Source organism: Adiantum capillus-veneris, chromosome 21 (assembly GCF_014529385.1).
Source record: "Adiantum capillus-veneris isolate H3 chromosome 21, ASM1452938v2, whole genome shotgun sequence".
Taxonomy (NCBI): Eukaryota; Viridiplantae; Streptophyta; class Polypodiopsida; order Polypodiales; family Pteridaceae; genus Adiantum; species Adiantum capillus-veneris.
The window spans coordinates 76,149,499-76,221,587 of record NC_140951.1 but is presented as its reverse complement, the minus strand read 5'-3'; the positions used below and the strand labels follow the sequence as shown (position 1 = coordinate 76,221,587).

The window sequence follows — 72,089 nt, the reverse complement described above, 5'->3', positions numbered from 1 at the left end:
TATCCAAGATGATAGATACAAAGAGTATGCAAGAGTTGATGTCATCTCCAATACAATGCACCATTACTCTATCTGAACTGCTTAAGATTAGATCACATGTATGGGATGAAGTAGGCAACAATTTGGGGAAGATGGGATTAAAGATACCTCTTCAAGATCTACCCTCAAATGAGCAATCAAACAAAACTCAACAAGAAAGTGCAAACGCTAAACCTGTGCCAATAAACAAGGTGGGGGAATATTGCGAAGGAGAAGAAGGAAACACCACCTTACCTGTGGGATACAAAGGAGTTAAAACATTGGCTATACTTGATAGTGGGACTGGAGTAGCCATATCCGCAAAAGACATTTGGGAAAAATGGGGTAGACCAGCGCTTAGGAAAACTAGAATGAAGCTGCAACTTGCAGATGGATACACGGAAAAACCTCTGGGTATCCTAGAGCAAATTATTGTGACTTCTTGTGGAATTCAATATGAACATACATTTGCAATATTAGATTTTGGAAAAGGGAAAAAATTTGATATCATTTTAGGAAGACCTTTCATGCGTCAACTTAAGATGGTTCAAGATTGGGGCTATGACTATATCTACTTGAGACATGAAAAGATCACCACAAAAATAAGCATAAAAGACCATAGCTATAGAGATGTGAATAGAACTCCTTTAGAAGAAATTGACTCTACTATAGTCAATGGGAAAGAGATACCTGCGTGGCTACAAACCAAACAAGAACTTTGGATGTGTGGTGCTTCGAAGTGTGGAAGCTCAGTGAAGGAGGATTGTATCTTAGAAAGATCAATGGACGATGAAGCTTACATACCGGAACCCTTTCCAGAGCAATTATTTGAGCCATTTGGATGGACTCAAATATTGGCAACCTTGGATGTGTGTGTAAATAAGCTAACTCCAACCAAGTTTTGTAATGAAGAAGGCTACGACCTAGTTTCATGTTTTATGTTGAAAGTGCTAAGAAATCCTAATGAGATTTGTGAGAATGAAAATAGAGGGACAAATAGATATGTCATGGAGGATGCTGCACAAACACAAACTAGGAGAGCAATACAACCATGTGGAGATGTCATCATTGACATACTTGAAGAGCCAACAACATCTACTCCAAAGAAACTAACTTCAAATGATGCAGAGTTGAAAGTACAGGAAGAATCAGATGTGGAAATCTCCGCATCAACCTATGTTCTACAAACTCACGAACAAAGGAAGAATGAGGAAGAAGCCAAAGATGAAAAATATCCCACATTGATCAAATTCAATTTATGCGGACAAACAGGGCTCAAGGTTACATGTTCAGCCGCAATTGATCCTTATGCTACTAAGAATATAATTTCATATGGCACTTGGATAATGATGGAAAAACCAACAATTAAAGAAGTGGAGGAAAGAGTATACACCAGTACCAAAACACCAATCCCAAGTTTTGGCATAGTGGAGGCAATACTCAAGTTGAGTCATGGGGAGTTCAAAGACAACTTCAACATAGTTGACTCACATCACATCAAAGAAAGTCTAGTCCTAACAAAGAGTTGGAAGAATATCTTCTTCGTGCAACAACAAAAAACATCAAAAACAACAACAAAGACGGTCCAAGAGAGATCAACAAAAAAAACACAACCATTTGCAGCAGAAAAAGCTAAGGCCAAACTAAACATTGAAGAAGATCATCCTCGCAAGTCAGTTTTACCTTCGACAAGCCCACATCAAAGCTCAAGCAAAGCCTCTACGTCAAGAACGAAAGCTTCAACAATGCAATGGATCCCTAAACAAAAGGTTTTGGAACCTAAATCTCCATCGCAGCAAAGTCTCCCAAAGAAGCAAAGAAATGTCAAGCAGGTGTTGGTATCCAAGGAACGCATTAAAGTCAAAGATCCAATTTGGATACACTCTCAAGAACAATCTCAACAATAAAATGCGACACGGTGGGTGGACTCAAATGATGTTTGGGCCAAAAAGCCCAAGGTAACGGCATGGAACTTCTCACCCTTACAAAGAAACCCCACAAAGAACAAGCCGAGCATTCAACGCAAGACAACCAACTCAACTAGGAGAAAGCAGAAGCAAAAGAAAAGAGCTTCAAAGAAGCAAACAATACAACAAATATGGGTACCAAAGTCAGAGATTTTTCAAGCTACCCAACAAGGCCAAATGAAGACAAAGAATAGAATGGTTCCCGTCAAGCTACTTGAAGCACAAGGATTCTATGAAGGTAACACCCAAATATGGTTACCCAAAGTAGTTGCTCAACCTAGAGCCACTAAGACCAACCAAGTAGCAAAGGACCCCACACAAAAAAAATCAACAACAACAAAGAGCCAATGGAGACTAAGCACAACCAAGGGAGAAACAACCTCAAATGGATCCCTCGTCTTCTACTACAAAAGCAAGGCTTTTACAATGGTAATAGCCAAGTATGGATACAAAAGACTAGTTTCCATCAAGTCAAGGGATCAACTCATGAAACAAGAACAAAATGGGTCCCAAAACCACTGTTGAAAACTCAGGCTCCTCACAAAGAAGAAAAAGTAAAGGTACACCAATGCGGCCTCCTTACGGAACATCACATGCAACAAAAGAATCTAGAGGAGTCAAAGTATGCCAACTTACTTGAAAAGATGGTGGCATACAAAGCCCAAAGCAATGATAGAGGCCTTAATCTCAAGAACTTATGGCATTGGGTTCAGGCCATGAACAGGTAAGTCCAAGTCGCCATTAAAAATACATGGCATAAAAGTCAATAGTCGGGCAGCTGAGCCACTAAATGAGCAAGGCATTAGTCCCAAAGCTTCAAGTAATATTCTCTGTGGTCTAAGAGTCTTAGCTATTCTAGGTACTGCTCAAGGTGGAGGAGTTGAACATATTTATGTTGTGTCGCTCATGCTGGTATAGGTGAGCATAAGAGTCCAAGTCTATGTATTTTAAGTTTGGTAAAGTGAATAAGAGAGTCCAAAAGACACTCACGCACTATGCATAGTGAGTAATGAGTGGAGAAGCTTCAACATCAAAAACCCTTCTTGGAAATGTGGAAGCTATTGATATGTCCTTGGATATCACATGTGCTACATTTGTTCCTTGAAGCACCCAAAAACTCATTTTTCACACCGCATGATTTTCTTGAAAGAACTCTTGTGTGCATATAGAGTGTCCCATAATTTGCGCTTGCATTACGCACTCTTACTTTATTTCTCCCAAGCACTCACCTTGTATGAACAAGTACTCAACTTCCAACTGTTCAACCCCAATAAGAGCGTATACCAAAGGCATTTTTTCCCACTGGGTTTTTCCCTTTGGTCATTCAGGTTCTAGACCCTAATTTAGAAACACCCATCACTATTCTATTGTATATATTCCTTCCATCAAATGAAACCAATAAAGAATTTGTTACACGATCTTGAAAGAGATAAAGTGGGGCCACATTCTTCTCAACTACGCTTCGAAAGAGCAGCTCTTATCTTCAAAGATACCAACAAAGCTCTATTGACAAAGTGACAAAGAAAATCAAATTGGAGATGCGAGTGCACACATGTCAAAGTCTCAAACATTTTGAGATACGAGCTCCAATAAAAAGTCAACTGCACCAAGAGGCAAAGTATCCAAAGAAGCAGGTATCATCGACCAACTGCACAAATGGAAAGGTAAAGCAGGATGTGCAACAACATGCACAAATTCCTCGTCCACAACATCCAAATCACAAAGAACACATGTTCATCAATCAAAGGCAAATGGGCACCCCATTTGAACAAGCAAAACATGCCAGATATAACTCAATCAAGGAAGCGGGGAGTCTCATCAACAAGAAGACCAGACTACAAATGGTCGTGTCAAGGGACGACACGAGCTAGGAAGGGGGGAGTGTTTGGAGGTGATAACAACATACAAGTGCCCACCTAGCCAAGGCGCCCGTTGGGTCAGCCGGCCAAAGTTTTGATGTGGTCACATTATTTTTCCGATATTTAATACATCAAACCCTGTAAAAGCCTAATGACAATCGTCTATGTCAAGTCTAAGTCAAAGATGTGATTTTTCCAATGATGTACGTAAAGGTCCATGAGAAGTTGGCTGCCGGCCACTTTAGAAAGCCCTAGGTATATAATACACTGAGGTTAGTGGGAAAGGGAGATTATTTTTTGAAGATAAGTGACTATTGTTGTACGCACAGGGAGAGACCTCTTGGCTCCAACTTGTAATCATCGTTATTGTGGCTATGGTAATCCAAATTAAGTTTTGTTTCTTGCATTGTGTTCTTCTTACTCTGCTCTTTCATTCAAGTGTAAGCATTCAAGATTTGGTGTAGGTATCAAACGCAACCGTTGTGGCCTTCCATCGGTGTTTTGAGTGTTTATATGTGTATTTTATGCTGTTTTGACCCTAGGAGAGGCTTTAGGGACCCAAAAACGATCCTTTAGGATCATCCGTTTACTATTTTTACGTACTTTGGGATGAACGATTGCGATCCGTGTACCCATCCAGAATGTTGTGACACTGATAGGATATGCTCCTGATAGTCCTCTGTAGCTTCCCTTCAAGTTTCGTGCGAGTTTGATATGATTTGCATGGTAAACAGGCATGATGACTGTAGAGCTTTGTAGAAGGACATAGGCAGATTACTTGGCTTTAGTGCATTTGATTTTCTGTTAGAGTTAGGAGTTGCATCTCTTCGAGCTCACTTCATTAGGATTGACACCCTAGTGAGTTTCCATGTCTCATCCGAGTTGCTTCTCTGGTATTGATATTTATGTTGATGCCTGAAGGCTATGCTATGGATGTCCGTCGTGGCGACCCGCAAACATCTTGGATACAGACGTTGTTGATCTAACACAGGTTGAGGTCTTTTCATATCCATTGATGGTCTTTGAGCTTGGGCTATATTAGGCTGATATTTGTACATGGGTTGTCCGTGTGGCCTCATAGGCACGTACTAAACATTCCCATCATACTTTGGTTGAAAGTAGCAATCATGGATCTCATGGCTGGTCCATTTAACCTCGATTGCACACCATTTTTGTGGCCTAATTGGTTGTCCCTGTTGAGGTATCCCTTGTCTTGGTCCCCTCATAGGTGCTTTTTGCATGTTGTTCATCATGTCTTTCATGCTTTTGAGCATATCTTCTATGACTGAAAGCGGTGCTGCAGCAGCCGTTCCCACTTGTGCTGGTTTAGTGGATGTTGTTTTCTCACTTTGGTTATCCTTAGGGATATCTTCTTCGTTGAAAATATCACAATTGTCTCCTAAGTCAATCGCATCTGACATACATAGCATGAAGTTCTTTGTTTAGCACTCCCTCTAGAAACAAAGATACCAGTCATTCTTCTGCAGATATCTCTAGCTCTTGGCATCTCGCAATGTATTAATTTATTCAAGTTTCACAATCCCTAACAGACTCACCATGTTTCTATTTAAAGCTATAGATTTGAGCTACCGTATTATGTTTGATCCCCGTTTTGGAACAAGCAGCTACAAATCCTTGAGCTAATGTTTTCAAGTCCATGATTGACCTTGATGGAATGATTTGGAACCATGTCAATGATTTTCCTTCTAATGTCATTCCAAACCCCTCAAATTGAGTATGGAAATCAAATATCCGCTCGGCTCTTAGCACTTGCTTAAGCTGGCTAAGTGGTCATATGGATCCCTTGATCCACTGTATTTTCCGACCCATTTCTAAAAATTAGCTGGTCTCACTCGTCTGTTTGGTTCAACTCCAGGTCTCTTGCCAGTTGGTCCTGTTCCAAATCCTTCAAACCAGTCTATTGGAAATAGTGACTCATGTAGCCCTAGACTGGCCTTAGTGTCACTCGGTTTTCTTCGTGATGAGGTGGTTTCTAGTTTCTTAACATTACTCTCAAAAGATCTCTCACGGTGTTCGTCTCTTGGAATGGTTTCTGATCCTTGGCCCAATATTCAATCCTGTATGGAATACCCTTGGTATTTGGTTTGTTCTACCTCCTCAGGAATCATCATAACAAAGTTGTTGTTATAACAATCCCTAACAGGTAGGTAGGTAAGTGTGTTGATTCCTTATCCTTGATCTTGAAGATATAGATGATATTCATGGTTGTCAGTTGTCCTGATTTGGCATGTGAAGTCCACAAAAGATATTTTACATTTCTATCCTCCCAACAGTAGACTTCGATCCTAGGATTATCCGTACTAAGCCGTTTCAAAGGCTTCAAATCTAGTTCATCGTATCCCTTGAACTCTAAGGTTGGTGATCCTTCTTACATTGACATATCTGGGATTATGATGTTTACTTCTAACCCCCATTTTTCTATCACGTCAGAGTTTTCAACTTGTAAATATTGAGTTCCATTTTGATCTATTTACATTTTTCCTTGTTTTTTTGCCCTGATTTCTTCTTCGAACTCAATACCATGGTCATCAATGCGAATAGCGTACTCTTTGTTAGGATCCAGGTAAACCTGATCTCCATGACGATTAGTCTTATAAAATGAGAGTATATGCTTATAGCGCATTGTCGTTTCAATTTTTGAGTGAGTAGAATAAGAAGATATTTCATATATTGAATCTGAAAAAGTGTCTGAGACTTCTTCCGGAATAGTGTGCAAGGAACTGCCTTGATGTATGCTTTCTTCGCTGGATACTCTACAGAAGGTTTCTCCAAATATGCCTTGGTTTCCTAGTACATGACTAGATCTAAGGTTCATAAAGACTTGTGAAGAGTACTTACCTTTGGATTGACTTGTTGTCAATTTCCACTTGACTCGATTGCAACGTTCTGCAAGCTACCGATTCCTTTTCTGCAACTTGATTCCTGTACAAATTTGATCAAGTTAGCTATTCTTCTATAAAGACAGTAGAGGTTTTGCTAACTGTCGTGATTGGTCTATGTGTATCGCTTCAAATCTAGCTATGGGAGTCAGCAATTGACTTTCAAATTCGTCTTTGGCAAAAATCAAAGGATTAATCTGCAACTTGGAAACTGAATGAACATGTACCAATTTGGATCTGGTTGAACCCAAAATTGCCCGGTGGCTTTGTATTATGCTGGTATAACACTGTACAAGTTCTAAAGTCAAAATTGGTGTCCTTGGGTAGCAATAGTAAATAATCGTGATTATTTACTTTTGCTAGTTTTTTGCACTTTTTGGCTTGGTTTGGCAAGTATACAACCTGTTAAAGTCCCTGGACAAATTTCAACGAGTTTGGACAAAATCTGTTCAAGTTTATCAATTCTTTCGTATCCGCGGACTCTGATTTCAAGAATCTGGCTTAAGTCTTACGTTTGTGATCCAAATTTCACCATAATTGATTTGGGTGGTCTACTTGATATCCTTGACCTTATGGTATGCTAAAACATGCAAAATTTTCACTTTTCGAAGCAGATGTAAATAATCACGATTATTTACTCCAGCTATATTTTTACAAATTTTTATCCCAACTTTGACGCAGATCTGTTAAGCACCTTAGGTTAAGGTCTCTAGCCAAGTTTGGACACGTTTTGGTCAAATGGTCATCAATTTTTTTTCCGCAGACTAACTTTGCAAATTTGGTCACAATTGTCAATCCAATGATCCAAATCTTACCAAATTTGGTTTGTGGGCTTGTTACAACATGGTAAAGCTAGTGGTATGCCAAATTGGTCAAGAAAGTTGAAAAGTGGGGCAGAGGTAAATAATCGCGATTATTTACTACTAGCAACTTTTTGTATTTTTTTTTCAATTGAGCATGTACATGTGTTTATCACATCAATATAAGCCTATGAATCAAATTGTAATAAATTTGGACAAATGTTTTCCCAATTTACACTCAAAATTCAAAAAGTCAGTAGAAACTTTAGTTTTTACCCAGTTTTTTGTCAGTTTGGTGATCCAAATCTTTTGTGCCTTTACAAAAGTTGTTTGTACACATGCAATGAGTCAATGGTATGAGCCTTGGTCAAATCTGAGCCGAAAGTTAATAATCATGATTATTAACTCAAGCTTGGAATGAACCAATTTTTGCGTTTTTTCAAGGACAGTCTCTTTATGATCTATTTTAAGCCTATGAATCAAGTCAAAACTTACTTTGGCCTAAAATATCGAGAAAAAGTAGATAATCTGAGTTTTGACCAACTCTTGAAATTTTTACCTCAAAGTGTTCTTGAGCTTACCAACTGGTTCGGACAACTTTTAAGCTTACTCTCCAGTCGGATTGAGTGGTTTGGAGTCTTTTTGTGCTATTTCTAGACGTAGACGTGAAATTTTGTAACTTCCAAAAACAACTCACAATGATTCTTTCAGAGAGAGCAATGTTCTGAAATACACCTCGGATCCTACTTACCCTACTCCTAGATTCTCATGCAACGGGGTTGTGGAAAGTGTCCACAAACACTCATTTTCTTGTTTTTTATGGTTTCTTGAGCATTGATCCTAAGACTCGTCTCGTCTATCAATCATCCACAAAATCCTTATCTAATCCTACAATCCTAAAACTCAGCAACAAGTACGGTTACTTCGAAGCTACCTCTACACAACAAGAGACGACAATCTTAGGCTATGCGGTTTTCAAAAGAAAGTTTTGAAGTCTAGGCAATCCTAGAGGAAGTTAAAGGATAACTTCATAAGACGCTCGTGTTTTTTCCTAGTTTAGGTCTCTTCGATCCCAGGCAGCGGCGCCAAGTGTGGGACGCATGTCTAACCTCACCATCCTATCTTATTGCACTATTAGCGAGAATCACAATTAAATTGTCAATCCATGAGATGAAGCTGACTCGACTAGTATAGAGGCTACAAGAGGTTGTCAATCTCTTGAAAAACAACTAACAACTCACATCTAACTCAAGCTACACTCAAGTGACTAAAATCACCAAAAGCCAATCGCTCACATCGACAAACAAATCACATCCGTTACAGCATCAAATGACATCCAAACATAACGGAACTTCTAGGACATGTTTATAGAGCCTAAGCACACATGTTTATGATTTCAAACCCCACTTTAGGTCAAGTTTCAAAATCGCGATTATTAATAGCAGTGGAGTTTTGACCTAGTCATTTTCGACCCAGAATGCATCTAAATACTTAGCAATGATGCCCCAATTCCCTGTCTATGCTTAGTTTTTTATTTGAAAGTGTAAATTCTTATTTATGATGAAATTAGGCCGCGGGTCGGCGATGCCAAAATCTACAAAATACTGTGATGTGTTTATGTCAATGCATAAAGCTCTGACCTGCGGTTGCAATGTAACAAATCGGCTGCAATGTGACAACCGGAGAGGGAGTAGGAAGTGCAAGAAGGAGAGGAGTGAGCGCCGTTATCTCACGCTGTGTATTTCATTATCCAAAACTTAATAATAGCTTACAAATTTTGGCTTTTATACCTTAGCCAAGGTTTTTGGTGGACTAATAATCTGGGAGTTCTACCAAAGATGGGTAATAACAGGTTGATACAATCTGGAAGTTTGTAGCCCCGGCTCATCAATTACAAGGTTTATCCAAAAAAAATAGGAGTTACAATGTTTTCAATTTATCAAAATAGTAAGTGTTTTTTCAATAAGAACTCCGAAAAATGATATCCGTGGTGTGTGTGTTAGCTTGCTACTAACACCCAGTTGTAGTAGAACCTAGAAGTAGGGTAAGTAGAATCAAAGGTGGAATCTCAAGGCATTGCTCACTCCAAAAGAATCAATTGTGAGTTGTTTATGTGAAGTTGCAGAATTTAGGTCTACGGCTTGAAACAACACTAAAAGATTGGGAACCACTGAATTCAGCTGGAGACTGCTCTAAAAGTTGCATGAACTAGTGGGTAAGCTTAAGGATGCAATTGAGGTAAATTTTCAAGATTTTACAAAAACTTAGATTATTTACTTTTTCTTGAGATTTTAGGCCAAATTAAGTTTTGACTTGACTCAGAGGCTTAAAATAGGTCATACAAAGATTTTTGAGTAAAAAATTTGCAAAACGTATTCATTTTTAGGCCAAAAGTAAATAATTACGATTATTTACTTTTAGCTCAAAACTAACCAAGGTTGATACCAGAGACTCTATGCGGGATTACAAACATCTTTCGTGAAGTCTCATAGAGTTTGGATCACAAAACAGACCAAGAACTTGCCAAAAATCAAAATACGTACTGATTGTCGAGAAATTGAGTTTAACTTGATGAATCTTGTTCAAATCTTGTGAAACTTGACTCAGAGGCTAAAAACATGTCACAAAAAGACTGAGTATTGAAAAAAGTGCAAAAAATGTTCATTTTAGGTCAAAAGTAAATAATCATGTTTATTTATTTTTAGCTCAAAAATGATCAAGGTTGCTACCAGAGACTCTATGCATGATTACAAACATCTTTTGTGAAGGCTCATAGAGTTTGAATCACAAAACATATCAAAACCATGATGACAAATGAAATATGTACTGATTGTCAAGAAATTGAGTTTGACTTGATAAATCTTGTTCAAATTTGGTGAAACTTGACTCAGAGGAAAACATGTCACAAACAAACTGAGTCTTGAAAAAATTACAAAAATTGTTCATTTTAGGTCAGAAGTAAATAATCATGATTATTTACTTTTAGCTAAAAAATGATCAAGGTTGATACCAAAGACTCTATGCATGATTACAAAAATCTTTTGTAAAGGCTCATAGAATTTGGATCACAAAACATACCAAAACCTTGAGAAAAATTAAAATTTGTACTGATTGTTGAGAACTTGAGTGTGACTTGGTACATCTTGCTCAAATTTAGTGAAACTTGACTCAGAGGCTTATATTGAAGTGTTAAACATGTGTATATGCTTTGTTGACCAAAAAGATATAAAAATTTACCAGAAGTGATTATTTACTTTTATCGTATTTTTTAACTTTTTTGACCAACTAAGCGTACCACCAATTTTATCATGTTATATTGAGCACTCATATCAAATTTGGTAAGATTTGGATCTCTTAAGTGAAAATTGTGGCCAGATTTGTAAAGTCAATCTATGGACACAAAACTGTTGACAAATTGAGCAGTAATTATACAAACTTGGTGAAACTTGGCTAGGGAGCTTAAGTTGAGTTACCTAACCAGTTTGTATCAACATTTTGGCAAAAAGTTGCAAAAAAAATCAAGAAGTAAATAATTGCGATTGAACATTTTTGCATATTTGGGTATATCACAAGGTCAAGTATATCAAGTAGACTCCACAAATCAAATTTGGTGAAATTTGGATCACAAAATTGAGACATAAGCTTGGAATCAAAGTCTGCGGACAAATCTTGTTCAAACTCAATGAAACTTGTCGAGAGACTGCAGTAAGGTGTCTATATGGCAAAAAAAAACCTAAAAAGTGTAAAAATTTGAGAAAGGTAAATAATCGCAATTATTTACTTTTAAGCTTTTCGCATTGTTAGAGCAACATAATACAGGGTCTCTGGTCAAGTTTGGATTCCATCGGATCAAAATTAATACATGATAACTCAGTTTCCAAGTTGCATAGTAGTCCTTTAGCTCTTTGCAAGGATAGAATTTGGAAATCTCATTTGATGACTCACTTAGCTCAGATTGAAGAACCAAGTTGCAGGCAAAGAATTGGGATATTGATAGGAGTTGAATTCAAGTCGTGGAAAAACAGATAACAATCTAATCCTTCGGTTAGGTTATTCAAGGCCCAACTTTTTCTCATTTCAAAAGTTGCAATCAATTCGACATATTCAAGCTAGAGCTAGTCAACTCTTGGACTCTAAAGAGTGTGAACTACAAAAATTGCTTTGGCCCAAGTAGTTTTGACAAGCCGAAGCAAGAGAAAATTGACCGTGTGACATCAAAATCTGCCAAAGGACATCTTTACAAACTAAGCACATGGACTCAAGTCGAGCCAAAAGTTTTAATGCACGAGAATCAAAGCTAACCAGTATGTGGGGCGGGTGTCTAATCTCACTCCTATCTTATTACAGACATAACAAGAACCACGAATACAATGGTCAATCCATGGGACAAAGCTGACTCGACTAGTCCATAGAGGCTACAATAGGTTGTCAATCTTTTGGAATACAACAGAAAACTTGAATCTAAATCAAGCTACAGTCAAATGGGAGAAATCATCAAAAACTAGTCGCTAATCGGCAAACAAATCGTAACCGTTACAGCATCAAACGACATCCAAATGTTACAAGACTTATAGGACATGTTTATAAGACCTAAGCACACATTCTTATGGTCTCAAATCTCACTTTAGGTCAAGTGAAAAAATCAGGATTATTAAAAGCAGTGAGTTTTTTACCTAGTCGTTTTTGACCCAGAATGCATATAAATGCTTAGCAAATGATGCCCCAATAACCCGCCTAACACAAAGTTGAGCTACTACAGGTAAAAGAAAGACTATACAAGGGTATGCAAGCAGCAAGCTCAGAGGATATCCACCCCAAATGGAGAAAGAACTGGTTGAACAAGAATTCGAGATATCTAATTATATTCACAAGAGCACCTACAACCCTAGAAAAAGACCCTACATTCTTCCCTGTACCAAGAGTAAGGACATGGTAGGTGTACGATGCACTGAAAAAGAAGAGGCTGACATGGCTAAATTACCCACGTCTACCAGCTATAAAGCAAGGACCAACAATGAAAGAATACATGGTGAAAACCCTAACGGGCGTTATGACCTTTTCAAGAGCCTGTCTGACCTCTCATGTGCAATGATGTATAAGATTTGCAGAATGCTGCTCACATGCATTCAAACTTTTCACGCAGGAGTACCATGGATGTCTTTTCTTGAAGGCAATAAAGGTCTATGTTATGACTTAAGCTCAGGGGGTTCACTATAAGTAAACCATCTACATACAACGTGCGTTCAAAGGGTATTTAAAAAAACCCTCCTGTTGAACTCCCATGGTATACTTACATGCATAGAGGTGGACCCCCCGAGGACTTAAGTGGACAACCTTTAGAAGAATTTCTTTACGATTTCCATGCAAGATGCATTCTTCTTCCCTCTAGCAGTGTTGGCGTTTGAAGAAGCATTCTACACAGGTTTCTTCACTTGGCGAATGAAGATATTTGGGCCAATGATAAGTGACCTTACATCAAGATTTGTTGGGTATTCAACCATTGAACTTAAAAACAGAGTTACCATGCATTTCTTGCAAGTCCCAGAAAAAGAACGAAGAATTAGATATGAGAAAGCACTACATACCCTTAAAGACTGCCTCGCCAGCCATCAACCCGAAGATTACTTCAATCCATGAAGTTGTGTCAATGGACGACAGAGTCGAGGAGCGGGGAAATGTTAGCAGCAAGCTAACTTGGATAACATTTTTCGGAGCTTTTATTGTAAAAACACTTATTATTTTGATGAGTCGGGAATGTTGTAGCTCCTACTTTCCAGATAAATAGTGTAATTGATGAGTCAGGGCTACAAGCTTCTAGATTGTATCAACCTATCTTTAGTTAGAGCTCCCAAATTATTAGTTTTGACCAAACCTTGGCTAAAGTATAAAAGCCAATTTTTGTAAGTATTTTATAAGTTCTGGATAATAGAAACACAACGTGAGCTGACTATGCTCACTTCTCTCCTTCTCGTGCTTCTTACTCTCTTCCCAGTTGTCACATTGCAGTGTCGTCTGTTGTGTTGCAACCATAGGTAAGAGCTCTACTCAATGACGTAAGCATTGGTAATACATAGCTTTTGGCGTCACGAACCCGCTGTCTAATTTCATCATAAGTAGGAATTTAATCTTCAAAAACATAAAATAAGTATAGGTTTAATGGCCATGTGGCCGACCGCCCATCACTAACTGCTACTAACCCTAAGTGTACAACTATACACTTGTGTGAGCCACTAACACTAAGTACAATGTGTATTGTGCCTTAGTGCATAAGATAGAGAAGAAAGAAAGGGGGCACATAGTACGTGTTGGCTCTCCCCCTTCAATTTGTGTGTGTGTGGTTATGGTGGTGTGTGTGTGTGTGTGTGTGTGTATTTCTCTTCCGCTGTGTGCTCCTAGCTCCTCCGCTTCATCTGGTATAAGAGCAGTTTCATTCCCAAAATTGTTTCCGCGCACGCGTGCACTTTCAAGAGTGAAAATAGAATTTCGATTTTTCGATAGACAAATTCAGCTTCCCGAGAGTGTTTCCATCATGCACGCTGGGGTTTTACCCCCCTTCCGAAGCCATTCAAGACATCAGAAACCCCATTCAAGCTACAGTTCAGGAGCTGAAATTTTCAGCCCTCTTTTGGTAGTTTGAGTTGCAAAGATTCCATAGCTAGTGACATGTACCATTGTTGCAGTCTCTTCCATCTACAAGAGCTCACAGTTCACTTGAGAGTGTGTAGCCTCTTTTGGAGTGGCCTCATACACACACATAGAATGGGAGTTTGACGGCATTGTCTTCTTCGACTACAGGTACAGGTACATATAACGGCTTGGTTAGCTTTCTCTGTGTTTCTCGACCTCACTTGTAGCTTCGGCTTACGACATCGGCATTGACTCACAGGCTGAAAGGTTTTAGTGCTTGCGATATTATGGTTCCAGTGGGAGAAAGTTTTTTCTGTACATGCATATGTTGACACTCTTGACAGTGTTTGAGCTCTTTTGAGAGCAGTTTGACTCCCCACAGGGATGTTTATTTGCATGCACATACTTTTGACTCCTGTTTGAGCGTCTTGACACTTGTATGTCTTTGTGGGTACTACCATTGTACACTTTGGTGGAGACATCTTTCGGATAGTACGGTAGTGTCGACCATTTCTGAGACTTGGTCCAGAAGATAGCCATTTCTAAGACTTGGCTATACGTTTTGTTGCATAACTTATGTTGTTGAGGGTCGATAGCATGAGGTTTTCATTGATCTAGGGTATTCTCAAATGTGGAGATACCTTCAATGATACAGGTAGCTGGAGAATCCCTTATGAGGCCTCACCATAGGACATATAAAGAGTGGTATAGGTGCTTTTGATGTCGAATTGGCTGTCTATGGTCAGTTTGACAGTATATGTGTCTCAGTTGGTCTCTATACAGTGTGCTTTTGAGAGGCATTTCTCTCTTTTATGCTTTGCGAGTGACATACTTGGTAATTTTGTCTCGTGTTTTGGTTGACATAGTCCCAAATACAAAGGAGACTCTACTGAAATTTTCCCAGAATCTTTGGGTAGTTTTGTCACCATATCTACTTAGAAAGACCTATTTAGGAATTTTGGGAAAGATGCACAATTTTGGGACAATTTTTGTTAGTTTAGAAGTTAGAGATCTCATCACGTCTTGAAACTAGGAGTGGAGAGATTTTAAGCTAAAGAAATTTCATAGCTTGCTTGAAACTTAAAATTGAAAATGGATTTTGGAGATTTCATGGATAAACAAACAGTATGAAGTAACTAGGCCAAGTGTAGACTTCAACACATGTGACTTATACTAGTTTGAATATAGCTATAAGCTGCTCATCATTCCTAAACTCTTCCTAACAACTTGAAAGAGAGATCTATAGGTTCTCATTTCAATCCACTCAGTGCTTAGATCTCTATGTTGTCCCAATCATCCCAACAACCAACCCAATAACTATGATAAAGCGTAAAATATTCCCATATAGTATGACCAACTTCATGAGCTTATAGCAAGTACCTGGTACACATTCTGGAAAATAGTTCATTAGTGCAGATCCCAGGGGATACCCATTACAAATAAAGAAAAGTGAAAGGGTGTCAACGGGCCTAACAATGAAGCCAAGAAAATCAGATGGTGGGATGGAGGAGCAACGAGTAGCTAACAATTAAGCCAAGCAAACAACACTACGTGAAGTGGAGGAATTGGCAAGGGAGCCACATCGTGAGGAGGTGCGTAGGGAGAGTTTTTTAAAGTGGCAGATTCATACCCTGAATGGATTGGCTCTCAAATTGTGGTGGTGTGTGTGAAAGACCTATGCCTGAATCAAAAAGTGAAAAGCTCAATTACTACCTATTTTGTTGTTCACTCGACCTTTTTAGAGGTGAAAAGAGCGTAAAAAATGAGGTGGGATATTCATGACTAACAAAATAGTTGTGAAGATGAGCCAGTATGTGGAAATGATTCTATTCATTCCTTTACAAAAGCGAATCTTCAGGGATGCCTTGGGGAGTAAAAGATGAGAAGGAAACATAGATGGCAGGTGTTGGGAAAGGATGCTCTCTTACCAACTTTGATTCTTGAATCCCCATAATCTTCGATATCATGCCCGTCCTCTACATCTTCCTCTTCCTCATTATGCTCTTCTGAATCGTTAGGGATTCCTGAGTAAAAGATTGGAAGGCATTGTAGATGGTAGGTGTTGGACAAGGACATGGGCTTCTCAACTTCGAATCCCCTTAGAATCATCACTATCATGCTCGTCCTCTTCATCTTCCTCTTCCTCATTATGCTCTTCTAAATCGGGTGCAGTTTTCATAACGTTGTGCAGCCGCGCTGACTAAGATCCACCGCTCCTTTTGATGTCAAGCCGCTAAAAAAACCCTGACTACTTGCTAGCCTTCCCCTCTGCTCTTTTGAATTGGGTGCATTTTCCATAACCTTGTCCAACCCATGAAGTCGAGTAAGCTTCACCACTCCTTTTGATGCCAGGCTGCTAACAAACCATCAAAATTTTTCCAACCTTCCCCTCTACACTCTTCTCATCCCATGACCCCCAACTTGACTGGCATCAAATTCCTGTTGGCCCTCATTCTACGGTACTATTATCTCCCTAGTGTTGCAAGACCAAGGCAGGGACTTAAGAGCTAGATATGTGGCAAGATTAAGTGATAGAGGTTGGCCAGGTGATACCCCAACAAGCTTGACGTGAGTAGCACACACTCGAGTTTGACTCCCAGACTATTTGGGCAGTTTTTAGCTTCACATGTTGTTGCAAGCAAATTGGAGGAGGAAATCTCTAAAGATTTGAGCTAATAAAACTGAACATGAGCTAATATGCGAGGAGTAATGAATGAAGAACATCTTGCGAAAACAATGGTGAATAGAAAGAAAATCAAGATGTGTCAAACACCAAAGGATGTGGATCTGCTTAAAGGCTCGAACTTGAGTTTGAAAACTACTTTATGCAAAAATATCAAGATTTTCACAGTTCTCATTAGGCCTCTTGAACTTGACGGTGCAAACCATCAACGTTAAATTTGAATTCAAAATAAACGTCTATCGTCAAATACTCCAGGACGTCATCTGCTCCATCTTAAACCTTCACACCATGGCAACATGTTCTTGCTATGCTGCATCTTAGATAGAAATGCTTGCACAACAACAACACAACACTTACAGACATGAGAAGGAAAACATGCAGCGCTAAGGCCGGCACCCTTCGGCTCATACTCAATCTGTTACGGCAAGAGAGAGAGAGAGAGAGAGAGAGAGAGAGAGAGAGAGAGAGAGAGAGAGAGAGAGAGAGAGAGAGAGAGAGAATACCTGGTTTAAGCGTAGCAAGGCCGGCATGACAACCGAGTTGAAGTGGAACATGTCATTCGGCTCTTCTCGCTTCTCCTGATAGCCCTCGTTGAATTCAACTCTTCGTGCTTCTGCCCGATGGCCTTTGCTGGAGTCCAGAATTCGGGTAGATTTTAAAAAATATTTGAAGGTGATTCCCTCCATTCCCCCCTCCCACTCCCCGTAAACTCTTCTCGTCGTTACATCTTTTTAAAATCTCTCTAAGATTGGGGAGAAGAAGATCTAAGAGGATAATGGTGTAGTACTTCTTGCTACTTGAGATGCTCAATTTGCCCTTCTAGTAATGTGTAGGCGGATACCAAGGCTTTTTTTGCTCTCACGTTCAAACGAGGCAACGGGCAAGAAAAAAGAAAGGGATGTGAGTCTTTTGTGGAGAATTTTATTTGATATTGATGGCTCATTTTTGGACCCACTTTAAAATTGGTGCCATCCCCCCCCCCCCCCCCCCCGAAAGACCTTCGCTACTGCCTATTTTCTAGCATGAGATGCACTACATATATGTTGAATTGATTCCAATGTGTGCAAAGGCCTTGGACCCACCATTGCGCTCTAGCTCATAACAAAACAAACAAATACACAGCATATGCTGCTACCTCCTCTTGTGAATGAGGGGGGAGAAGGATGATGTAAAGGCCACTCTTTGCTGTTGGGCTCGTCTGAACCCGACCTTGGCTGTAAAAGATTTTTATATGAGGATTTCTAGCGATGAGTTTTGATGTCATGAGAGATGACAATTACATATAGAAAACTTGCGTGTTCCAAACGCATCAATATTAGTTCACACGAGTCTCAAAGTGAGGTTTGAGTCTTAATGATTAAGTATTGCCTCTCTTACCTATAAGTGCAAGCCCATTAGGAAAAATGTGGACTCTCCTTGGGCCATATAGGATTAAGGTTAATTAGGCTCCAGCCAATAAGAAGAGAACAATGTATATAAGTCTAGAACCTAATAAAGTAGAGAGAATAATAGGGTTGTCCACTCATTTATTGCTTTGTATCCTAGAGGGAGGTGGATGGGTAAAAGAGGGAGGGGGAAAAAGGGAGGGGGGGAGTGGTGGGTCCACAGATACGTTTTTGCAAAAACCCTAAAATTTCAAAAATAAAAATAAAAAAATAAATTCAAAATATTTCATCCAAAACTCCCCCCAAACCTACCCTATGATCAAAAAGTCATTTTCTCACTCTAGAACCTTTTTTCCAAGACTCCCTTCCTCCATAGCCCCTTTCCATAACACAAAGTTCTCACTCTCTCTCTAAACTCTTACACCTTCCTCCTTCTTCAAGCTCTCCATTGCAACTTTAAGCTCCCACTCTCTCTCTAAACTATCTCCCTCCTCCTTCCTCAAGCTCTCCATTGCAACTTTAAGCTCCCACTCTCTCTCTAAACTCTGTCTCCCTCCTCCTTCCTCACGCTCTCCATCGCAACTGTAAGCTCCCACTCTCTCTCTAAAATGTCTCCCTCCTCCTTCCCCAAGCTCTCCATTGCAATTTCAAGCTCCCACTAGCATCCATGGCAAACAATGGTCAAAATAGACGCCCCAAATCCATCATTCAAAGTATGGTTCTCCACAACTCGAAGAATGAGGAGCAACAATGGGAACCTCAAGTTTTTCAAGAAGGTGCGTGGGTCTACATGCAACCTTCCACAATCGGTCCCCATCGTGTTCATGAAAGAACAAACGTTGATCTCCATTGGAAGGGAAGACTAATAGGCTTCAATCAAGTAAGAGACAAGGGTACGGTGGCAATCGTTCAACATGTTTTCATGTTTGGACACATGCGTCTACGAGGGATCACCAACCCAAGGGATTTTCCTTGTAATCGTATGTCCCTTGCATTTCAATGGTTTTGGTGGTAATAAAAAAATGGACTCTTTACATCTCACGGACTGTTTTGTTTCTATGTAGATGTTTTCCCTTCTAGCCTTGTGGAGGAGCAACCACTCTCGTGCCTTTCACGCACATTTACGGCCATGCATGCAAGTCTTGGGGATATTCTCTTCTCCAACACAACTTCATCAAACCTTGCACGACAAAGGGTGTTCTTCTACGCCCACAAGTACATTGTACCTACAGATGAGGAAGGCTACGGAGAGCTACAACCTTGCGTAGCATGGAGTGGCCAAAGCCAGATGCATTCACTGTAATGTCTTTGAAAGCCAAGATTGTAGCTGATGTGAGAGCATCATTAAAATTTGGAAAAGCCTCGTGTTCCGTTGGGCTTGGATGGTGTTGTCCTGCTCATGTCTTCGCTAGCATCTTTGGATCTTTGCCTTTCCATCATACAAATACTATGTATGTTTGCAAAGATCTACAATACGATACATTGGAAGCCATCCTTAGCGAGAAGTGGGGGTATCTTGAAGGACTTCACAACGGAGATCGCTTTCGGTGTCAGGTTGGAAGTTTTGGCATTGCTATCCGTTTCATCAAGGTGTGCTCCACCCTTTACGTGCGGTACTTCTATGAAAGGTGGATGTGCAAGCTTGGTGAATGGATTCCATTGCAATCCACCAATGCTACAATTGAGGTATTTGATATTGCAATCAAATTGTCGAGTGGTGCGGTTGAAACCGTCCAAGTGAACAAGCACTGGACATTGGCCAATGTGCGGGAGCACTTAGTGATAATGGGTTTAGAGCATGGAGAAGATAAAAAATTTTGCATTGGCCGACGTAAGGTGAATGATTTTTCTCTCTTAATTATGTTATATTTATGTTCTTTTGATTATTCCCTGCTCTAAGTTGGGTATATTATTTTATTTTATTTTTGCTAGATTGGTAGCCGCATAGAGAGCACGATTCAAATTGAAAAGGTGTGGACGTCGGAAGAGAATTTAATTTTATCATTAGAGTAGTTATGTTTTGTACTTAAATTTCTTATAATATCACAATTGTAAGTTCAAGCAGATGGTTGTATCAAATTTTGGCAATGCACATTATCTTAAAGTTGTAGTGATGTGTTTTTAGAGCTAAATGATTGTAATTTAGTTTGTAAGTTTTTTATAACTTCTTGTTATTTGTGTTACTTTATGAAAATTGTTTAATATTTTAATTATTGTTATTATTATTATTTTTTTTGAGGGGGGGAGGGGGGGGGCGTGCTATATAAAGCCTCCTAAACCCTACCATTTTCACACTCTTTGCCTGTTCACACTCTCATTTGAGCTCCAGCACTCTTTGCATTCGTACTTTAAAAGCTAGCATTATGGCATCCTCCTCCACCCCTCCTAAAGCCACGGCGTTACAACGCTTCAATCGTTTTTACAAACAACCGAGTGGCAAGATCGTGACGATCTTCACAATATCTTCACCCAATTCCTTGATGTGAACGCAACTATTCACCTAAACAGCCAATCTTTTAGCCTATCTTGGAATTTTTTGAATTTTACATCGACAAGTATGATGTACCAATTGTCGGACAAGGGGAATTGTGGATTCCATGCGATTTGCTTCGCTGCATACACAAAGGCGATCGGCCTTTCACCCAGCGACTTCAGCGATTTTGTGTAATTGCGGGTGAGGTAGGTCAGTACATTGAAGATTCACATTTGAAAACAAAGAAGGTCGGCACCCAGTTTTTAAGTCGCTTGGCGACTTTTGTGTTTCTTCTTGCGGAGGAGCCTGAAAGATCTGAGGTGAGTTTGCCTCATTTGCGCCTTGGGGGTGTCGTCAAGGACACAAAGGAGCCCATTACAGCACCCTGGGATGCAAGCAAAGAGGGAAATATTCTTGCCCTAACCTACCCAGGAGGTGTCATGGATGCCGCCAAATCCATGGGTGATGAGGGTGCAGAAGCATCCTTTTAGCCCGCTGTAGATGCGCCGGAGGAGACATTAACTCCGGAGGTTTTTTTTGAACACCTCTCCCCAATTGTGATAGATGGGGAGGAATATTTGTTTTTACATGATCTTGAAAAGACTTTTGACATCCGCATGGATGAGTGTCTGTCCATCCTCTGTGCCACTGTAGGGTCTTCTGCCATTGATCCCTCTTCCGATCCTTTGGATCGAAGCCTCCTTCCCCTTGGAGAGAGTGTGGTAGATACAGTAGAGTTGGCAATGGTGGCGGTGACAGATGCACCGCACTCATCTGTGTCGGAGGATGAATTTGTAGCTACACGCGCATTTCTTGAAGCCCAACACACTCCTATGCCTGTTCATATAGATGAACTTGAGAGTGTCACTATGGCTCCCAATTCATTTATTTCTCTTGACAGCAAAGGCATAAACGATGAGGACGACGAAAAACAAGAGGTATTAATTAATTTTTATTTTGTGATTACGTTAATTTTCATTGTTGCATTCTGAAATCTTATTTACCTATTGATTCCTTTGTAGAATGTTGTGGAGCTGGATGAGCATGCAGGTCGGGGAGGAGATGGTAGGCGCCAAACTTTTGGATGGCAGTCGTCTCTTGCGCATTACCTTGGCAATCTCCCCCAGCACGGCTTTGCGATAATCCACAAGGAGTACACTCCTTGTGGTCAATTTTGGGTGTCAATGATGAAAGCAATGAGCCGCATCCTATGCCTGTCAACCATATCTCAAGCCTCCCAAGTTATATATCTTGTAAATAAATCTCTGGCCAGTGTTGCATTTGTGACACACATTTGTGGTCGTGTGCTTTGTAACGTGGCCTTAAGCCAAGCAGTAGGTCTAAGCAATGTGGAACAAATTGCTTGGGATGTGCTGCAGAAACAGCTTCCTTGCGCCCAAGAGCGCCGAGAAAACATTGCTCGCCATATCTTAGATGGCTCAAGCAGTCAATAGCTGCATAAATCTTGTAATTAACTCCTTCAAATATGTAATGAGATATATCACATCTTTGTACTTTGTTATTTCAAAATTCGAATGGAAATTGATTTTAACTGGTACTTTCCAACTTCTGTATTGAGATTATGGTACGATAGACGGTACGTGATTGGTTCTATCTTGCGATACGATCGTGCAATTTTTTGAATCAAAATATAGAGTTTTTTTCATATAAATAACATCAATAAAACCATAATATCATATAATTCTTATAATTTTAGCCTAAAAAAGGTTTAAATAGGCTGTCTAGAGGCCTGCCGCAGAGGCGCGCGAGAAAGCAAAAGTAACTTTTACTTTTTCCTTTTCGCGCGCCTCTGTGGCAAGCCTCTAGACAGCCTATTTAAACATTTTTTAGGCTAAAATTATAAGAATTTTATATCTTTTTTGGTTATTCAATCAACCACACTTGGTTGAAAGATCTTATATCCACATCTCTCTCTCTCTCTCTCTCTCTCTCTCTCTCTCTCTCTCTCTCTCTCTCTCTCTCTCTCTCTCTCTTCTTAGTTTTACTTATATCACTTAAAACACAAATGTACATGACTCGTTATGTCTGAAAAAGCCACGACTCGTTATATTTCAAAAAGATATCTTTACATTGGCAAAATTGCATAAAAGTCAAATTCAATCTCTTTCTCCTCTGATTCGATGCACAAGAGCTAAATCCTTGGGCATTATTGTCACCCGTTTTGCATGAATAGCACACAAGTTGGTGTCTTCAAAAATAGAAATTAGATGATATTATGCCGCTTCTTCTAGAGCTTCTACGGCGATACCTTGAACTCGAAACGCCATTCGGTAACTTTGCATGATCTCTTTCACCAAACGTGTGAATGGTGCCTTGCGTATGAGAAGGTCTGAAGTTTTTTGATAGTGACAAATCTCTTGCAACGCCTTTGGAATGCGTCGCTTCACAGCAGGAGCCCGTTGCTGAGGGATAGTAGGATCTGGGACATGGGCCTTGCGAGGGCGAACCTTGAAAAACTTTTTCTTTTTACGAGAGGGCTTGCGAGGAGGAGCTTGTGCATCTTCAAGGACGCCCTATGCTCCGACTGGCTCTTCAACTCCACCCTGCGCTCCAATTGGCTCTTTTGCTACATCCTCAAAATCCTCTTCATTTAGTAACCCATGATCCCCTCTAGGCTGATATGACGGCAGAGCGCCGAAGCCACGTGGCAATTTCTTCCCAGCCGGAACTCGATGATTGCTTGGGATCTCCTGTCCGCTCCATGGTGGGCTTTGTGCTTCGTTGTCCATTTTGGTTTCCATGTCTGATGTCACTACCCGTCTCTTCTTGCGTGAAAGTTGTCCACCTTGTTGCTCTTCACCTGACCATTCTCTCTCCATCTCTTCTAAGAGCTCTTGTTCGTGTATCCAAGGTGGTTTTTCAGCACCTTGGACGGTTGAGTGAGGGTGAGCGAAAACAGGTTGATCTTTTCTTGCTGTTTTCTTTGTGCGTGCCATGGTGAAAGAAGGGGCAAGATTGAAAATGAGACTCCCTCTTCTCTAAAAGCCCTCTATTTTTTTTTTTAAAGGTCTCTTCACACTTGACCACTTAAAAAGCCTCTTAATATCATCAAAATATAAAAAACAAAAAATGGATAAATGGAAACGTATTATATGCAACTCAAAAAAGACATCTACAAACATAAACATTACATTGTATAGAATCATTTGTTTTACATGTTGGGTAACCAACGTTTGCCCACTCTATGGCGATTTTCACGCCACCTAGCATGATTAAGGGGTCCGATGGAGTTTCTCCATTTCTCTTTAGCAGTAAGTCAAGATTGTCTCCTAACCTCCTTGTCAAGACTTGACTTTCACACTCGTTCTATGGCATGACATCTCCCCAAAGAACAACAAAAGAACCAATCAAACATCTCCTTCATGTAGTTGGATCTCGTAGTTCCACCACCGTGACGTGTATTTTTAAAGTAAACTCCTTTGGCTCGATAATGTGATTTTTCCATTCCTTGAGTGCTCCACATGTCTAATGAACCATATTTTGACATAAAGAATGCTCCATGCGCATACAAAATATGTTGCATCAAGAAAAAATGCTTAGATCAAATAAATATTTATGTATAGCATCAAAATTTGAACTGGACAAAGTAACTTACCATGTAGTGTGTGATATTTCTCTCTCCCCACACTTGCAAAAATGCTTTAGTGAAATTCAAAATGTGATCTTTGAACAAATTTTGTTGCTCGCTCGTGGTTTGGGGTTTCCACATGATTTGAAGCACTAACTCCAAGTGGTGCCACACTTGCCTACGCAGATTTACAAGCACGGGATTTGAATCTTGATCGGTCGTACACTTGCAAAGCACTTTCCATAGCTCCCATGGAGCATCCTCTTCACCCCTCTCCTTTCTCATCTCTGGTTTCTTGAAAAACCTAAGTGCTTTCACACCATTCATAGATACTTTTTGTGGCACTTCATGCATATTTTCCACCTCACCGATGATAGAAACATTGCCACCATGACATCCAATCGAATTTAGAATTGTTTCAACTATTCCAATGGCTTCCACGGATCTGGAAAGTGGTTTCATTGTGAAAGCGTACTCTATGTGAAGCTTTAACAAGCGATCAAAAATACGCATAAAGGCATGCAAAGTGCAAAAGTATACATTTGTAAGTGGAAAATTGATAATGGGATGCCATGTTTTACCTTTTGTCGACCGATTGGGGACCTCCATGATAGGACACTTCAACACCGAGCACACCCAATCCCTTGCATCATCATCCATTGACCCTGTTTCCTGACTTCCCTTGACATTTTCCTTTGAAGACGTGGAGCCACGAGTACTCTCCTTGTATCCTCATACACAGTATGGACAAGGAAGAAGTGATGAAGCACCTTGTTTACACCCAAGTATACATTTGATTGTTTTTAGATCACCTCCTAAGTTCCATTCAACATCAAATGTACCTACTCCATCTACTTCCAGATTTTCTCTCTCTAGTTGTGCCTTAATAACCTCTGTGATCCACGGGATCATAGAGAAGATCCATGCCAACACCTCATGAGTCTCTTTCGGAACTTCAAAAGCTCCTAACCACCATATTTCTTTTTCCGATTGTACACTAAATGATGGTTTCTGAGAATGGTCACCGATAGCATCAACTTTTGCAAAAAACATTGCCTCATTCATGAGTGTCACACTCATACGTTCCAATCTCCATCCTTTGACAATTTGACATTCATCTAGCTTAAGAATAAATATGAGCTTCTCTCCAAGTACTGAAACAACACAGGAATTGAATTGTTATACTAAATGATATTCAATACAAATAAAAAATGACATTACAATTTGTATTACCTTGTGGAGACAAAGCATAAAATTTAACCATAGCTCGTTGTAGTCGTTTCAAGTCAACAAAAATATTGTTGAATTGATGATAACTAAAAGACTTTGTCCCATTAGGAATAGTATTGCCTCCTTTTATATTACCACGTGACTTGGCACTCGTGGAAGAGTACACCATGGATCCTTCAATGTGTTTGTATTCGCCAAGGGATTCCCGAACGAGATCATTGTTTGCTTTTTTTGCAAGTCGGACCCTATGTGGAATAGGAAATAAATTCTCGGTGATGCCTTGCTCTCGTAATGCATCTTTCATCAATCCATGAAGTGCATGGTATGCATTTGTGCTGATCCCACCCTCATCACAAGCTCTCTGGACATCATCCTCAGACACAAGGTTAGAGATCTTTTTTAGGATCTCCTTTGTGATGGCATCTTTCATGTGTTTGGCCTTTTCATAACCTATGATGTAAAGTATATCTTCCTTTGAGATGCATCCTAGGAGAAGATTGCAACGGTCCTCTTGTCTAAAACTTCCACACACATCTTGTATATATGTCCTATTTCAAAAGGTGAACCGAATTACAAATTGATGAAAATTATTTGAGAGTTATGAACACTGTGAATTTAAAAAATACCTGGTTGCCGTGATCCGCTTCTTACGTGCCCCTCCATTAGAGGCTAAATTTTCAATGGAAGAGAACTCCCTCTTACGCTCACGCATGCCAAATGGAGTGGCTTTTAGGTGCATCATTGCAATCTGTAGCTTAGTTACCTCTGTTTCTGTAGCATTCATCTCCTCTTTAAGATCTTTGAGTTGTTTCTCTATGGAATGTAGTTGTTGCTGGAGATTTGTGGAATGAATGTGTAACACTTGACATTGTTGTCGAAAATGTTGAGCTTATATGTGAAGCTACTCAATATATGGCTTCTCTATATATGGCACCCAGGTCCCCTCTATATATACATCATCTCATGTGTGTATTCTACACACTTTGGGGTTCTACTTCTGTGCTCTCTCCTTCTCTCTCAACATGGTATCAGAGCAGTACGTTTTTGTTTTCGATTTTGCTCCTGATCAAAATCGATTTTGCAGAAACTACCCTAGTAGGAGACCGGAATCGATGTGGTCTACAACTTTGCAGAAGGAAGCTTTTTCAAATTCTGCACCGATTTTGAGTTATCGTTCGCGGACTGCGTACATACCTGAAAAACAGCTTCCGCATTTTGTTTTTGATTTTTCTGCTAGTTGGAAACGATTTTGCAGAAACTACCCGCTAGGGAGACTGGAATCAATGTGGTTTACAACTTTGCAAAAGGAAGTGTTTTCAAATTTTGCACCGATTTTGAGTTATCGTTCGCGGACTGCGTACATACCTGAAAAGCAATTTTCGCTTTTTGTTTTTGATTTTTATGCCTATTGAAAACGATTTTGCAGAAACTACTCTCTGGAGACACCGGAACGATGTGGTCTACAACTTTGCAGAAGAAAGTGTTTTCAAATTCTGCACCGATTTTGAGTTATCGTTCGCGGACTGCGTACAAACCTAAAAAGCAATTTCCGTTTTTTGTTTTTTATTTTTTTGCTTATTGAAAACAATTTTGCAGAAACTACCCGCGTGGGAGACCGGAATCGATGTGTTCTACAACTTTGCAGAAGAAACTACCCGCTAGGGGGATTGGAATCGATGTGGTCTATAACTTTGCAGAAGAAAGTTTCTCTAAATTCTGCACCGATTTTGGGTTATCGTCTGCTAATTTTACTTTTTGCTTTTGATTTTTCTCATAATTGAAAACTTCTCGATTATATTTTTCTTCATCAATCATATATTTGTTACTGACGTAACTTTGCTGCAGAAGCCAGTTACACATCGTTCCGATTCAGTCGAGCCGTTGATGATCGTCCAAATTCTATCGAGCTACTGTTGGTACATGATCTTTTGTTATATGATATACTCGTTCATTGATTCTCATATAATTATTCTTTTAGAGATATAGTTTACGTCGTTTTATTGATAATTTCTCATTGATACCATAGTGATTTTGATGATACCATGATGATGTTTTGTTAATACTTTGGTCATGGTGATTTTCGTTGATACCATGGTTATTCTCGGTGGTGTCATGATGATATTTCGTTGATACCATGGTTATTCTCGGTGATTCCATGATGATATTTTGTTGATACCATGGTTATTCTCGGTGATTCCATGATGATATTTCGTTGATTCCATGGTGATTTTTGTTGATACCATGATGATGTTTTGTTGATACCATGGTTATTCTCGGTGATACCATGATGTTGTTTCGTTGATACCATGGTTATTCTCGGTGATGCCATGATGATGTTTCGTTGATACCATGGTTATTCTCGGTGATGCCATGATGTTGTTTCGTTGATACAATGATTATTCTCGGTGATATCATGATGCTTTTCGTTGATACCATGATCATTTATTCATTTTTATTGATATAATGATGATATTTTGTTAATACTTTTATGGTATTCATTGATCACTACATTGATAAATGTTGTTTTATGTAGTATATACACATATCATTTGTATCACGTAATCACACATTTTGTACTTTTACGTTTATACTTTATGTACCATATGTTGTCGTGCGTATATATGTCGTCAAAAGAGTGGCGTCGCGAACCATCTCTTATGGCATTGTGAACGTAATTATTTCATTAACGATGTTAATAATTTTCATGACATGTTTTTTTTGGAGTCTATGATCTATGTAGGATTGATCAAAGAATTGATTTTATGAAGACAAACTTGGTGACAATAAAAGATTTATGAAGATATATTTGGTGATGCCATATTGATGACAACATGAAGACATGTTTGGTGATGCGATATTGATGACAAGCTACACAGCAGATTCACGGAGACACTTTTGATTACAAGCTAATCGATAGCTTTTACACCTCTTTATTGAACCTTTGTATTCATTATTGTATTTGATAGGATAGGAGTAATGTAACTCCTCATAAAACATTCATTGTAAAAGGAGTGATGTAGCTCCTCGTAAACATTTGTATATTTAATGATTTTTATAATATAACGGTGGGTGTATATAGAGCTGTGGGTTTTTCCCTTGATCCCCCAAGGGTTTTTTCATCCACAGTTAGGGACCCTTATTTGAGCGGGGGTGTTGAGCTTATATGTGAAGCTACTCAATATATGGCTTCTCTATATATGGCACCCAGGTCCCCTCTATATATACATCATCTCATGTGTGTATCATCTCATGTGTGTATTCTACTCAATATATGTGAAGCCATATATTGAGTAGCTTATATGTGAAGCTACTCAATATATGGTTTCTCTATATATGGCACCCAGGTCCCCTCTATATATACATCATCTCATGTGTGTATTCTACACACTTTGGGGTTCTACTTCTGTGCTCTCTCCTTCTCTCTCAACAGAAAATATGCCGACGCACCTGCGTGATTGGAGTCTAATCTCTTGCAATACCCAAGCTAGAAGACCACGTTCTCCTTCTCCCACATATTTTATTAAGCTTGGGAGTGTACGGAATATCGGATGACATCCCACGAGTGGATCTTTTGGATACAACCCTCCATCAAGCCACAAGTCAACATTGGTTTCTCCTCGAAACCGTCGTACGGATGCCGGTTGAGATGCTTTCTCGTCAATTTTTTTTTGTGGGAGCAAATTTGATCGGTAGACGCAGACTGAGATTAGTTGACCTAGTAGATGACGGTGCAGGTGATTCATTGGTTATGTCACGAAGAGACATGGTGAAAAGTTATTATGGGGAAAAAATTTGATAAGATATACTTTTTGGGATAAATAGACAATTTTTGGGATTAGAAAACTTAAAAATATATTTTTTCATATATACGTTCAATTTTTGAGCTCAAAGGAGGGAAATTTTAAAATTTTTAAAATTTCAATTTTTAGGCTTTATTAGATGGACGTTTTGATGATGTGGCATTATCTATTTATTCTTGGAGTTAATATAGAGAGGGACCCAAGGAATTTTAGATTTGGAGCTTGTAAAAGCTAGATTCTTCTAAAACAATACTGTTTTATATATATATATATATATATATAGGGACCTTTTGAAAGCTTAAAAGATCCATTTTGAAGATTTTATTAAAAAATCATTTTTTTGGGGTAAATTGATGCACGAACTGAAAAGTGGATTTTGTCATAACTACTTACTCTCTTTGTTTGGTGATAGGTAGAGAGAGAATGGTTCTTCTCTCTACTTTTACTCCTCTCTCTCTTTTTACTTCCCTCTCTCTCCTACTTTATCCCCCCTCTTCCTCCTACTTTACCACCCTCATTCCCTACTTTCCCCCCCTCTCCTATCTAGAGAGAAGTTAGAGAGAGAGCTACAAAAGTAGCCCTATTTATTGTCTTTGTTCCCTCCATCCCCTACAAAATTAGCTTTAATCCCTTAAAATTAGGATTCCTTACATGGCCCCAAGGGGGTCCAATTTTTTCCTAATGCTCTAATTGGGTGGAGGTTTGCACTAATGTTTGAATCTCCGTGATCGAGTGACCCTCTAAATTTGGTCGTGAGCACATGATTTTTTGGTCAAAATGGGTTGGAGGCTCGAGCTTAAGTTCGAGCCTCAAATACTTGTTGATTTACCCCCTAGGATCAGTGGAGCCACATAATTGTTTTCTCAAATAGGGTGGAGGTTCAAACTTAATGAAGCCACATAATTGTTTTCTTGAATAGGGTAAAGGCTCGAACTTAAGTTCGAGCCTCAAGTGCTTAACATATGCTCCTTGGAATAGGTGGAGCCATTTATTTTTTTGTTATAATTGAGGAAGAGGCTCACACTTAAGTTCGAGCCATTGCTTGGCACTCGACTTAAGATGGAACCTAACAATGTTTTTCTTCTAAATGGGATAGAGGACTCAACTTTAAGGTTGATCCTTTGTTGCTAAGATTCAAGTTGCACGTTTGTAAAATGGGACTTGAATGATTCCAAAAGTTCCTAAATTGGTGTTACTAGCAAAGACCGTGATATTTATGACATAAAGAAGTTTGATGGCACTAATTTTTAGCTTTGGAAGAACCAAATGCATGATGTGCTTGTTCAAAAGAAGAAAAATATGCCTATTACCTATATGGCTAGAGCTGAAGATATGCACATGACTTAGTTTCAGTGGGAGGAGCTTGATGAGCTATGCAAGTTTATGATTAGACTGCACCTTGGAGAGTCGGTGTATCTTTCAATGTTAGAATGCAAGATTGATCATGCTTTATGGCAGAAATTATGCGACACTTATGAAAGGGATACGGCTAGCAATAAGGTTTTCCTAATGCAAAAACTTTTCAACCTTCGTATGAAGGAGTCAGCTAGTGTTTCCAACCATATCAATGATTTTGATTCTCTTTTTGCCCAGATTTGTGCACAGCGCATGACCATTGATGATGAGATGAAAGCAATCTTTTTTCTTTGTTTTTTGCCACCCTCTTGGGATATCTTTTTCACATTTGTTAGTAACTCTACTCCTAATGGTACGCTTACGTACGATGATGGTACTCGTGCACTTTTGTCAGAGGAGATGTATCGAAAGACCATGACTAGCTCGCATCATGGCGAAGCTCATTATGTGCAAAGGGATGATAAGCAACGTAAGGGATATTTTTCACAACGTGAGTCCAAGAAAGAGGGCAATACACATACATCAAACGATAGATCAAAGTCTCATGGTCGCCGCAATGTTCAATGCCATTATTGTGATAATTTTGGTCACATAAAGAAGGATTGTTATGCTTGGAAGCGTGACAAAGAAAAGAAAAGGTAAATGCAAAGATCATGATGATAAAGAGGAGAAACCAAAGAGTTCGGTTAAGGTTGAAGAACTGAACATAGTTCAGGATGACAGTGATGTGTAATACATTAATATGTTGGCTGAAAATAATGATGTCTTTTATGATGCACAGGAAACTCTATCTTTGTCGATTTCTATGCCAGTTAAACTCCTTAGTGGTGAAGTATCCCATACATGCAATCTTGATCCAGGTGCTTCGTTGCATGTCACACCTCATACGCATTGGTTTACTCCATACGAGGAAACCATTTGTTGGATATATATGGAGTTATGGCGTGTGAAACTTCCCGATCTTCATATCTCCTTTTCTATGGCCAATAAGCATGCTTATGTTGCCTCCTCCCCTTCATGTAACTTATAGCCACATTTTGTACCCTCTCCATTTCCTTTATATTCCCCACTTCTAAACCTTTTGTTTCAAGATAATCAATCAATCTTTAGATACATGTACTCTTTTTTCTCTCTGTCTATCTAACACACAAGGTCTCTCTCTCGACAGCTTTCGCTATGGAACATTTCCCTCCTTAGCTCTACAATCTCTACATCCAATATGGTATCAGATCCCTCATCTCTTGTTCGCCTTCTTTGTCTCCTCCGTGAAGAGCAACATCCCCCACCCAACACCTGTCTATGAGCACCAGGTTGTTGGTGGTTAAGTTACTGTAGAGATGATGACTTTCCTCTTCACCTCCGAATCTGTCAATGAATGCCACCTTGACATGCTTTGATCTCGGGAAGTCAGGGCTAGTGGAAGCAGCATCGCCCGCCACTGTGCGTTTGTACTCATAGCACCACGGTAGAGCTTCCACCAAAGCACAACGCTTGGAACGAAGGCTTGCCGGTCATCCGTACGTTGGGAATGCATGCTTGAGAGACCAAGCAAGGTAGCACCTGCGTGACCTGCATCTCACACGGCCACGAAGGGCAATGCAACCAATAGGGTGAGGAGGTCTGGCCCCTAATTGTAGCAACAAGGGGTCGTGCTGGAGAGGCCAAGCCTAGGTGGCGGTGGGCTCCTGGCAGTTGGCCAGCACGGGTGGCGCAAGGGGCTAAGCAACTGGTGGTGGTGGTGGTCTCATGATACGCTTGCCGGCCAAAACGGCGGCTTCTCCTCTATAGCTAGCGGAAGTGGCATAGCAGGTGGTGGTGGCGGTCTCATGATACGCCTGCCGGCCAAAACGGCGGCTCCTCCTCTATAGCTAGCGGAAGTGGCGCAACAGGTGGCCGTCAGGCGGAACAGCAAGTAGCCCTTGGCGTAGGCGGATAGTATAATGAGGTGAGCACGCTCTTACATTTATAAGGGAGCAATTTCACATAAGAACAAGTTCACGTGCAACCCATGGACAATCCACGCACCTCTAACCTCACTAACATTGAAAAATTTGATGGGGTAAATTTTATGCACTGGAAAACTAAAACGCAGCTTGTCGTCATGCATCACAAAGTATGGCATCTAGTTAAGGGGCATGAGCCTAAACCCGAGGGTCATGAATCAAGTCCACAAGTAATAGCACGGAATGGTAAAAATGATCACGCACTTGCAATCATAGGTCTTAGCCTTGGAGATACCTACATTCATCACCCTAACCTTGAATCAATCGCAGATGTAGTATGGACCAATTTAATTAATGAATTTGGCACCGACTTGAATAACTCAATTCTCTTTCTCAAGCAACGCTTCTACAAAATGAATGTTTCCAATGCACCATCACTCAAGGAACATTTAAATGCCATTAGCATCTTAATTCAACAACTCTCAACACAAAAATGTCCCCCTGACGACAACGACAAGAAAGTTATTCTTCTCAATAGTTTGGAAGATCATGTAGAATATGTTGAAGTTTTAGGCGATCTTTGCATAGCACGAGAAATGTGCTATGAAGAAGTAGTAGCACACATTCTTGACAATGAGCGCGGATGTTTACAATCTCGAATAGCGGAAAGAATCATGGTTGCACGGGTTCTCTCCACTACAACCTCTTCTACAAGAGCCTCTTCCTCGACACTCCATTGTACCTATTGCAAAAAAACAGGTCACACTGCTAACTGTTGCTTCAAATGGCTAGATGATCTTGATGCCAAAGGTAGTGACAACTTTGTCGAAGTTCACTCCGACGAAGAAGAAGATCCTCCATCCGAGGAAGATCACATGGCTCACCTTTCCATTGAGGATGATCTTGACCCCGACTCTTGGGCCTTCTAAATTTCCCTTCCTATGTTTTGTAATAATGGGCTCTCTGCCCGGAGTAGTACTCCAAAAATTTGACTATATATCTTTCCTTGTGTGTTTTTTATCCTTGTGTGTTTATCTAGCCTTGAGAGTGTGTCTTCCACATCATCTCTTATCCTTGTACCCCAGCTTGGCTCAAGGGGGGATGTCTTATGAGCAAGCCTTTTTTGTTTTTATGGTCAAGCCCTTGTACCATGCCTGCCATGAGAGTGTAGGTGCTAGGATTTCCATGACATGTGAATTCTTGGGGTGCAGCTTTGGGTCCATACCAAATTACCTTATGCTTGTCTCTTAGCTTTCCACCTTCACTCCGAGGGGGGATTTGTTTGATATATACGGAGCTACGGAGTGTGAAACTTCCCTATCTTCATATCTCCTTTTCTATGGCCAATAAGCATGCCTATGTGGCCTCCTCCCCTTCACGTAACTTATAGCCACATTTTGTACCCTCTCCATTTCGTTTATATTCCCCACTTGTAAACCTTTTGTTTCAAGCTAATCAATCAATCAATATTCAGATACGTTTACTCTTTTTTCTCTCTCTCTCTAACACACAAGGTCTCTCTCTCGATAGCTTTGGCTATGGATCATTTCCCTCCTTAGCTCTACAATTTCTACATCCAATACCATTGGCTTTGTTACACTTGGTGACAGTTACTCTTGTGACATTGTTGGGATAGGTGACATTGCCATGGTTATGGCATATGGGGTGAAGTTTATCATCCATAATGTGAGTCATGTTCTAGCCTTGACATGCAATCTAATTTCGGTTGGACGTCTTGATGACTTTTCATCAGCAGTACTCTTGGCGTATTACGAAGGGTCATCTTATTATAGCCCATGGTTCTAAAGTTGGTTCACTTTATCCTCTTTATGTATCTGATAAAAACAATGTTCTTTATGTAACCGAGCTGCCAACTATTACTTTGTGGCATAGCCGGTTAGGACATATGTCAAAGAAGGGAATAAAGACACTCTCTCGTTTGGTCTACTTACCGTCTTTGTCATTTTCAAATTTTCCCTTTTGTGAGCACTGTCAATATGGAAATTAAACACGGACACATCGTACACATTCTTTTGACAAAGAAAGAAAACCCTTTGAGCTTGTGCACAATGATTTATGTGGGCCTATGCCTTCTAAATCCCATGGTGGTGCATCCTATTATGTTACATTCATTGACAATGCAACACGCCATGTTTGGATCTATGCCCTGAAGTCTAAAGATGAGACCTTTTCTTGCTTCAAGATGTTCTTATCGAGTGTTGAAACTCGTTTTGAACATAAGTTGAAAGCTTTGCGCTCAGACAATGGTGGAGAATATGTCTCCAAAGAGTTTACAGACTTCTGTTCAAGTAGGGGAATCAAGCTTGAGTCTACAGCTCCTTATACCCCTACACAAAATGGTGTTGCAGAATGATTGAATAGGACCATCCAAGAGTGGATTATGTCTATGCTATCATAGGCTAATTTACCTCAAGCATTTTGGGACGAATCAATATACACAATCGTGTACTTGATCAATAGATCACCACATGCTTCATTACAGTTTCATGTACCTTTGGAGTTATGGTCAGGTCATAAATTGTCTTATGAGAAACTCCGCACATTTGGCTATGAAGCTTATGCACATGTACCCAAGGATTTGCATGCTAAGCTATATCCTAACTCCAGGAAATGCATCTTCATTGGCTATGGTGTAGATGGTCAATTTTGCTATCATGTATAGGATCCGAAAAGTCGATTAGTGATCCGTAGCAGTGATGTTGTCTTTAATGAGACTAAGATGCATAAACAGCCAGTGAAAGAGGTTGAATTCCAAATAGAGACATTTTTTGATGTATCACCTTCTGTTCAGACAACTCCCAAGTCAATTACTACACAGGCTAGTACGAGTTCTGATCAGCCACGGAGATCTCAAAGAGTTTCACATCTGCCAGAACGTTTTGTTCCGCGCTTGGGTTTTGTTTTTCTGATAGATAGTGGTGAGCCTTCTTATTACAAAGAGGCTATGCTAGCCAATGATAAGGTTCACTAGGAAGATGCTATAAAGAGGTAGATGTCCAGTATTGCAAAGAACAAAACATGGGAACTTGTTTCATTGCCAAAAGGTAGGAAAGCATTGCCTTGTAAATGGGTTTACAAGAAGAAGATTGACAATTACAAAGCTGGTTTAGTGGACAGAGATTTCAAGCAAGAATATGGTGTCAATTTCTAGGAAATATTATCTCTAGTGGTCAAGATGACCACACTAAGAATGTTGCTTGCTTTGGTTTCCACTGAAGATATGGAGCTCGATCAAATGGATGTCATTACAAATTTTTTACATGGTGAGTCTCGAAGAAGAGATTTACATGCAGCAACCTGAAGGGTTTGTGCTAAAGGGAAAGGAACATTTGGTCTATAAGCTTATGAAAAGTCTCTATGGCTTGAAGCAATCATCCAAACAATGGTATCAAAAGTTTGATGCATTTATGCGTTCCCTAGGCTATAAGCGCAATAATGAGGATCCATGTCTTTACGTGAAAAGACAACCAAATGGGCATCTTATTATGCTTATTCTTTATGTAGATGACATGCTTATTGCTTTTCATTCCAAGTAGGACATTGCTGACTTGAAAACCAAGCTAAAAGGTCAATTTGACATGAAAGATGTGGGTGAAGACAATCACATTTTGGGTATGCGCATTACTCGTGACTGTAAGAAGAGGTTATTGTAAATTTCTCAAAAAAAGAATGTGCACAAGGTTCTTGATCGTTTCAACATGCAGAAGGGGAAGGCCTTGAGTACTCCATTTCCTGCATATTTGAATCTTAGCACGAATAAATGTCCCAAATCTGCTGAGGAAAAAGCTGTGATGGCTAACATTCCTTATGCTTCAGCTTGTGGTTGTCTCATGCATGCCATGGTGTCTACAAGACCTGGCATTACACATGCAATGGGAGTTGTCAACAGATTTATGTCTAACCTTGGAAAAAAGCATTGGGATGCTGTCAAGTTGATTCACAGATACTTGAGTGGCACTGCAAATAGACAGTTATGCTATGGTTGTGGGAGAGTTATCCACTGAGGGATTTGTAGATAGTGATTATGCAGGTTGTGTTGACAGTCGTAAATCAACAACAAGTTGGATTTACACATTTGTTGGTGCTACTATTTCTTAGAGATATGTTCTTCAAGATTGTACATCCATTTCTACCATAGATGCAGAGTATGTTGTGTTGAGTGAAGCATGCAAAGAAGCTATTTGGCTTGCTCGCCTAGTGAAAGATCTTGGATTGGAGCAGTGTACACCAATTCTTCATTGTGATAATCAGAGTGCTATTGCCTTGGCTAACAATCCAGTGTTTCATTCCAAAATAGAACACATTGATGTGTGTTATCACTTCAGTTTGTGAATGCCTCGCAAACAAGAGCCTTGATTTAGTGAAGATTCCTATGTCAGAGAACACAACGGATGCATTGACTAAAAGTCTCTCCAACCATCAATTTCAGCATTGTCGTGCGTTGATGGGCATTGGGTGAAGAGTGGTTCTCTTTCATTCTTATGGTCTCCCACATTGGCCATCAAGTGGGAGAATGTTAGGTTTAATGGCCATGTCGTTGACCGCCCATCACTACTTGCTACTAACCCTAAGTGCACAACTATACACTTGTGTGAGCCACTAACACTAAGTACAATGTGTATTGTGCCTTAGTGCATAAGATAGAGAACAAAGAAAGGGGGCACAAAGTACATGTTGGATCTCCCCCTTAAATCTGTGTGTGTGTGGCTATGGTGGTGTGTGTGTGTGAGTGTGTGCGTATGAATTCCTCTTCTGTTGTGTGCTCCCAACTCCTCCCCTTCACTTTGATCAATGGGTATGGAAATGATTGTTGATGCCACTGGGCATTGATTTGGTTGGGAGTGGGTTGAGTTACATTTACAAAGTGGAGAACTCTCAACTCCCAACCCATTGATGCTTTCCATTCTCCATTAGTTTCTTGGAAAATATTCTCGTTTAGTGCATCTTCCTTAGCTTTAAAAAGCTGGACCATGAACACTTCCTCAGCTTCAGTGAGTGGTACTTGAAAGTATGAATCTTCTGCTAGCCTTTTTGACGATTGTGTTTCCATCTCAGTAAATGAGACTCAGGGTATGTCAACAGTTGGTTGTTCAGAGGGCCTGCTTCATCCTGAGTTTCTGGTTGTCCCTCTCTCAATAGTTGATTGACTCTCTTTAATTTTGTTATCTTTTTGAGCAGTTTCTCTTCTCTTTAGATCCGTAACAATGCAAGGTCTCGTCTTTGCAATGTTCTAGCTTTAGCTCTAACTCAAGGTCCTTGTTTCTCTTTTCTAAATTCTTGTATACTTCATCCATTCCCTTGATTGAGGCAACAGTAGGGTTTTCTCTTACTTGTCTCAAAAATGTTGCTTGATCATTGATCCGTTGCTTGGAGTACTGCAAAGAAGCATTAGCTACATTGAGCTGCATTTGGATCTTTTATACTGACAGATTAGTGGTGAGAAGTTCATTGGTTACTTCAGTCAGCTATTCATCTTTGCTTTTGCATGCATCGGACAATTTAGTTAGAAGCTCCCCCAACTCTTCCATCTCTTTTTATTGTTTCTCTTTTGCAAGCTGGTGTTGTTTTGCTTCATCTTTCAGCCTTTGATTTGTCTTTGGAGATCAGCAATAATGTTCATTCAGTCATCCAACTCTCCTTGTAGAGCATCAATGACGAGTTCAAGTTCCTTAACCTTAGCACTGTGGCTCACTTTTGGTGTTCGCATCTTATCCATCATCAATAGCATTTGCTTGACATATTCATTGACTTTCATGATGACATCATCATTTGTTTCCCAATCTTCATGGTCTCCCTGAGGTTGTTTAGAGGTTTCAGCCGTTTCAGTTTGTGGCTCTTTGGGGTGTGTTGTGGCTTTTGCTTGTGGCCATGGAGGGGGTTCTTCTCCTCCTCCTTGAGACGTTGCAGTTGCCTTGGCTGCTTTTGCTTCTTGAGGCTTTGTGGAAGCCTCCGCTAATTCTTTTTGAATTGTTGTAGAAGGTCTAGCTTCAGTGCTTTCTATTCCCTTTGGCTATTCAAAGCTAGGGTCTTCCTGTTGTTCCTCTTTTCCCTTTGCTTCCTCACCTTCATTGGGTTTAGCAATTGGTGAAGGATTTGGGCTTGGCATTGGATGGTCTTCTTGCTCCGTAGTGGGTGAAGTGCGTTTCAGAGACATCTCCCCCTGGCCGTGATGTGACTCACTTTGTTCAGTAGACTTTGCTTGTCTTTCTTGCTCAGTCGCTTCTTCCTTTGCTTTCCTTTTAGCTTCTTGAGCTTCCTTTAGCTTTAGAGCTTCATCTTTTGCATACATGCGCTCAAGAAAATCCTTGGGATCCTCTATCCCTTTCCTTGTAGGGTTCTTGGTTCTTGGTCTCCTTATATCTCTTGGACTCCATCTTTCAAGGGCCTCACCTGTAGCTTGGCAGCTCCTTTCATATATCTATTTTTCTCTTTCAAATCTCGTCTTCTTTTGCTGAGGTTCCTCTTGGTGGGCTGCTACTGCTTTCTTTTTTATTTCTTCAATTCTTGCTTTTCTTTCCTCATTGTCCGAGCTTTCACTGCTATGAGCCTCATGGGAGCTTTCTGTAGATTCTTTGTCTGACTTGTACTCTCTCTTTGTTGAACGAGTGGTTCTCGAAGAAGGTTGAGCAAACACAATCCAAGTGTTTTGATCTGGGGCTGGCAAAAAATTGTCGACCATTCCAATAGCATGATATGCTATTCTTGTTAACACTTCTGGAGCGCCCATATATGTGATTTTGACTTCTTTCTTTGTGCCTTTCAATGTCGTAAGCACATATTGTGCATGATCAAATGCCTGCTTGGTTGTCGACTTCAACACTTGAGTGAAGGTTGTCCCAACTATATGGTTTGGAGTTGTGTACCATGGCAGTCTCTTTGATAAGAAGTGGAAGTGTTGATGGTAGAGGCGAGCTGGTTCTTCCACTTGCCTTTGAATGATATCGAAAAATGTCGAAGCAACAGTATCTTTGGTAAAAGTCTCTGCTGTCTTTCTATCTCTGGCCCGCATTGTCATACCTTTAGTTGGTAGCTTCAATGCCTCAACCACTATCTCTTTAGTGATTACCACTTCTACTTTTTGCCCTTGTTGGTTGGTGATTTGGGCTGACCCATCTTCTTTGATTGTGGACATTAATTCATATGCCTTCTAAAAATCCATGCCGCATGGTTCTTGGTCATAGAAGTCTCTTAGGCCCAGCCTTCTATTGGCTTCTTTGGTCTCTTTCTTTGCAGCTACATCATATATCTTCTTTGGTAGAATTTGCAGTCCTACTTGGTGGCCTTCTTTGCTCTTGAATCTTCCAGTGAAAAGAGTTGTGTTGTTTTCTTCAAGCTGCTCTCGCTAGTAAGTTGCCTTTGTCGTCTTCAATGAACTTGGATCTAATTGGTAAGGTGGAAACTCTTGCAGCTTTTCTTTTTGGGAAACCCTTTTCTTTGCTTTTTTGGCAGCTTGCATTTCTCCAATGATGTCCATTTTGCTTCAAAATTACATATGGGGATTTTTTCCGACTTTTTGCATTTTTGACATCACAGACTTGAAACATATTGCATTTAGGTTCTTTGAGTGAAATGTGGGCTCATTTGAGTGCACTGGGTGAAAATGGTGTCAGTTTTAGGCTTTCAGATACTAAAACAATAGATATAAAGATACTTTGAGTTTTTGAGATCCAAACTTACTCAAACTTGATCAGTAGACTTGGGACATTATGTTCTTTGGTCCCATAAGGTCAAAGTTGCAGATGTCATCCATTTTGGCAAGAAAGTAAATAATCACAATTATTAACTTTCTCATCAAAATGTATATTTTTTGTTTCAACTTGGTTCTAGGCATGATTTAGACTCTGTGTATGAGATATGGGGCAATTTGGAGAAAAAAAAAATGACAGATAACTAAAAAGTTGGATTGGAAAGACTTTGGTGCGTTTTTTTTACAATTTCTAAGTTTTTCTTGATCATTTTGGCTCATACTTGAAATGTGGCATGTAATAGATGTGTACAAGTGATAAGTGAAGTGAAAAGATCATTATCACATCACACAAGCACAAAAGTAAATAATCACGATTATTTACAACATTCAATATTTTGTAAGACTTGAAAATTTGATGACCTAGACATATTCAATACATCTAAAACAAGTCCTAAAATGAATTTGGTAAAGTTTTGTCGTGTCAGTATCACTTTGTGCTCTTCTCAACTCTGAAATAACTAATTTTTGTGCCTAGATGGCCTATAGACTTGGTTAGTCACTTTTGAAGCTATGGGCTTGTCCGCTACATAGTCCTGATGCTACCCATCCAGTTTTGGCCCATTTGGAGTCAGTTTGACTTCATATATCAAATTTGACCCTTTGTAGCCTTGGACCTGTTTTCTGTTGTTCAAGAGCTTGCCTTGACTATTTTCATGAAACCATCCAGGTACATTGTGTACATACCCAGTCTATAAAGCTGCCTGTTGAGTCAAAATCCAATTTTGGCATCTGGCAAAAACCTAGATTATCTATTGGGACACCCCCCCCCCCCCCCCCCCCCCCCCCCCCCCGACCCATGACGAATGGTCATCTGGTGATATAAAAGCGTTTTATCATATAGGGGCATGCTACAATTCAAGTCTTGTCCAATTCCATTGAGCTGACAGGCCACTATTTTCAATTTTGTGTCGTAGGACTTCGTGCACTGCTGGGTTTCTAGGTTTTTTTCCTGAGCCCAGACTTGCTCCCTGGACATATAGAATTATTCATTGATAATATTAGAACTTACCCCTCATGTCCTGTGTGAAACGGCGGTGTAAATGGACGACTGTGGACTCTGAAAATCGCGCGTGAAGAAGGCCAAGAGCTCTCTCCTTCAAGAGTGACTAATGAAAATGAGGTGATTTTGGGCTACCTTCGATATCTATACTAGGACTTCCAAAACTATTTTCTCCCAACTTCCCCTGTTAGTCCTACTAAGCCGCGAAATCTATGTTAGACTCAAACATTTCTTCAATCGGATTCCATTAGCTCATTCTACAAGAATTTGCGAAAGTAAGTCTTGGTAGCCTAATTGAGGCTTCCCGCTTCCATATGTCGATTTGATTGAATTTTTTTGTGCATGGCTACCTTGTCCATGTGATCATCAGTGTGGCTTCATCTTCTCCATCTAAGCTCATTTGCTATTTATTATTAATTTTTAACATGTTTATTTAAAAAATTAAAGAAAATGATAAAATGTGCTAAAAAAGAAAAGTGAAAAATCAATAATTAGAAAAATCCATTGAACAACACAGCTTTATTATTTTTTGGTAGATTTTTCTATTTTTAAGTCCCAATATCAAGAATAATGATGAAAATAGCCTAAAAAGACCATCTTTGGATGATTTTTTGATAATATATACACTAATTACACTCATCGGGGAGAAATTATCAGAAAAATTTTCCCTGTTTGATAATTTTTTAAGAGCATTATTAGGTAATTTTGCAAAAAAAAATCACACGTTAACATCAAACTTTTTGCTCCCTCTTCAAACATTGCCCTTGATTACTTAGTTCCCTTCCACCCCTCCTAGATGGCGTACTCTAGAAGGACTATGTGCATGGGTTGAAATATCGTGTCTATGCATAGCCTTGGTTGGCTCTATCATGCTTTGAAGATCAATGCAATTCAAACCATTATGATGTGCAAGATTTGGGTCTTGAGTAATTAACTCAAGGGTTTCTGAGGTCGAGGTTTTCTTTTGCTGTTTCCCAAAGAGCAAGTCTTGTAGCTTGTGTGCTCTTTGCTTTATTGTACCCTAAGGATGCTTTGGCATGCTTATTTCTTGAGCTGTCGGTATCAACAATGATGGTTTTTGAGCTTTAACTCGCCATTGGTATCTTGGTTTTTCTTCAATGAAATGTGGTGGTTGAGTGTTTTGCGACTTAACTCTCCACTGCTTCATCAGTTTTACAGTTTTCAAAGAAGATAAGTGCTCCTTTTTCCTCCAAATCCATTCTGATTTAGGTTCTCTGCTCGAAGATTCTCTTCTTTGTGTTTTGAACCTTGGAACCGTCTTTGGTACAATCGATGATATTTTGGCACCCAAATTTGAATCGGCTTGTCTTGACTCCTTAAGTTGTGCCTTTGGTACCCAGATGTGCCTGACTCCTTGCATGCTACTATAGAATTTGCTTGTCTATAGGATGGAGAATATTGATTGCTTCATGGTTTCTTCTGGTGGTAATCTCTTTTCTATTCTTCTTTGCTTGGTGAAATTGGAACAATGAGTTGTCCTCCTTTAGGTGATAGCTTGAGTTGATTAGTGTCCCAATCTTGTACTGCTTGTATGTACGCATCCATGAGATTCCAAGAATCATTGTTTCATTCATGTGTTCATCTGATAAGCATATAAATTGATGAGGGCATGAACATCCATGTACTATCACATTTAAGTTGACTACTCCCAGTGTCGGTGTTGGGTTCTTGTTGTATAGTTTAATAGTCGATATTCTTGCTGTCAAATACTATTTTTTTGCTTTCTTGTACGTGGAATAACTGACTGCATTTACTTGAGCTCTTGTATCGACCAATGCATTTGTGCTATGATTGTTCACCTATACTTTGACACAAAGGTCCATTCCCTCTAACCATTCATCATCTGTTAATACTGCATCCTTCTGTAATTCCCATTGTCGTTCATCTAGTTCTAGAGTGCTGATGGGAGTAGGTATTTGTGGATTTTTGAGAGGAGCTTTCCTTTTGAGTACTCAAAACCGAGCTTCCTCTTGGGCTTCATCAATAACCTGCTATCATTTTATCTTTCTTTGCTTTGCTGCATGCATCTTTTCTAGCAGTTCATCGGTTAGTGGCAATTTCTACTTCTTTAAACAGCATCCATTAATCCAATTAGCCATTGGTTCACCATCTAGGGTGGAAAACTTAACTGCTCTACTTGTAGATACATCTTCAATGATAAACGGCCCATTTTTCTTTTTCTTCAACTTGGGAATATGTTGCTTAAGAGAGTAGACTATAACTAAGTCCCCTTTTTTGAAAACTTTTGTAACTAGATGGGAATCAAAAAATTGTTTTTGTTTTTGCTTTTGTGCATAGATGTGAGCTATAGCTGTTAGTCTTTGCTCATCAAGATTTTCTAAATCTTCAAGCCTCTCTAACAATTCATGTTCTGTCCATTCAAGATTCTTTGCTACCCTTAGTGTCGGCAATATAAATTCTATCGGCAGTATGACATCAAGACCATAAACAAGGTTAAAGGATGTAGCATGTAAAGTTGTCTTGAATGAAACTCTATAAGCCCATAGAGTGGCATGGAGATTCATTTCCCAATCAGTTCGTCCTGAACTAACCACTTTAGTCAATATCGAGCTAATAGTTTTATTCTTATGCTCCGCTTGTCCATTTTCTTGTGGGTGATAGGGAGCTGCTTTGTTATGGATGACCATAAATTCATTAAGAAGATACTCAATTACATCATTGAGGATATGAGTTCCCCTATCACTGACAATTTCTATTGGCAATCCATATTTTGTGAACACATTCTCATACAAGAATGCGGTTGTGGTTCTGGCATCATTCTTTTCGGTTGATTTAGCCTCTGTCCACTTGGTCAAATAGTTCATAGCTACAATGCTATATTGAGCCTAGGTTCTATAAGCAAGTGGCTGTATTGGCTCAATAAATTATATACCCCATTTTGCAAAAGCTCGAGCCCCCATCATTAGTCTTAAAGGCATGTTGTCTACATGGGTTGGCATTTTTGCTCGTTGACATGCATCACACCTTCGAACATATTCCTTGGCATCTGCAAAAAGTGTTGGCCACCATATGCCTGCCATTAAGATTTCTCTTGTTGTGATTTCACTAGAAAAGTGACCTCCAACTAATCCATCATGTGCTTGTTCTATTATGGGAATATATATGTCTTTATTTGCACAAGCATAGTCTCTTGTTTCAATCTCAATTGCTCTTTGGTGGGGTTTACTCATATCCTCAGGAAATGTTCGGATTGACAAGTAAGTAACTAGATAGTTACTCCACTTAGGAACAAGTTATATTTGGAACAATGTCACATAAGGTATGGGTGTGTGTTTGACATTGAGAAATTTTTTTTACAAATAAGTAAACATCACTCCTCATAGTTGGCCAAAATACTCCAAATCTCAAGATCTGTTGCATAGTTTGGTCTTCCACAAAGTGAAGTCCCACTATGGTAATATGTGCTTGACTTAGGTATTGGGTTTTCTCCTCAAGATTAATACACAAAAGAAATATTCCATCTTGATTTCTTTTGTACAGCCTTCTAGCTAGTAATTAATACATAGCTGTTTGCTCAATTAATCCAATTGTAATAGGAAGTGTTATTTGCAAATCCACTTGAGCTATGGTCATCAATGATACCATATTTTCCAACCATCGGGGTATCATTTCCACAGAGAATAGATATGCATCTACTAGATCATGGTCTACTCCCTTGGGTGTTTCTCCAGAAACAATCCTTGATAAATGATCTGCTCTTTGATGAGTGGTGCCCTTTTCACAACTACAGTGAAATCAAATTCCAAAAGAATGATGAACCATATCACTATTCTTCATGTGTTGCATGGCTTGTTGACCAAGTACAATAAGGCTTGGTGGTCTAGAAAGAACACAAATTTGTTAGATAATAGGTAATGTCTATACTTTTTTACGGCGTAGATCATTCCTAATCCTTCCCTTTTGGTGGTTGTATTGTTTCTCTCTACCATATTCAATTCTCTACTAGCATAAGAAATAGGAAAATCAATTTCTTCGTCTCCTGTTCAGCTAGTATACACCCAATGGAAAAATTGGAAGCATCTACATGTATGTGGAATATCTTATTCCAATCTGGTGCTTTCAATATTGGAGTTGAAGTGAGAGCTTGCTTTAGCTTCATGAAGGATTCTTCACATTCAAAAAGCCATCTAAAAAGCTATAAGCTTCTTTTCTTGCAAACTGGTTCTAAAACATGCTCACTGATTGGAAGAGAGAAGTTGTCTCTAATGGTAGCTGCATTCACTTTCTTAAGATGGAGACACACCCGTAATTTTCCATTTTTCTTGGTTACTACCACAATTGGAGACACCCAATCTGTGTGTTCAATTTCATAAATGAATTTAGCTTCCTTTAGATTTTCTATCTCTTCTTTGATCTTTTTGGAAATGTCTCATTATAAGTGTATGGCCTTTGTCTGCTTGGTTTTTCATCATCTCTCATCGGTATGGTATGTTGACATATTTCTAGATCAACACCCTTGAGATCCTTATAAGACCAAGCAAAGATATCTCGGTATTCTTTCATTAAGCTTAACAAAAGCTCTTCTTCTTCTTCCACCAGGTTGTTTGGAATGTAGACAGGTCTAGGCTATTCTCTTGGTTCGGCTAGATCTATCTTTTTTCCATTTTCAGGTCCTTTGTGGGACTCACCCTGTTTTCTTAGTTCCGTGACAGGTTGTTCAACTATGATCTTTCAGTCTTAGAGAGTATATTTCTTGTAATGGGATGGAACACTCATTACATCTTTACATTCCTCCTCAGTGGTTTCCATTTCAGTTGTATATATCTCCTTTAGAGATTTCTTCAACTCTTGATACTTCTTTCTTCATTCAAATTGTGTCATGGTTGAATCCTTGTCGTGGTATTTAGGTTTTTTTTTAGTTTCCTTTCTCATTTTTATCAATATTTTTTATATTTCCTGCTTTTTATTTAAAGAATATCTACTACCAGTGATTTTGTCTTTGACACAATCATGTGCATAGATTTACATCAGAAACTATGTTCTGTTGAAGACAGATGGCATATGTCTAGATTCGAAGTTTCTCATGTCTCTTTTCCTCTTATACCATTTCTGTCTTCTTGGTTTCTGGTTTGGAAATTAAAAAAACTTTTCCTCCCCTCCTTTCATGAGTAGATTAGCTGTCACATGTTCTTTTTCGACCCCCAATCATTTGAAGTAGCTGATTGTTCTTCCAACTCGTCTGTTGTATCATATTAGAGGTCTGAAAAGACTTGTTGAGCTTTCATTAAGTCCTTGAATTCTTAAAATTTGTCTTCCATGTGAAGTGTTGAGATCATTTATATGCGAATTATGTCATAGCCGTTCTCATTGCAAAATTGAGTAGGCATAGACATTGAGGCGGTCCGGGGCGGGCAACAAGAAGAGTGACCTCTAAGCACCCTTTTAGGCTTCCGTGCTGCTCAATTGGGTTGGGGTTGGAAAAAACAACAAACACACACAAACCAGCAACCTAACCCTACACAAGCTTGGGGCACCACCTAGTTTTGGATGCGAACTAGGACGCGTAAAGAGAGAGAGAGAGAGAGAGAGAGAGAGAGAGAGAGAGAGAGAGAGAGAGAGAGAGAGAGAGAGAGAGAGAGAGAGAGAGAGAGAGAGAGGGGGGGGGGGGGGGGGGGAGAGAGAGAGATAGTGCTCGGGCTACTTTGAAATGTATCGACAATGATCAAGCAAACACAATTATATATGTAAGAAAGAGAGAGAAGGGGGAGGGGGTACTTGTTGCATTAATACCTTCTTACAAATCTGTCATGACCAATCAAAGTGAGATTAGTATTTGTTCAACATAGCTTGAGTAAATTACACCACAACACATCACAAGAAAAGACACCCCAATCATTGTCTTAAGGCCATGGGAGTCCTCTCCACCCTGTCGCCCTCTTATAGTATGTGGGATTTATGGCTAAATTGATGACAACACCCAGAGACAAGCTATCAAGAACTTAAAGAAAACACCAAGACACTTACACATCATCGTTGTCCATTACTTCACGTTGGAAGAGAGACAAAGTATCCAAGAGTAGTCCAAATCCACCCTCCTTGATTCAGCAAATGTTAGGCTTACACTAGTAGGAGAAATGATAGATTTCCTACTCTCCATTGAATGATCACTCTCTCTTACAATGTCATAGAGCTCCCTTGCTAATCACCCCTAATACAATACATGCATATGCATAAGACAATGAGCTTCCACTCAAGAGCTCCTTCTAGAGAGGTTGAGCTTGGCTTCTCAAGCTATAGCATAGTGCTCTTGCTTATGGCTCCCCCCTTTTGTGCTAGCTACACCCTCCTTTTATAGCAATTTTGGGGGCTAGGGTTACTCCTCTGGGTTAGATTTTCAGCACTTATCTAATTTCTTTTGCTTGGAATTATCAAGAAGTTGGTGTGGATAGATGAAGAAGAGAGAGAGGAGAGAAGTGGAGGTGATAGGACTTTTCATAGTAGGTTAGTGTTAGTAAATTAGTAGAGTTAGTATTTTGATTGATTTACAAATGGAATTGGATATTTACAATGGGAGTATCCAAGTAAGATACAAATAAGGAAGAAAAAACTCTTAATAGGTAAGAAAATTTGGATTTCTTACAATGTTGATGCTCCAAGTGTCTTGAGTAGGGTCAATTTTGACGCTTGTTGACGGTCCACTAGCTTTGATGGTACGTTTTTTTCTCCACTCTTGACCTTCCTTGAGAGCCAAGGTAAGTGAACATGAGTAATCAATCACCATGATGCTGTCTTTCAAGAGAAGAGGCTGAATTTTGTGGTTTTTATTGATAGATATGGGTAATATGGATGAGGAAAAATGATACTAGGTGGTCAATTTTGGAATGGAAGTGTGTGTAGGAGACATGAGTTCACCATGGTTTCTCTTATTCTTCAAGGTTGAGAAGAAGGTGAGTAGGGTACAGAGAGGAGTGGTGAGAGAGGTGGGGATGATGAGTGGAGAAGTGTGTGTGTGAAAGAGGAAAATGATAAAGTCGAAGAGGGAGTGTGGCTGCATAGCATGGGCAAACTGGGGTCCACCAATTAAATCATAGCTCACATCTCGTAGCTCAAAAAAATATGAAAAAATTTGAGGTAAAAGTGCAGCTCACGAGCTACAACGTTTGTTTGTATCACCTTTTCAAATTCGGGGAGCATGTGATCTTTAAAACTTTAGCAAAACCGATTGTTTTTTTCCACTGCACAAAGTCCTTGCGAGGTCCTTCTTTTGATGATTCTTTTGAATACCTCCAAGAGTGAGCCCCCCATAGTGCATGCATGCATGCCACATACCCTTGACCTTATTTAGTAGGTCTATAATTGAAGATATTATTGAGATCATGAAATAAGGGAATAGTAAAACTAACAAAATCAAATATGGAGGGGTCTAAAAAAATATGTACATGTCAAATATAAATAATATAGGTGGAAAAAATATAAAGGGGTCAAACTAAATCTCTCTCATTATAAGTCTACCATAAAAAGATGAATATTTTTGGTGGTCTAATTTATGAGAGTAAAATAGAATAGATGTAGGAAGGAAGAATTCAAAATAGTGAAAAAATATACACATAAATAGAACTAGTTTTTTTGGATTTTTGTTGGGATGGAGTTACACAAAAAATAAGAGAAGCTTGCATGAAATTATTTTTATATGGAATAAACAGTATGCAAAATGGTAAGAAAAAATATGGTAATGGTGAGTCAATGTACATAGCATAAATAACACACCATAGGTAGAAATATTTAAATAAATACCAAAATAATTATGAAAAATTCTTTTATTTATGCCCTATATACAATGAGATATTTACACACAAATGGGCCTTAATATACTTACAATTTTTTTATTTTTTATTTTTTTGGCTCAACTAGCCCAGTGACTAGCTAATTGAGGGTTTTTAAAAAGATATGGGAAAAGTCCTCTAACTCACACACACCTATATACAGTGAAATGGTAGGGATAGCCACAGTGTTTGGATGATTTTGGTAGGGTGGGTTAACTCACTATGAAAATTACGGAGAGTCGAAAAACGGCTATCATTAGCCCTCCCATCATAGAGCATCTTTTCCAAAGAGAGTGCTTCAGAGTCCTTGACGAGATCTTTATTGTTTGGCCCCTCAGAATTTTGGCTGGAGTTACACTCATGCTTCATGTAACAATACTTACATGAGACAACTGTCCTTTGACAGATATTTGGTAGATCCTTTGGTAGAAGGCGACTCAAATAAGGCTTCAAGCGATACCCGTTTACCTTCCTGGAGTGCTCTTTTCCATTCAAGTCCATAAGTTGATAGTAACTTGAATTGAAAGCCTTCTTGACTATGTATGGCCCTTGCCATCTAGTTTCAAACTTGGCATCAAAATGATTATCGAGTCGATTGTCATACCTCAGCACAAGATCTCCTTCATTGATGCCTTTGTCCTTCAGTTTCTTGTCAAGCTTTTCCTTCGTCTGTGTGGCTTTCCTATTGTAGCACTCGTATGCTGCTTCTCTTTTCCACTCAAGCTCAGCTAAGGTAAGAAGTCGATCCATCCATGCTTCTTGATCATCTTGTGCTGCTTTGCCATGAAGTCGCATTGTTGGAATGTTGAGCTCAATTGGTTGTAAAGCCTCTTGACCATAGACCAAGTGAAATGGTGTGACATCTGTGGCTTCCCTATATGTGGTTCGATACGCCCACAAGGCACCATCCAAGAAGTCATCCCACAACTTTGTCTTGTTTTTCACCATATTTCTAATGATGCCTGCAATGACACCATTAGCTTTTTCTACCAAACCATTTGATTGGGGATAGTAGGGTGTACTATGACGATGTAGAATGTGAAGTTCTTCACAGACTTCTGTGAGCAAGCCCTTTCTAAACCTTGGACCATTATCAGAAACAATCTCCAAAGGTGTGCCAAATCTACAACAAATGTGAGTGTAGACAAATTTGCTCACTCTCCTCTCATTTACCTTTGCCACACTTTGTGCTTCCACCCACCTAGTCATATAGTCTACAACCACTAGAATGTAGAGTTTACCATTTTTTGTCCTAGGCAGAGGACCCATAGCATCAATGCCCCACTTTTCAAAGGGTCCATTTGCAAGCACGATTTGCCTTGGACCATAAACCAATCTTCTATTCCCATTTACCTGAAAATTGTGACAACTTTTACACCAATGTTGGACATCCACATGCAGACTTGGCCAAACATACCCCGCAAGCAAAATCTTCTTCACAGTTAACTCTTGGGCAAAATGACCACCACATGCCTCTTCATGAAAACCTTTTAGAATGGTTGGAAACTCCTTGATAGTTGGTACTCTTCTGCACACTTGATCCTTCCCTCTTTGATAGAGGGATCCTTCTAGGAAGAGATATGTGCTTGCCTTATTCATGAGTCTCCTCTTCTGAGCCTTCGTGAAGTCTTGTGGAAATTCACCCTCCAAAATGTAGCTAATAATGGGAGTCAATGACTCCAATCCCTGGTATCTCGATTGCTTGACATTTGCTGCCACCATGATGACTTGCACTTCTTTCTCAACACATGTAACTACTTGTTGTGCAAGTAAATCGGCATCTTCATTCTATTTCCTAGGAATATGATATAGTTGCACTTCTTCAAATTGATTAAACAATCTACGAATGGCATGAACTTTTGTCCTTAGGCTTTCATTCTTGCATGCCCAAATGCCTAAAATTTTCTTCACAATGAGAAGTGCATCCCCTTTTACCATGAGACGTTGTATACCTTGGCCAATGCATATCTTTAAACCATGAAGTAGTGTGTCGTATTTTGCTTCATTGTTGCTAGTTGAACCTGGTAGATTGACCTTCTCTTTCATGACCACCTCCCCACTTGGGTTGAGCAACACTAGCCCTCCCCATGCTTTTCCTGTGGCTCGTCAAAAAGCTCCATCAAAGAACAAGGTAAAAGCATTAGGAATACTTTTAGGTGGTGGCAATGGTAGGGTCTTTACTTCAGGCACCTTAATCTCCTTCTCATGTAACCTATAAGTAAGGATCCCTGCCAATTGTGCACGCACACTATCTTCTACCTTGAAAGAGTATTGGAACTCTTGCAATTCCATAATCCACTTTGAGATCCTAGTGCTAAGATTCATTTGAGATGACACCCAAGGAAACAAATTTTCTGTAGTGAGAATTACAAAAGGTTTTGGTAGCAAGTAGGATCTAAACTTTCTTACCGCCACAAACATGAGAGAAAGCATCATGAGTTCTGCCTCCGTGTAGCCTCTCTCCAAAGCATTCATGACCCTACTAGCAAAGTAGATGGGTCGCATCCTGGTACTGTGGGGATCTTGTTGTAGTAAAACTGCACCAATTGTTTCCTTCCCAACACTAGAGCTAACAAAGAATGTGTACCCCCAACAAAGAGGCATGAGTGTTGGTAGCTCTAACAAAATGACTTTAATGTTACAAAAGTACTCTTCAAGCTCATAAGACCATGAAAATTCTACTTGTTGTGTCAACTTTTGCAAAGGATGAAGCAACTCCGAAGCTTAGTCAATAAAGCGTGACATATACTTCACCTTTTAAATGAATGAGATGACCTCTTTGATATTCTTGGGTGATGGGAGCTCAATAAGAGCCTTCGCCTTTGCAGGATCCACCTCAATGCCTTTATAGGAAACCTTGTGACCAAGAAAGATCACTTCATCCTCACCTATGTGACACTTGTCGGGGTTGAGTTGACCTCCCATGTCGTAGAGCTTCTTTAAACCTTCTTCTACCCTCTGTAGATGCAATGATTTTGAGCTATAAATGCAAAAATCATCAATGAACACCCTAATTGACTTTCCAAAGAATGCTTGAAACTCCATGTTCATGAAACGTTGGAAAGTTGCAGGAGCATTTGTCAGTCCAAATGGCATGACTCTAAAAGCATAACAACCCCAAAGAGTGATGAAGGTTGTTTTCAACTGATCTTCCAATGCGATACCTATTTGAAAGTAACCCGAGTAGCCATCACACAGAGTGTACTTCTCATGACCAGCTACCTCATTTAGTATCTTATCTTGAACTGGGAGGGGAAAGTGATCTCTTTTTGTTGCCTCATTGAGTGGACGGTAATCCACACACACCCTCCACTTTCCGTTTTTCTTAGGAGTGACAACAACGGGACAGACCCACTCTGAATTCTCCACTGGATAAATGAAACCTGCTTCTAGAAGCTTTCTTACCTCCTTGAGTAAAGCCTGCTCCTTCATGACTCCTAGCCTTCGTAGCTATTGAGCCTTAGGTGTGGCCTCTCGCTTCAACTCAATTTTGTGTTGAACAGCATCTACTCCACCCACATCGGTGTAGTCTTTAGCAAAAAGCCTAGGAAATTTCCTTAACACACCTTTGAGCTCCTCTCTTTCATCCTTTGTAAGTGTTGTAGATAGCATACCTTCTAGCATTCTTTCATCTTCCACTTTTTGGTTCTCTTGGGAACCTACCTCTTCCAAACCTGGGCAAGAGGTCTCTTGGTTGTTTGGCTTAAACCTTACCCCCATGACTTCAATGGAAGACTCCTCTTCAGTAAAGCTGCCTCTACTTTCTCCTTCTGAAGTTCTATCGGTCCTTCCTTCCTCCGTCTCACTTTGAGATGATTCTTCATGAAGCTCCTCTTGGCATTGCTCCTTCATGTCAAAGACAACCTTCTTATGATTGTCATTCCTGTAAATTAGCTTTCCACTCTCCCAATCCTGCAAAGCTCACATTTTCATTAGCCATGGTCTTCCTAGGATAAATGTGTAACCATTTCCTTTGGTAGACATGACATAGAAATCCACTTCCTTCTTAATGCCAAAAGCCTCCACAAAAACATTTTTACAAATGCCTACGCACCTAGCCTTGCTATTGTTTGCCATTTTCACTTTGACTTCGGGTGTCTCATGGATGTGCATGCCTAGTCTTTGCATGAGTCCCTCTGTCATGATGCAAATTTGTGCACCCCCATCCACTAGACCTTTCCTAACCAATCTTCCTTTGATGTAACAATCTAGCACAAGTGTAATATCCTCATTCATTTCAACATGTGCAATTTTTACAATAGGAACACTCTCTTTTATCTTTCTCCTAGTGCTAACTGCCTTCGTTTAATCCCTCCTAACTTGTGGGCATAATGCAAGAAACTGAGGCCATGAGATATCAAGACCCTTACCTCTCATGTCTTCTAATAGGTTGTATGGAGCCATACCATGTCCAAGAGGGAAGTCTTGGAGATTGATATGACGTCGAGTCCTCTTAGCTTCCTTGGTCTCCTTTGCCTTCTTGCCTCGTCCATGGTCACTCTGTGATGTGACACCTTCTTTCTCTTTACCTTTTCCTCGGCCACGCTTAATGCCGTTTGCTTCCATGTCAACCTCATTTGAGGTTTTCACCTCTATCACATGCACATTTGGGTCTGGCAAAGGTGGAACTCCTTCTACCCCTTGTGGAGGTGGTCTTGGTCCATTTGGTCTTTGTAGAAGCCTTGGTTGTTGACCAATTCCTTCACCTGCATTCATCACTGGGTAATGCAAGTTAGGTCTCCCTGGCTCCCCACGGGGCCAAGGACAATTATACATCCCATGTCCCGACTCTCCGCAATTCCAACATTGCAAGACTCTCCTAGGTCGTGGATCTCGCTCTTCAGACTTCTTTGCTTGTCCCTTTGGACCTACAGCTTGTGCAAGGTGAATTGACAAGCTGCTTAAAGATTCATTTAACTTCTCAATCACTTCCGACGTTACCTTAGGAAGCTCCCTAGATGTTGATGCTTGTGACTTACCTTTGGGTCTAAGACCTTCTATTGGAACCTCTCCCCTTAGGCACTTGAGTTTTCCATATTTCTCAGGAGACCTAGTTTCAGCTGCATCAAAGGTAGCAGGTGCACCTGCCTCAACTTCTATCTTAAGGTCAGGAAAGAGTCTGGCTATGAACCTCTCCTTCTTTAGGAACTCTGCACCATCACCAGGGTTAGCAACATTTCTCACCCATACAGCCCAAAGACGTAGAAACTCTTGCTTGTACAAGTAGTAGTCATCTAGGTCTTTTTGCTTATGAGAAACAATGTCTTGCCATGGTTTTTGAGTGTTCTGGAGATCAAAGAAGTATCTCTTGAAATGATTCACAACTTCCGTATAATTCCCTTTAACTTCTTTAGGCAACGAGTCAAACCAAGTGCTATCCTCTTTCCTAAGGACCACTTCAAACATCTCTACGCGTTCTTGATCAGTTACTATCCTCTTGATACGACAAGACATCTTGAAATTTGTTAAAAATAATTTTGCATCCTCGCCAGGCTCTCCAAAGAAAAGAGGATATCCAGAAATTTGGCAGTGGGCCTCCATTGAATCAGTTTTAAGGTGACAACACGTTTTTTTTTTTATAATAAGATTTACACAATAATATTTTCTAAATTGCAATCTATTCTACAACAAAATAAAAATATTCACATCAAATGACCTATGATAATCAATAAGAGGCAGGATGACAGGGTTTGGTGATGCCTAAATTTTTCCTACTCTTTGGGCACCAAACATGAACACCATACGTTGTTGAAAGTGGATCATCCTACTAATTGCAACGTTTATTCTAATGTGTGGAGTGAAATGGAAGGGGAAAACCTCTATTCCTGGGCCATTATCCAAGGTCTATGCATGACCTAATGCTTAAAACAAAACAAAAATATAGACATCCAAACTAAGGTCGTACCTAATGAGAGGCAAAATAAAGGGATTTACTGATGCGTTTATCTCTTCCAACCTAAGAGAACCTAAAATTCTACGAATTACGCGTTGAAATTGCAACTTAGTACTAACAATTATGTGTACCTTTTGCCTTGCAATCGGAATAAAAGGATCATACAAATTCTTGTGATTCATGCAAACTACTTGACTATTCCAAATATTGATCCTACACAAAAACATACACAAGTTAGTTCCTCAGTGGGGGCACCAATTTAAGGAGGTCCGCGGCGGGCAATAAGAAGAGTGACCTCTAAGCACCCTTCTAGGCTCCCGTGCTGCTCAATTGGGTTGGGGTTGGAAAAAACAACAAACACACACACACAAACCCGCAACCTAACCCTACACAAATTTGGGGCGCCACCTAGTTTTGGATGCGAACTAGGACATGTAAAGAGAGAGAGAGAGAGAGAGAAAGAGAGAGAGAGAGAGAGAGAGAGAGAGAGAGAGAGAGAAAGAGGGGGAGAGAGAGATAGTGCTCGGGCTGCTTTGAAATGTATCGGCAATGATCAAGCAAACACAATTATATATGTAAGAAAGAGAGAGAAGGGGGAGGGGGTGCTTGTTGCATTAATACATTCTTACAAATCTGTCATGACCAATCAAAGTGAGATTAGTATTTTTTCAACATAGCTTGAGTAAATTACACCACAACACATCACAAGAAAATCCACCCCAATCACTATCTTAAGGCCAAGGGAGTCCTCTCCACCCTGTCGCCCTCTTACTGTATGTGGGATTTATGGCTAAATTGATAACAAGACCCAGAGACAAGCTATCAAGAACTTAAAGAAAACACCAAGACACTTACACATCATCATTGTCCATTACTTCACGTTGGAAGAGAGACAAAGTATCCAAGCATAGTCCAAATCCACCCTCCTTGATTCAGCAAATGTTAGGCTTACACTAATAGGAGAAATGATAGATTTCCTACTCTCCATTGAATGATCACTCTCTCTTACAATGTCATAGAGCTCCCTTGCTAATCACCCCTAATACAATACATGCATATGCATAAGACAATGAGCTTCCACTCAAGAGCTCCTTCTAGAGAGGTTGAGCTTGGCTTCTCAAGCTATAGCATAGTGCTCTTGCTTATGGCTCCCCCCTTTTGTGCTAGCTACACCCTCCTTTTATAGCAATTTTGGGGGCTAGGGTTACTCCTCTGGGTTAGATTTTCAGCACTTATCTAATTTCTTTTGCTTGGAATTATCAAGAAGTTGGTGTGGATAGATGAAGAAGAGAGAGAGGAGAGAAGTGGAGGTGATAGGACTTTTCATAGTAGGTTAGTGTTAGTAAATTAGTAGAGTTAGTATTTTGATTGATTTACAAATGGAATTGGATATTTACAATCGGAGTATCCACGTAGGATACAAATAAGGAAGAAAAAACTCTTAATAGGTAAGAAAATATGGATTTCTTACAATGTTGATGCTCCAAGTGTCTTGAGTAGGGTCAATTTTGACGCTTGTTGATGGTCCACTAGCTTTGATGGTACGTTTTTTTCTCCACTCTTGACCTTCCTTGAGAGCCAAGGTAAGTGAACATGAGTAATCAATCACCATGATGCTGTCTTTCAAGAGAGGAGGCTCAATTTTGTGGTTTTTATTGATAGATATGGGTAATATTGTTGAGATCATGATATAAGGGAATAGTACAACTAAGAAAATCAAATATTGAGAGGTCTAAAAAAATATGTACATGTCAAATATAAATAATATAGGTGGAAAAAATATAAAGGGGTCAAAATAAATCTCTCTCATTATAAGTCTACCATAAAAAGATGAATATTTTTGGTGGTCTAATTTATGAGAGTAATAGAGAATAGATGTAGGAAGGAAAAAAACACAATAGTGAAATATTATAGAACTAGTTTTTTTGGATTTTTGTTGGGATGGAATTACACCAAAAATAAGAGAAGCTTGCATGGAATTATTTTTATATGGAATAAAGAGTATGCAAAATGGTAAGAAAAAATATGGTAATGGTGAGTCAATGTACATAGCATAAATAACACACCATAGGTAGAAATATTTAAATAAATATCAAAATAATTATGAAAAATCCTTTTATTTAGGCCCTATATACAATGAAATATTTACACACAAATGGGCCATAATATACTTATAATTTTTTAATTTTTTAATTTTTTATGTTTTTGGATCAACTAGCCCAGTGGTGGCTAGCTAATTGAGGATTTTTAAGAAGCTATGGGAAAAGTCCCCTAACTCACACACACCCATATATAGTGAAATAGTAGGGATAGCCATAGTGTTTGGATGATTTTGGTAGGGTGGGTTAACTCACTATGGAAATTACAGAGAGCCAAAAAACGGCTATCAACATAATACACATACATCCATTGTTGCCAAAATTTTAGTCCACTTAAATGGCTCAAACAAATACTCTAGAAAGGGTTCAAGTACATAGGCGTCATTTGTACTATCCCTTGCTAAAATACATTCTTTTCCTTTTAAGCTCCCATTTTTTGAGGCTCCACACATCCAAATAGGTGTGTCTTTGTTCAACAAAGATGGAAGCTTAGTTTCCACCGAAGAGACTAAGACAAATTCTTATATAGGCATTTTCATGACATCTCTATAAGTGTGATCTTTTAGATTAACCCTTGTTATCGATCCCACTTGCTTCAAGTACAGATAATTATTTTCCTAATCCTGGATAAGTTGTACTTGTCGCATGAAAGGTCTTCCCAACATGATTTTGTAATTGAGTTTCTTCCCAAAGTCCACTGTTGCAAAAGTATGTTAATAATCAACTCCACAAGAACTAACTATAACTTTTTCAAGCAATCCTAAAGGTTTTTCGATGTGTCCATCAGCCAATTGCAATTTCGCTCGAGTTTGTCTAATGGTTGGTTTTCCCCATGATTCCCATACTGCTTTTGTGGCCATGGCTATGCCTGCCCCACTATCTAGTATTTCCATGGTTTCTATATCATTATATCTCATTGGAAGGGTTGTGTTTTCTTCTTCCACTTCGTAGTATTCTCTGACTTTGTTCATTGGGATGGATCTAGTCTCTTTGTTATCCATTTCGATTTTAGGAAGGGATTGGGGTGTAGGAGGGCCTCTTTATTTGCCATGGGATTAAAAATGAGATTAAGAAATGAGAAAATAGGGAATTTCCATGTGTACTAAAATGGTGGGTATGGCAGGTCCTAAAAGTGAGTGGTCAAACTTATAGGCCTAGAGGTTAAGGGGTCTTTTCTTTATTAATAAAAGGAGAAAATTTAAAAAATAAACCTTTTTCCAAAAAGTTGGGGTAAAACTCAACTCTTTCTCTCTCTAGAGGCTGCTGACTCCTCCCCCCTCCCTCACAAAAAGGGGATCTTTCAAAAAACGTGCTGACATTCTATCTCCTCTTTACTCTCTCCAAGTTTTCTATCTCTTTCCTCTCTCCCCTCCAATTATGAGATCTACATCTCCTTCTTCAAGCCTCTCTCTTCTTTACTCTCTATAAGGCTGTTGTCTATATCCTCTCTCTCCTCTGACTGTGAGATCTGCATCTCGTTCTTCAAGCCTCTCTCTCCTCTTTACTCTCTCCAAGGCTGCTACCTCTATCCTCTCTCCTCTCTAGCTATGAAACATGCATCTCCTTCTTCAAGTCCACTTTTCCCTTCAAATACATGTTGTTGTAATAGAGGTTTGAAACCTCCCTTCTCCATAGATGATCCAACCTCCCTTCCCCATAGATGACCCAACATCACCTTCATACCTCTACGTAAACTTCTAGATCTGAAAGAAGCAATGGATGCTTCTAGAGTATCTTCCTAGACAGCTTCCTTGGTCCTTCATCATCATCTAGATTTGAAATGGTCTACCCTCATATCATAACATTGTTTTGAATATTAGGCATAGGACACTCCTTGCACCATATATATTGGTAATAATAGTGAGATTTGTATCTATTTATAATTCTCTCATAACTCTGCACCGCTATATTGGTTTTTGTCTCCATCTTCTAGGTAGAGATTTGTAGCGGTTTCGTTGTCTATCATTGTATATATCTTAGCATTGCTGGTTATGTTGCACTAAGAATAATCGTGTATATGAATGAATCTTTATTTTTTTTGCACGGTGTGCTGCATTTCTTTCATGGCTTCTCAACCCAGGAGAATTATTGAGTCATTAACACTAGGTTGGTAACCTAACAGGACATAAAAGTGTCCTTTCAGGGTTTTGAAAAAAACCTCCAAAACCATAGTAGATCCACTCATTTTGTAAAATCCTTTCATGAGGTTATAGCTCAAGGCCTACTACACATGGAAAAAATAAGAAACTTGTAAAATTTCTCATCTTTTGGTCACACCAAGCCTCCAAAGTTGATGGACCAGTACATTTTCATCAAAACAGTCATTTCTTAAGTTTTTTTGCATAAAAATAACATTAGGGATTTTTGTAGGACTTGAGATAAATTCCCTAGTTAACTTCAATGGGTTGGTGATCAGAACATATGATTGCTTCTCACTCACTATTTTTTGTTTTGCCAAAAGAATTAGGTACAAAAAAGTTGAATTTTTACCATTCTGCAAACCTATCATCAAAGTTTCTATAGCCACACTCAATACAAATAATATATGCATGTTTTCTTAGTTCCCTATTGTCCTTTAGGGTCATAAGGAGCCATGGAGCATGTCAAAAGAATAATACATCTCTTACCAAGGGGAATCTTGGGGACAAAGATGAAGTGCTAAATACAGCAAACATGAAAAAACTGGGTTCAACATTATGAGTTGTAGAATCCCATAGAAACTATTCAATATCTAGCCAAATTTGATCCTTATGACTAGATATGGTTACTACCTACAAAATGCATGTAGTTGTCACAAGAAACTAACAATATTAAAAAATCTATACTTGATATACTAGAATGTTTCGTTTTCTTCTATAATTGAAAAAATCAACCATCGTTGTCTACTATGCAAAATAGGGTATTAGGTGCCCCAAAACTCAAGGAATATTAGCTTAAGTTACAATATGCGACATAGAGAATCAAAACTGCATTTGGATATCATGAAAGACACCAAAAAAATCATAGAAGAGCTAAAATTGGCTAAAAAATAGGATTTGACAATTTTTGTAATTTGGTCATAACTTACAACTTTAACATTCATTTCTCCCTAGAGGCATCAGGACATGTTGAGGACTACTAAATATAGTTCTCTAGCATTATAGACCTCACAAACATGAATTCTAGAGTGGTATAGTTGCAAAAAGTTGAAAAAAAGCCAAAAACAGGTCCCGTTTTTTCACACAGTTTAGGTTGTGAAATGTTGTGCAAGGACAAGGTTAAAGATGGAATTGATATTCCAAAAAAATGTCAAGTTTTTTTCAGCTCATGAGACAACTTTCTAGATAGATAGAACCTCCAAATCCATTTTGAAACTCTTGACATAATTCAAGGAAAATGGTCACTTCACAGGACATAAAAGTGTCCCAGGACATAAAAGTGTCCCATTACCAACCTAGTGTTAAGATGCAACAATGGGCAAGATGATAGTGGGGATCGCTATCGACTACAAGTGATCACTATCATCTGCAAGAATCAAAAGGTATACTGAAGGGATCAAGGAGACATATGGATTTTTGGGTGGACCATTGGAAGGGGAGAATCATGGATTTCAAGAAGAAAACTCATGATAGCAAGTTGCTTGCAAAGGTAAAACTTGTGTATATAGCTTCTCAATTAAAGCTTGACACATCCTTCTCTCAACCTAAGCTTTCTGCAAACTATACATTGCCCTACTTCTTTTTACATATTTTGGATTGTCCCATTTATGCTTTTACCTCTTAGGTTGTTTCAAATGTGTACATGATTTGGTGTATTTTTCTTTTATATATTTTTTCATCTAACTTTTTCAAGTGGGAGTCTTTGGAATCTTTTACAAAAAACATTTAAGCTATGCATGTGGACCTTGGAAAGTTGTTATTGCAAAGTGTTTACCTTGAGAGATTGTCTCATAGAAGAAATTCTCTATAGCCATCCTTATGCCACATCAAGGCAAAATGGATGCGGTAATATGTCTCATATCAACTTAACAAGCTTGGATAGATTGCAATGGCGGATACTAAACAATGCATTGGGACCAACAACCAAAAGAAGGATGGAGGTGGATCTGCATGCTACAATGAAGTGTACCTATGGGTCACACAAAGCTACCCTATTTCTCTACACATGGTTCTTTATATTCCTTTTATGTAGATAGCATAGTTGTATCATTTGGAGAAGAGAAGGTTTCTACTAGTAAGGGCATCTCATCCCAATGATGTATCATTATACTAGCTCAACCACAGAGCCCTATCTTAATGAAAAAAAATATTTTACATCCCATCTCTATGCATAACTATGGATTGTAAAGTTTAAGTTAAGTTCTTTTAGTTTTTAATTCAGTTCAGGTGGTGATTTTGGTAGCTCATTAATTTTTGAGTTGTGAATGTCTCAACTTTGAAAGTCATTTGTGAAGTTTTAAATTTTATTTCTCCTTGTCATAAAAATCTAGCTCTCTAGATTTTTATGCCAGTTTCTCCCATCTACCTCCATGGAAACACCCCATTAGACACTCCTCATGTATTTGACAAAGATAAGACTTTATTTATCACATTGATACACTAGTTCTCGTGTTTGAGGGCACGATTCTCATGGAGGCAACATCTGTCATTCATATTGATGCATTCAAAAAGTTTGTACATGGAGGCACACGTGTCCAAATATGCAATTTTTTTAAGGGACTCACACCATGTGGTTTATGATTAATTTTCTAAAGAATTTGTACAAGTCTGACAATAATTTTTAATATTTTTTATTGAGTTTTTCCAAAGGGCTTGCTAATAGGGACTACAAGATAGAGGATGAGGATAACCTCATTGACTTGGTCATGGGGTGTATAGGCCCCCAATTCCTTAATTGGGACATGGGTATAGCTTTTTTGGTGCTTGAGAACATAAAGAAAGATGCTCGTGTAATCCTTGTTGACAAGAAAGATAGCAAGGTTGAAGAGGTAAGTGAGCATTGTGTGGCCTCAATGGCATTTGAGATCCTATGGAACTCTGGCCCTGGACATGACAAAGATTAAGTACTAGATGGAGATGAGGTAATGGAGGACATTTTCATGTATTCACTTTGCATGCAATGGTGATCGAGGGTGATCAATCTCTTTTTCTCAACAGCATTTCAAAAATTGTGGGACTTTGAGAGAATGAAAAATTCTAAATTTTTCCAAGTACGCTCATTCATTGAGAACGGAGCTTAGGGAATTATGTATCTCTTGGTCTTTTACTATTTTTCTATATCATGCAAGGCCACTTTCTTTGCTCTCCGTTTCCTATTCTTTTTAGTCATTAGTGCTGGAGGAGGAAGGGGTTGTCATTTCCATGCAAACTCATTTACTTTTTTCTACTCTTCTAGGGCTATCTATTCCTCTATTGTTTTAGCTACATATTCTTCTTCTTTCTTTGTCCTATTCAACGATGATCTAGTCTTGCATGCCCTCTCTACAAGAAGTCTATGTATTTAGAAATAAAGGGTCGATTCAAAAAAGATAAGTGGTGGCTAATGCTGGCAAGATATGTACCAAAAAACCATGTGCGCCAAAGTTTGTTGAGTATTGGGGAGAACCTAGGATAGTTAGTGCACCGATGTACAAATTTGGCCTATTGGATATTTTTGGGATCGAAAAGGGGAATTTTCCATGCATGGCCATGCTTTCGAGGAAAATTTGGCAAAAGTGGATGACAAATGCGTCCAAAAACCAAATCGAGGGGGTGTACAAGTCTCAAGGAGCCAAAAGTGTAGCTTGATTTTGACCATTTGCACGCCGTGGCGCACACTTTCGGCTCCTCGAGACTTGTACACCCCCCGATGCGGTTTTTGGATGCACTCAAAATGGCCATTTGCGCGCCGTGGCGCACAAGCCACACATTCGGCTCCTCGAGACTTGTAGACCCCCCGATGCGGTTTTTGGACGCATTTGTCATCCGGTTTTTCCAAATTTGCCTCAAAAACATAGCCTCGCATGAAAAATTTCCCTTTCCAATCATTTTTTGGCCACCATTTGGCTAAAATATTATAGCAAAAGGGAATATTCTGGCGATCCAGGTCTCAAGCTTTGCTCGAGAATGGGTATGAATTTTTGCTAGAGAGTGAATTTTCTCACGAATGATGGTTTCTCTTTGTGATGAGGGCCTTAAAAATGTGCATTCCTAGCATAGCAGTTATAAGTTTAAATTAGGCTCCATACTTAGCAGCTCTTGATGGCAACCAATTTTTCCAATTCAGAGTTTATGAGCTTGTTCCTTAGGTTGTACCTTTCCTTTGCTAATTTTGGATCAATCTGAAGTTAGTTTATGGTCATAAGTTAAAATTGGTTCTTTGCGCACCACCATGTCCTTTTCTAATTCCCTGGCCATCATTTGATGTTTCTTGATGATCTAAATAAGGTGCATTGTCTATAACCTTCATCTAGAATATTTTTGTGTAGTAGTTAGAACTCAATTCTAACGCTTTGCCAAAAAAGAGATTATTATCTATAAACCCCCTTGGACCCTAAGTCAAATGGTCATATGAGCTTGTGGAAGTGCTCTATATGTTTATGCTATGGCCGTTTCCAATTTTGGTTCGATTTGGTATACCAAGCCAATCGCTATGGTCAATTTTCCACCCTGTAACCTGAAGAGGCCATGTTGATCTAGGGTTTTTCTTAGCTTCCCATTTGTCAAAGTTTGAGATTGAGTATTGATTTTTGGTTTTCCAGTTAGTGATTTTGGTTTTCGGGCGAGGAATTTTTCTCTTGCACAATTGGCGTTCTTGATAATAAGAGTCTTAAATTATGATTTTTGTAGAAGAAGAATTACAAGGATAAATCACGCTCCATATTTAACATATTTCCATATCCATCTTTAAGGGGACAAAGTGTTAAGTCATAGGAATTTTCAATAAATTATAAATGTAGGTCATATAATTTTAAAGTTAGCTCTAAATCCATTTTTAGGGGTCCTGTAGAGTTCTAAAGCTTCTACAATGTCTCAATAACAATTCGATGGAGTTCAATACTCATTTAATCTCAAATTTGAATTACAACGTAGTGCATAACTTCTATTTTTGAAAAACTTCCTTCTTTTGGTACCTTTGAAATCAAGTGAGTCTTATTTTTTTTTCCACATAATTAGACTATATTTTCATGTACATTTCATGTACCGAAATCAATCATAAGCTATGTGGTCGAAGCTAAGAACTTGATCCAAGGCAATTTTTGTACATATGTCCTAAGGTCTACCACTAACTTGGTCCAAGGAACTTTTATACATACATCATAAGACTGGTGTTAATACACCCCACCATTCTAACCTTTGGCTACTAAAGATTGATTAAATTTCAAGCACTTCCTTAAGCTACCAATTAGATAGGTCCTTATATACGACACTCTTTCTAATTTATATAAAGGTTGATTTCACTTTTAGGAGAAACTATGTGGTTCATGTACACAATTTAGATTTAGATGTCCTTTATAAGAAAATACAAATAATCATCTTTCCTTTGTTTTATGGTACCTTGTGACTACCCTTTCACTAGCCACTATTGACATCCATTTGTGTACAAGAACATGCACTCAACTACAGGAGTTCCTGGCGGTTGACTTTCATTTCAACATACATTTTTGTGGGGCTTAGAAAACGGGGAAAACTTTAGTATTGCAAGACAAGTGCACACAATTAACCACTAATTGAATGATAGCACAAAGTACTTCAAAACAATGACAAAAAGTAGTGTAAGCAATTAGATGACACTGTAATATGGAAAAGATACATTGTATCAATAAAGCATATGAGCCCATTGTCTTGGCACATGAGTTTTCTACATAAGTGTTGAGTAAATGGAAAATAGGTATATACTCTCAGGTCTCTCTCCCAGCACCGTGATGAAGGGGTCCTCTCTTTTTTGTTCTATTGCTCCACCTTTTTGGCCCCTTCGTCTTGAATTTCATTTGCAACATCTTTCTTTGTTGTAACTTGAGCAAAAACCTGCAAATGATTCTTGGTTGTTGAGGGTTGGTTCCAAAGTTGAATGTCCATCTGCTTGGTTGGTTCTTGGTCTGCAAGTGACCACTAAGTGATTGGTTATATCTCCCCAGGGTTTGAGTATTCAAATGTTGTAGGCATGAAATTGCACATTATTTGCTTTTGCAATACTCCTTCTGTAAATCAAACATGAACACAAAGATTTACAATATCAAAAATTAAATACAATGTGAGTCCCTTAAATCCGCAACACTTTACCTCTTCCAAAAGCATTGACTAGCAGCTTACAAATTACTATTTTGGAGGCACTAGTACTAGTTTCCAATGTTGAATAATATATAAAATTTTCTAAAGAAGAGACGATTAATAAAGAATACTTCTAATTTCAACAAGAATCTTCAATAAGCCATTCATTTGAAAAATAAACTAACCACACATGATTTGCAAGAACAAGCACTTACCTAAGGATCCTTTACCAACATTGAAAGTGTGTGACCCTTGATAAGCCTTACATACACCCCTTGCATTTTACTGCATAGAACCATATATAGTAGATCTCTACTCCATTGTGATCCTTTGGTGGCTATGACCAAGTACACTCCTTTGGTGCCTAGTTGAGAGAGAGAGAGAGAGAGAGAGAGAGAGAGAGATAGATGTTGCAACAACTATGGAAAGCAATCTTAAAAGGGATAGGGAGCTAGAGAAGGAAAGTTGGTGGTGCAGGTTATGGAACTTGAAAGAGAGATCCAAGATTGGGAAGAGAGTGAAAGTGGGCTAGGGAACCTTGATGAATGAAGGAGATATTGGAGCTATGGCGAAAGAGGTTGAAGACCTAGAAGAAGATGTTGGAGCTATGGAGGAAGGGGTTGTAGATCTCAAAGGACATGTTGGAGCTATGGAGATAGAGGTTCCAGATCTATAAGAAGATGTTTGAGCTATGGAGGAAGGGGTTGCAGATCTCAAAGGAGATGTTGGAGAAATGAAGAAAGAGGTTATAGATCTAGAAGACGATGTTGGAGCTATGGAGGAAGGGGTTGCAGATCTCAAAGAAGATGTTGGAGCTATGGAGCTATGGAGAAAGAGGTTGCAGGTCTGGAAGGAGATGCTAGAGATATGGAGACATAGGTTGAGACATGGAGGGAAAGAAGAAGAGAGATAAGACAAAGAGGGAATAAGAGAGGGAAACTTTTAATATTTGAAAATTGAAAAAGTATATTTGGGAGGAGAGTAATTCCAACAAAATCTTGTAAAATTTGCATATATTCTTCAAGAAAAAAAGAAAAAAGTATTTTTATGTATGCATGCCTAGGCTATCTACCCCACCATTCTAGCCTTTGGTCAAAGTTGGATTAAGTTTTAAGTACTTCCTTAAACTGCCAAATAAAGAGGCCCTCCTATACCCCATTCTCTTCCTGATGTTTCCCAATTTTTTTGCAATTAGCCTTGTTATCCCCACCTTCTCTAGAGTTTTTTGTATATCGTTCTATAAATATGGTCTAATTTTTAACAGCTCTCCTAAAGTAAGAGTGCATTGAATGGGTGTAGACATGATTGAATGGAGGTTGTCTACCTCTAGGGTCTATTCCGCTCTTTTTATTTGAGTGGTTTTACACACTATGGATTCATCTTTGTTATCTCCCAAGTAAGAGGGTAGTGTTTTTAGAGTCATTGGTTGAGACATTCCTACAGCTTCAGAGCCGCAATCCCCATACAAGGATTGTACATCCATGTCCATATGAAGAGGTAGGTTGTCTAACCAAACTTCCTCTATAGGAGATGACTTCAAAGTTAGGCTCCCATCATTAATCTCTTCAACTTTTTCCCATAAGTGTGTTGGCCAGTCTTCTTCTACAAACGGAATCCCATCTAATGCATCTTCATTGTCACACACTATGAGTTTTGGCTCTTTAGTTTCAAGGTGGGGTTCTACCACCACTTTAAATTTCTCTTTACTAGTTCCTACCACAAGCTCCTCAGGTTTTGCTATACTCTCGAGCTTGGGTTTTTGTTTTTCCAACATCTCTTGCCAAATTTTGATAAGCTTCAAGCTTAGCTGCTCCCATATCTGGAGAAGGATAGTTTTTCCATTTGATTTCCATGTTTTGTTCTGCTTTACATCTCTCTTGGTAAGCTTCCAAGGCTGCATTGATTGGCTCAAAAATTTTATCTACCAGAATTGATCCTCCAGATTTCACTGTGATTTCCTTGATTTCACTTCCAGTTCTTTTCACTTTTTCTAGGAATAGTTTCTTTGCTTTCTTCTTGATTTTAGCCCTTTGTTTCTATTTTCTCATCTCATACCTTTTGCTTCTGCTTCTCTTGGTCTTTTGAGAGGAAAATTTAGCATTCTCCGAATCATCAAAAGAGTTATGTTTCTTTTTCTTAGCCTGGGCTCTTGTGATTACCTTGATTGGAACAATAGGTTCACTCTCAGATGATCTACTAGGTATCACTTGGACTACGTTCACTACTGTTTTACCCTTGTCTAAACGATTTTTTTGACAATCTTTAGGAAAGTGTCCTCCCTTTTTGCAACATTGTATACAAAAAGCTTCAACTGGCTTCATGTTCTTGTCAGGCTCTAGGCATTCATTTTCCAGTGATCATCTGCATCACAGTTATGATAGTTCCCTGTTCTTGGCTTAATCATGGGTCTTACCATCGGAGGTCTAATACCTTGATTAGCTACATAGTACATCGGTGCAAGCTCTAGTGTAGTATAAGTCACAAGTTCTTCCATTGGTAGTGGATATAAATTATACCAGTCTCCTTATACCATTATTGTAGAGAGACTAAGCTCAAAATAGGGTGTAACAAGCACTAGTGCTTGTTCATCTATGACTCCCTTTGAATGCATGTACTTTGAGGTACTACATTATGTCCAGGATATGGAGGTTGTTGACCCAACAAGGGTTGAGGTCTTTCCATACCCATAGGTGGTCTTTGAGCTGGGACCATATTAGGTTGATATTTATACATGGGTTGTCCTTGTGGCCTCATAGGCACATACTGAACATTTCCATCATACTTTAGTCGATAATAGCACTCATGGATTTCATGGCTTGTCTATTTACCCTTGATTTCACACCATTTCTACGGTCTAATTGGTTGTCCCTGTTGAGGTATCCCTTGCCTTGGTCTCCTCATAGGTGCTTCTTGCATGTTATTCATCATTTCATTCATCCTTTTAAGCATGTCATTCATCCTTTTAAGCATGTCTTTTATGACTATAAGCGGTGTTGCAGCAGCAATTCCCACTTGTGCTGGTTTGGTGGATGTTGTTTTTTCACTTAAATTATCCTTAGGGATATCTTCTTCATTGAAAATATCACAATTGTCTCCTAAGTCGATAGCATCTGACACACACTCTTCTAGGGTCATATGTTTCTTGCTATACAATATTACATGAAGTTCTTTGTTTAGCACTCCCTCTAGAAACAATGATACTATTCTTTCTTCTACATGTATTTCTAGTTTTGGGCATCTTGAAGTGTATTGTTTCATTCTAGTTGCACAATCCTAACAGAATCACCTTGTTTCTGTTTAATTGGGCTACAGTATTATGTTTGATCCTCGTTTTGGAACATGCAGCTACAAATCCGTGAGCTAATGTATTTAAGTCCATGATTGACCTTGGTGGAATGTTTTGGAACCATGTCAATGCTTTTTCTTCTATTGTCATTCCAAATCCCTGGAGCTGAGTATGGAAATCAAGTATGTGTTTTTCTCTTAGCACTTGTTTAAAGCTTGCTAAGTGGTCACATGTATTGTTTCATTCTAGTTGCACAATCCTAACAGACTCACCTTGTTTCTGTTTAATTGGGCTACAGTATTATGTTTGATCCTCGTTTTGGAACATGCAACTACAAATCTATGAGCTAATGTATTTAAGTCCATGATTGACCTTGGTGGAATGTTTTGGAACCATGTCAATGCTTTTTCTTCTATTGTCATTCCAAATCCCTGGAGCTGAGTATGAAAATCAAGTATGCGTTTTTCTTTTAGCACTTGTTTAAAGCTTGCTAAGTGGTCACATGGATCCCAAGATCCACTGTATTTTTTGACCCATTTTTAAAAATCAGATGGTCTGACACGTCTCCCACTACAAGAGGCTATTCATATTAGCGACGCTCACACAGCGACGCTCAAAACAAAAATTCCCGGCGTCGCTATGAGCGTCGCAAATTTCTTTGTTAATTTGCGACGCTCATAGCGACCCTCATAGCGACGCCGGTTGGGCTAAAAAAATAACCGAGCGCGCCCAAAAACTCAGATCTCAGATCTGAGTTTTTCGGCGCCCTCAAGCAAGGAGCAGGTAACGCTCTCCCTCTCTCTCTCTCTCTCTCTCTCTCTCTCTTTTTCTTCTCCACACACACACGAGGAGAGGAAGGAGAGCTAGGTATGCTCCTTCCCTCTCCTCATTCTCATGTTCCCTTCCCCTCTTTCTCTCTCCCTCTCTCTCTCTCTCACACACACACATACACACACACACATAGTGTTTTTGAAAGAGAGAGAGAGAGAGAGAGAGAGAGAGAGAGAGAGTACAAACATAAACTAAAACGCACACACACATACATAAACAAAGAATGCACACACACATTGAGAGAGGAAAAGAGAGAGAGAGCATGCATAAACAAAAAACGCACGCATTGAGAGAGGAAAAGAGAGAGAGAACATGCATAAACAAAAAACGCACACATTGAGAGAGGAAAAGAGAGAGAAAACATGCATACGATCCAAAAAAACGCACACACATTGAGAGAGAAAGAGAGAGAAACTAATTTAACGTCGTAGGAAACTAATTAAAATTAAAAGACCTAAAGATCTAGCCAACGAGGAGTTGAACTCAAGACCTATTATTCAAGAGGGAAATGGCATAATCAATCTATCATACTTGGCATGGGTGATAGAAAGGTTATACCATTTATCTCTTTTTATTGGCACACACATCCACACACGCGCACACACACAAGAAGAAGAGAGTTATAACGTCGTAGGAAACTATCTTAAAAGACGTTAAAGATTAGGTTATATGTAGACTTACATTAAATTAGATTTATGTTTATTTTTAACTAGATTTACGTTTATTTACGCTAGATTTAGATTTACGTTATATTAGATTAGATTTAGGTCTCCATAGACTGCGATGCCTGCATGAAGCGGGTGAAGAAAGCCCTCAATGGAATATAGGGTATTGTTGCCTTCACTCATGGTGGGCTCCGTCGATCCAAAAGTACTGGTGAAATGTCTTCAGAAGATAGGGAAGAAGGTGGATCTTCAGGGTGGCAAGAGTCACTACATCCCCGACACAATGACCATCTAGACAACCTCTAGTCATTCAACAGCAACTTCAAAAGTTAGTAACAAGAGCAAGAACGGTCTAAAGGGCCAATTGATGTCGTCAAATGTGGATGGAGATGAGGCAGCGTCACCGCCGGAAGTTAACTCTCACATCTTTAGTGATGAGAATGCCAACTCTTGCCGAGTTATGTGAAAAATTATGTGTTAAATCAGTTTTAAGGTTCTTATAATCCCTGTTAGTTTAGTTCTTTGTTTTTAATATAACATAATTTACGTTAGATTTAGATTTATGTTATATTAGATTAGACTTAGGTTTATTTAGGTTTACCCACACACACACACACACACACACACAAGAAGAAAAGAGTTTTAACGTCGTAGGAAACTATCCCAAAAGACGTTAAAGATTAGGTTAGATGTAGACTTACGTTAAATTAGATTTAGGTTTATTTTTAGTTAGATTTACGTTTATTTAGATTTACGCTTATTTACGTTAGATCGAGTCCACGCAAGAATTACTTACGGTTTAGGGTTTAGGGTTAGACGAACAGTGAAAAGATCTACTGTGAAAAGATGTTAAGATGTTGTGAAGTGCTACAGCTAGAGAAGAGGCAAAGGGGTTTTGTCCACTACATGCAGTATCATGTAGACGTGGGTGTGTAGATTTCTTGTACCCACAAATATAGGTATTGACCAATAAAGACGAGATTATAACCCGGTGGTTCTGATCTCCGTGCACCTCTAGACCGAGGTGTGCGGGGATTGGACATGACTAGAGAATGTGAGGTAAAGAGAGAGAGAGAGAGAGAGAGAGAGAGAGAGAGAGATAAGACGAAGAATGCCAATAGAATATTAAATTTGTTGTCCAGGTTATAAGTTTTTTATCCTCATTATGAGTAGTGACGAGGATGTGGGACCGTCCAACCGAAACACCTATCTCTCAACGAGGGTCTTATGTCCTTGTAATCAATGCAAGCATGTTGTGCGACGGACAAGACGTGTTTCTTTGCAGCACGTTCACGAATTTGGCGAGTTCGATCCATCTATTATAGATCGAGTTGTTGCCAATTATAACTCGTCGGACTCTGACGCTGGCCAACAAGCAGCAATCTTGCAACCCAATAGACGTGTTCGCAAGCGCTTTGGTCAAGCAGCATTTGTGAGGCCACAAGATGTAGCCTCTGACAGCTCGAGGGATGATCATGCAGAGCACATTCCCAACGAGGCAATGTTTGAGCCCGAGATTGATGAAATGATCGAGACGATCATGGATTCAGAAAGGCTTATCTATGATGATATGAAAAGTGAAGCCGATATGCCATTGTATAATGGAGCACGTATGTCTAGATTGAAAGCACTCGTGGTTCTTCTCAACATGCAGGCAAAGTTTGGATGGAGTGACACTAGCGTCACAGCGCTTTTCAGGTGATCTATTACAATTAGTTTACTTTAATAAAACTCTAAATGTATAATGATCTGATAGATTTTTACATGACTGTATCATATTTTTATGTTGTGTAGATTGCTGAAAGAGCACATACTACCAGCTGACAATGTGATGCCAGATTCCCGAGATGAAGCAAGAAAGATTTTGCGAAACTTGGGGATGGA

The 72,089-nt window shown here is 39.2% G+C and overlaps 1 protein-coding gene across 1 annotated transcript; it reads left to right on the top strand.

The window, feature by feature from the left end:
• Window positions 1-33,043: 33,043 nt before the first annotated feature.
• Window positions 33,044-33,583, top strand: LOC147431177 (uncharacterized). The gene has a single exon (XM_086494392.1). It carries the CDS (start codon window positions 33,044-33,046, stop codon window positions 33,557-33,559), a length of 516 nt encoding a protein of 171 aa, XP_086350518.1. The 3' UTR covers window positions 33,560-33,583.
• The last annotated feature ends 38,506 nt before the right edge of the window (window positions 33,584-72,089 follow it).

What these genes read in the sequence shown, in the direction of transcription:
- LOC147431177 (XM_086494392.1), top strand. Translation starts at nt 33,044, where the DNA reads ATGAATGTTTCCAATGCACCATCACTCAAGGAACATTTAAATGCCATT.